This window comes from Rhea americana, unplaced genomic scaffold (genome assembly GCF_003343005.1).
Source record: "Rhea americana isolate MKP2758 unplaced genomic scaffold, rheAme1 scaffold_109, whole genome shotgun sequence".
Taxonomy (NCBI): Eukaryota; Metazoa; Chordata; class Aves; order Rheiformes; family Rheidae; genus Rhea; species Rhea americana.
Window position 1 is genome coordinate 3,111,652 of NW_028185139.1, and position 72,089 is coordinate 3,183,740.

General features: G+C 39.9%; 1 protein-coding gene across 2 annotated transcripts; it reads right to left on the reverse strand.

Moving 5' to 3' along the window:
• Nucleotides 1-15,292: 15,292 nt before the first annotated feature.
• SNAP25 (synaptosome associated protein 25) lies at nucleotides 15,293-45,384 on the reverse strand. 2 transcript variants are annotated; one of them, XM_085312034.1, is made up of 7 exons: nucleotides 45,313-45,384; nucleotides 44,504-44,545; nucleotides 35,491-35,539; nucleotides 25,723-25,840; nucleotides 21,771-21,896; nucleotides 19,720-19,864; nucleotides 15,293-15,560 (listed from the first exon to the last, which is right to left on the reverse strand). In XM_085312034.1, the coding sequence occupies exons 1-7, from the start codon at nucleotides 45,382-45,384 to the stop codon at nucleotides 15,492-15,494; spliced, it is 621 nt and encodes a 206-aa protein (XP_085168160.1). In that variant the 3' UTR covers nucleotides 15,293-15,491. The 2 variants fall into 2 exon arrangements, with proteins under 2 accessions (XP_085168160.1, XP_085168168.1); XM_085312042.1 differs by lacking the exon at nucleotides 25,723-25,840 and adding an exon at nucleotides 25,978-26,095.
• Between the last annotated feature and the right edge of the window lie 26,705 nt (nucleotides 45,385-72,089).

The following is a 72,089-nucleotide window of genomic DNA, read 5'->3' on the forward strand; positions in this document are numbered from 1 at the left end:
TATTTTACTGTGTGCGAAACCAAATGAAATTCTGTTTCAGAATCAAAAAAAGAAACTTAGAGTTCGTCATAAAAAAATAAAACCAGAGTTGCTTAAATGATAGGAACTAACAGTAAAGATCAAAAGTAATCTGTAGGGATTAATTGGTGAATTCATTCAAATTCTTTTCAAATAGGAATATTCTCTCCCTTTTAATTAAGCTCTTTTATTTTAGCATTCTTCCACTTTAAGGTAGTTCTGTCAGTAGTTCACAATGTCAGCCAGATGTGTTACTGGGAAGTCATCCACTACAGTAGCCTTCATAATTTTATATTTTAACATTTATATATGTGTGTGTGTGTGTGTATAAATCAATGTTTTTTTGCTTAAAATTGTAATTGAGAGAAGAGGCCATCATGAAGTGTTAATCTCTAGTGAGTCCAGATCATTTCTATAGAAGCAYGGTGGAAAAAATCACATAAATACCTCTCTGTTAATCTGCTCAAAAATGTTATATTATTTTTGACATGTTTGCCCCATAAATAAGGCCAAGCTTCCTTTTATATGTGTGCTTGGGCATCTAATAGAAATCTAGTGGGGCTATTGTATATGCAACAAAGGACAAATGTGGGTGACATACAGCAAGCTACTAGCCTTCAGTTTGGGGATTATCTGTAACTTTAATTTCCACTAAGACACTTCCATGTTCATGCCCACATACTGACCTTGAGTGCCCTCGGGGATTTTAGAGCATGCATAAACAACCACACACAGTTCCACCATTATGCAGCAGGATTTTTACATCTATCTGTTTAATTCCTTGTTAAATCATAGTGCTAACATCCACTCTCTTTGTCTTGGAAAACTGAAGTACTTCCCTACTGCAGCATTAAATAATCAGACATAATAATRTGTGGCAGACACATACAATTTAACTCTTGCCATTTCTGTCTTGAAGCAGTGGATATAAGCATGCACACAACTCCTACAACGACTTCTGAGCTTGGTTTCTTCCTACAGTTAAAGAAACCCAAAGTACCAATTTTAATTAAAAAAAAAAATACATACTCGGTACAAAGAACAGCATGAAAGTATGAATCTGAAAGCTTCAAAGCAGGTAAAAACTGTAATTATAAAGTCAATGGAGGGGGGAATTGAGGGTTGGGCATGGCCTGTATTGATTTTAAAAATGGGATTAGATTATGGTGTATATAATAGAGGACTCCACTGGGGAGTCATGATGAGTCAGGCTCCCCCATACAAGTATTTTGTCCCAGAGCTGCCTAAGGGCACATTTATTTTATGCACCTAGGTACATAGTGGGGCATACTTTCCACAGCACAGTTAGTCAGTTCCATTACTTCTATAGCTATTTGAGTTTTTTCATTCCTCTCAGTTGCCCCAGGACTCACTTTCCAACTTTGGCCTGTCCATCCCAGCTTKAGAAACCAGACAAGTAACCCCTCTTCTTTCCTGAGGGAAGTGAGTGCAATTCTTGCTGAATGTGTGTTCTGTAAGAAGCTTAAGGAATGGCCTGTTCTTTTTCACACAAGTGTTATATAAATAAAAACTTAGGCTCCCAAGAGCTCTGCCATCTCTGCAGTGGGAGGACCAGCCRACTGACATTCAGCCAAAGCATTAATTGGGAGGAACAGAGGTAGAAGAGGACTCTGCCATTTCAGAGGGGATGACGAATGCTACTGTTATCCTGACGCTGTCAGATGAGATCTCTGTTTAAGTTGGCCTTATTGGGTAAAAGGTACATGCTAATTTATTTGGCAGTTAAGTAGATTGTTTCAGTCTTTCACTTTTTTGTCTGGACATGAGATTAAAAATTGAAGAAAGGAGGAAAACAGCCAGATCTCATTAGTTGTCCACTGTCAATCTTTGCTGCTTTTTCAAAGTATCTGTATGGCAAGCATTTCACAAATAGAGAGCAAAATACAGTACAGGTACTGAAATCTGTGCTTCTCTCTCTCTCTCTCTCTCTCTCTCTTTTTGAGGGAGAAGTTGCTTGTTGGTGAAGGCATAAATAGGTCATGTAGCTGCTACATCTTAAAATAAAATAGTTGGCAAGCTTCCCTGCCTGCAGTGTAGTGTACTGAATTTCAATGAAAATCACCCAAATGTACAGAGCTCATAGGCAACTTCGAATGCTGCAATATAAAGCGCTGCAGTATACAGCTCTGAGATGCTTCCATGCTATTTGATTTGCTTGTTAATAAATCTTTTCTCGGTGAAAGCACTATTTTTTTTTTCAGACTGATATCTAGGTTCTGAGTTGAGCAACAAAAATAATATCCGGTATATCCTCATCCATACTCATACAAGGGATGTACTTTAACTGCTTGCAGAGGAATATATTTTGTATATTCAGTTTAAAAGGTGAAAAACAGATGTAATACCTGTGGTTTTGAGGGAGGAAAGAAAAAACTCATACAGAAATTAGAGAAAATTATTGTAACAGTTTATTTTAACAGACRTGTTAAAGATATGACGACTTTGTMCTGCAACCTGCTGAGGATTCTCTGTTCCYTTTGTTTTTCCATTTCTAAGTGTTTTTTTWWTTWWTTTTWWTTWWTYTTTTTTTAGGACTTCGCATATGTCCAAACTCAGTAGCACAGGCATGAGATAGATGCAGTAATAYAGGATTACTGCAATTTACCCAACCTCCTTACTAAGGTTACTGAGTATCATGCTGCCATATTGATGCTRTTATTATGCATGCTAGTTAGCTATTAGCTTTTCTTCTGTGCTACGCTGTGGTTGTAGTACTGTGTTCTTTAATGTGTATACACGTGTTGCAGAAAATGTGTGTCAAGTCTAAATTATCAGCTAGGATAGGATGGAAGCTCTCCACTGGTATCTCCCATTGTCATAAAGCGTACACTGAACAAAACAAGCACCAAGTCTTCTTATTTCTGTACTCGTTTTTCACTAGCCTCGGCTATTTCAGCAGCTCTTCATCCCTGAGCTGATATTATCCAAATGACTAGCATTAGTTGTAAGGTTATATAATCTGTAGGAATGTGCACATATGGCTAGCACTGGAGTCTATTCAGCATGAATATCTCATCTGGTGGCAGAATAAGAGTATTGAATGAGAGCGGGAAGAGGATTGATTCTAGTGTGATCCACAAGCAAGTTTCCTAATGAAGGAAGTGCATTCCTTTTCATTGGAGGATATCTCTCCAGAAGGGCCAAAACCATTTTAGTACATTACCGTAAAACCTTGTCGTTTGTGTCTGACAGATAGTAACAGGATCTCATCATTCCCTGTGCTGAATGGTGCTGCAGCATCACAGAAGATGAAAATGAGTGTCTGTCTTCTGTCCTGTGGCAGCATACCATGCATTAATGATATTAGTGTGTTTTCAGTTCTGTCTCTACCTAAATTTGCACAGTGGCAGGCTTGAAGTACAGGATTAATTTAGAGGGACTGGTAGCTGTTGTTTGAGTAGACCCTTTGAGATTGCTCAGGAGTGGAAAGCTTGGTAGTAGTCAGTAATTAGGGAGTTCTTTGTGATTGATCAGACTAGCAAAACTAACAGGAGAAGGGAAGAGCTGTCTCTCATAACTTAAGTCACACAGTTTTACTGACCTGTACAAACAGAATATCCTGCTGCCTTTGCCATTTTATCTAGTAACTGTGGGCGAAATATTCCTCATGTATGTATTTTTTATACCAATTAGCACAAGCTAGTGTGAAGTTTGCCCAAAGTAAGAAATGTCTGATATCATTGGACTCTTGAGGTCATGTTCTCCACATATTAGCTCTCCCGTGTTTAAAATTAAAGGGGATGTTGACCACATTTCAATCTAAATTAAACTCATTTATATTTGTTTTGAAAACATTAACTATCCTGTCTTTCTTTCTTTTCTGTGGTTAATTCTCACATACTTATTCTTGCTGGCTGGTGAATGTCTGAATGCTGGCTGTTTAATTGGCAGTTGAGTTTATTTAAGTTGATAGAAGACCTGTCTTTGAAGGGAAGCACATTATCAAAATGCATAGGCTAACCTTATTAGGTGAAAGCATTTTTGTTTAAATGGAAGATACAAATGGATAATGATTAGACTGTGCCCCCAGTATCTTTTCAATAGTGGCTACAGCTGGTTACTGTTCCTGGAGGCTCATATGGTGTTTCCTGAGTCATGTAGTTGTGAGGAGAAAGACAAAGGCAAATGGTTTTATCTAAACATAATTGAACTCTGTTTTGCTTCCCATGCTGAAATCACTGTACTATGTTGTTTTCACATGTCATTGGAGTAAGAAATATGGTACAGTGCATGTGGGGAAGTGTAAGAAATACTCCCCCACCCTCTACCACCTGAATCCAGTCTCYTTTTTTCCTAGCTGTGCCTGCAGTTGAAGTCATGTGGTTGTACAGCTGCTTGACATGAGCAAGACCATTTTACATAATTCAACGTGYGACTACAATGTCAGCCACTAATCTGATCTAATCCAGCACTTCCCCAAAGAGCTGCATTAGCAAATCTTGTTTTGGCATTTTCAGCTCAGCCCTTAATGGCTGGTGGTCCGTGGCATGCCACAGGGAGCTCGGGCCTCAGAGAAGGTCAAGCCAAGATGTGCAGAGACCAGTTTCCATTCATCCTTGATGACCACAGTCTTCAAGGGCAAGGTGGAAGCTGAATATTATGGAGGTGTCCTGGTGGCCTTGCTCCTCAGCTCGCCTTCCACAGAGGCCATGGCAACACAAATGTGTGTAGTGTCTGGGATAGCCAGGCTGTCAGGCAGCACTAAAAGCAGAGAGCCAAGTGCCAGGACAGACAGAGCCTCTGCTTTGTATCAGTGACTTCTAAAACAAACCCTAACAAGCATATCTTCATGGGAGCGCAGGTTACCATGTGCAGTATATCCCTAGATCCCTGCGCAGCTGAATCCAATGCGTTTCCAGAGAGCCTGTTTGTTTTCCTGAAGGTGAGCTGAGGAGGTTCATGGTAGTTTCTGTGAACTGGAAGAGACTGATTTCAGTTTGATTTGTTTACTTATTTGTTTTAAACCTGTGCTGTCAGGAGATGCCTGCTCTGGCATTTGAGGTAAAAGCATTTCTGCTGAACTGCAGTGAATATCTGAACATCTGCTCCTCAAGTGGAGCTATCAAGAGCTAGGGCCGTAGTCCTATGGAAATTTAGTTTCAGGCTGCCTGAAGAGCTTCAGATTCCCTTCTTTTRCTATCATAGGGTTTAGCTCCTCAGTACCACTTCACTGAAAATCACAACAGACTTAYATTTGTCCTTTTAGTTTGTACTTAAGTCCTTATTTCTCACTGGATTTTTTTTCTACCTACATATTTATATGGTCCTGCTTTACTAGTGTAATTTCTGTATATCTTCGCTGTACCTGAAAAGAAAAAGGAAGCGTATGACTTYAGTGTTTCATTTTTTTGGCAAATACAGAGATTTAGGTTTGGTTTATCCTGGGACTGTGCTGATGGGAATGAAGTGCCTGGTGTCATCTTAAGCTTCCAGAGTTGAGAGAGCCTAACCTGGTATAAAGCAGTGATACGGATGTGCATGTGGAGAGGGGTAGTGAGATAGCAGCTCGCTTATTGCGCAGGCTAGATTGCCAGAGCATGTCTATTAGGAAGAGAGCACAACTGTTACCTAGCTGTTATCCAGCTTGCCCAATCTGCCCCTGAAAACAGAGGCACTCACTAGCCTCTGCTGCCTGCTGTCAGGAGCAAACCTAGGTTGAATTCAGTTGGTTAATAGCAGTTGGCGCAGAGCCACGGGRATCTCCCCAAAATGCCCCCCCATCTATACACCTAATTCCATTTGAGCAAAACTAGTYTGAATATTAACAAGTTCTGAATGCTTTTTTCTTAGTGTTGCTGTTAGCGATCCTTACAGTCATATGGTTGTGATATGTCATAGCTCAGGGCAGCATTGTAAACCCAGTGACATCTGAAGAGTATGCATTCTGTTTAACACTTAGTACCACTCGTACAACCACGCTGACTCTGATGGGACTACTTGAGATGAGGGCAGAGGAGGGGAGAAGTTCTGCCCTCTTCTGAAGTATTAAAGAAAAAAAAGCCAAACCACCCACTTGGCAGAAGCATGACTTCATCGTCTCAGTTTTCTGCATGCTGTGCTGGGCAGAAGAATGGCTAAGGCATTTGCAGATATAAAAAGACACCTGGAAATTCTCACTGTGGGAAACAGCTTTTTCATAGAGGAATGATTTAAAGAGCTGGGTTTATCTTGACAATGTATTCTATTTACTCTCAAAGTTGAAAAATAATCCTTTTTTGCCAAAGTTAYTCTCAGCTGCAAAAATCAGCTACTGCGATATATGCCTTTGCAGGTATTAGRGCGTTTCTTGAAACAGAGAGATGGSTAGAAAATGGGAGGAAGCTTTGGCAACTTTTTTTTTTTTTCTACAAAGGATCCAAATCAGCTCAGAACAAGAAGGAGCAGTACTGCTTTTATGTTTTGAGATCATTATATTTTGTTTTAATTTGTYGTTTTTTTGTTTTTGATAGAAAAATCAAAGATCTTTGTGAGGGAATATACTTCTCACAAGAAAAAGGTACTAAAAAAGACTCTGTTCTTTAGTGTAAAAATGGAATTGATGTGGCTGGTCATTTGAGTAGGTAGCTTTTGGAAACGRTGTTAGATAAATACCACATAYATAGAGCAAAAATATCTCTAGAGACATTTTGTAAGAGATGAGCGAAAATCAAGGAATATATCAGACCTGGGAGATTTGGGGTTATCATATTGCCTCTTAAGTGTTCAATTCCAAATGAAGATCTGCTAGCTACCCTTTTATGAAAGGGCTCATTTTGGACAGGACTTGTTTAGGAATCTATCCCTTCCTTAGCTTGCTTTTCCTTTTTTTTTGTTTGTTTGTTTGTTTGTTTGTTTTCTTACATAAATTATTAACATTTTCTGTGTTTGTGTGACTCACTGGCAGCAAATCACAATGTCCTTACATATCACACAATCAGTACATTGTACATTTTCCAGAGATCTCAATTCTTGTAACTTCTGTGGTATGTTTGTTGGAGAGCTCTGTGAATCACTAACTTCATAAAAGCTGCTTATATCACAATATTGTATAATACATGATACTAAGTTTTAATCCTAGAGAATATTAATGGAACAATGTCAGTAGTTCTGGGKTTTTTTTTAAGGAGATGCTGCAGATATTGCAAAGCTTATATGGACCTGCACCTCCTTGTTTTCCAAATTAATTTTACCATTGACTCTGTCACGTCATTGATTTAAGTCATCTATGACCTAGTTTATTCCCATTTAAATGRAAATAGGATTGAGTAATTCAATTTCAAACTCAAAACTGAAACTAGCTAATTTGTCATATTAACCCAAGATTGAATACTTAGTTAAAAGTCACTGAAGTCACTATCAGAAAACTCTGGAAATAAAGCAGAAGAAATGTTCTACTCAGTTATCTGTCATGATTTCGTATAAACCATAAAATCTTTAGTCATCACCCTCATCTTACACTTTCTCTACATTCAAAAGGTGTTCTATATTTCAGAGGATTTATAAAGTCATTTTGAAATAACATTAAAATGTATCCTACCCCTCATGGTATCCAAAACATCTGGAGCTTGTCTTAAGCAAGAACTATTAAACTGAGCATTTCAGGGCAGCACTCAAACAGATCCTGCAAGATGTGAAGTATAACTYAAAATTTTCTGTGGTGGCTATAATGCTATTCATCATTTCTCACATTTTGCATAGCATTTTGTTGGGTTGGAACTCTAAATGACTAACACTGTGCTCTAGTTGTTTTGCACAGTAAAATAGTGGTGAAAATCAAAGCTAGTACATAGCAATGATTCAAGGAGTAGTATATCAAAAGAATATATATACTAAACTCCACTCCTTGACAACCCTTCTCGCTTTTAAAACACTGCAGAAACATGCTGTATGCATTGGATTGTAAACAGTAGGTGGATTTTGATTAGTTAGGAAGGCTTAGACTATTGCAGAGCYGTGCAAGAATGAGCTGTATTCATTCTGACTTTGTACTGTCAAYACATTTGCCAGCCAGACTCCAAGACGAACCTTTATCAGTAATGACGATTGAAAAAATAACAAGTTGATACTCCTAGGCCAGTTTGGAGATCAGAATTCAATTTTTCGCTCATGTATATGAACAGTGTTTTTCAGCAAATTGCCTACATACAGTTGCCTTTCTGTAACTACAACTTTATTTTGTCTACATAAACTGTAAGCTTGTTGGGGCAGCGACACCCTGTGTTTGTGCCAAAGGGATGCTTACCTTGGTAAGAGCCTTGAGGAGCTGCTGTAGCAACAACAATGCTGGTGCAGAAGATTTGATAGGCAGGAAGAACATCTGGCTGGCACTTAATGTTTAACAAGTCAGACACTTTCCTGGAAAGCATTCCAGCAGACTTCAGTTGAGTTAAGGCTACTTAATCTAGCTCTCCTGACTGGCTTTCAACAGAAATATTTCTAAAGGTAGTATAAGTAATATTTTGAATAAGTTACTGAGATATTTTTATAGACTTTTCTTTCTCCCCCAGATTGCTCTTTTTGTTTCATGTTTATTACTGAGTATGATAAGAACAGTATTGAACCATGAGTGTCTTCTAGACTACATTCATAATATGGTGATGCACACACACACACACACACACACACACACAGAGTATGTGGGTTTCTGTAGGTTTCCAACTTAGTTTTGGCTGAACCCCTGATTTTTAATTCTTTGCTCACACAAGTAGCTGTACATATGTACAATCGTCTCTAATATCAAGCCTTTACTAACTTTCACTTACTGTGTGTTTAAATCAGGTCATCTCAGAGTAGTATGCCATTGCATACTAGATTGATTCTAGACTGAGTCCTCACTGCGTCTTCATATCCACTGAAGCAACGCTCCTTCCCAGTGTGTGTGCTTATTTTGTCCTTTTTCTGCTTTAATTTCTTATCTATCCTCTGTGCCTTCCTCTCATCCCAGCCTTTTTCCTTTCTCCAGCTCTGTCTGACTTACTAGTGCTTGTGTTATGTGGTTGGCGGTTTTAAAATCTAATTATACTTTAGTTTAAGGGYAAATAGGCATTCTGACTTTTCACCTCAAGGCACAGCAAGAATCACTGAATATGGCTTGACTTCTGAGGGTAAGACTGTAAGGGTAGCCTGAGAGGAACAGCAGTTCATTAAATTTTATGCTTCTAGTTTGTTTCTGCTTTTATTCTAATTTAATCTAAGAAACAGAAATACGCAGTGATCACTGAAAGTATGCTTTAAGATAAGGATTTAAGGCTGAACATTAGAATCATAGGACCTGTCTCTTCAAAACTGACTTTTCTGCATGTGTTTTCATGGTGTGTGTATATATATATATGTATATGTATAAAAACTTCCTATGCTCTTTCTTGGGCCACCTAGTCTTTTAAGGGTCCTATGGAGCATCAAAAACAGTTCATAAAGTATCATTATCAGCTAGTTTATTATTGTTAATGAAGTAAACTCAAAATAAGTATGTTTTCTTAAAAGAATATTTTGCTCATATTTGCACGCTGTTCATTTTGATACCTAAGAATATCCTTAGTGCAGTGAAATTTGTGTGTATTATGCTTTGGAGGCTAAATCAACCCCCATTAGTGTGGAAAAGAACTATTTTGTTCCTTTTGATGAACTTCTGTTTGTCAACTTGAGATGACACAAGTTTTGGATGAACAGCACTGGGTATCTGTGCCAGGCAGAGTGGGAGAAATATACTTTTCTCCACCTTCACAGGTTTTGGAAGATTCAGTTAAAAAAAAAAAAAAAAAAAAAAAAAAGATAATTGTGATGAATGAAATTTGGGAGGAAGGGTCTTATGTTTTGCCCATGCTAGAAAAGATCCTTTAGCTAGTTCCTTAGGAAGGAATAGTATCTTTGTGCTGTGGAGCAGAGAGATGAAATCTGGTAGACTTGGAGGGCCTGTCAGGTGCCTGTTACTGCCATCCTATAAAATATCTACCTACCTTTGCCCATCAAGGCTTGCCTGTTAGTCTCTATCTGTACAAGTTTACAAGTTTATCTGTTTACATCAGGCTATAGAGACTTGTTAGATCTTTGTAGATCTAACCCAAAAGATTCACCTAGCATCATGCATGTTCCCTGCTGGGACCGGCAGGACTGAACAGGACTTCTCGCAGCCATCTCTGCAGGTGACCCTGGACAGGTACAGTGCTCAGCTATGAAAGGGGCAGCAGACTGCTGTCTGTGTCCTCCGTGCTCCTTTTGCAGAAATCACGGGGGAGACAGCCTGACTAAACCAAAGAGGTGAAAATCATGCAGGAGGAGGGATGTAAAGCAAGCAAAATGAGAGAGGGGACTAAAGAAAGGCTGATTAGCACAAGAAAGATGGAGAGGAAAAGTGCAATTAGATGGGGCTGAGTGCTGTAGGAGAGAGTGACAAGTGGTGATAGAAACCAGAGGAGAGGGAGGGGAAAGCAGAAAAAGTTGATGGGAACTTGGCACGCAGGTGCATGGTATACTGGAGGGAGCTGGGGTTTAGTAGGTGGGCAGAGAGGAGAGTTCAAGGCTGGAACTCTCCCATGAAAGACGCCCACAGCGTTGCCTTCTGCTAAGGCAGCAACTGAACACTGGAATCCCAATTTCTACCTTTCGCTTTCAGCAAGTATTGGTGAAACCTACCAAGCATACCAAGCAATGCCCCCCGTCTGCTGCTGACTGCGTGAGTCATTACGTGCCATCTATGCACAGGTAGCAGTGATCCCAGAATGGATCCAGAATGAGTGGGAATCAGGATGGTCCCACGTAATTTCTTCTCTCTTCCTCTCTCCTGTGTTTTTTTTTTTTTTTTTTTTTAATTAGAGGGAATAACATTCAAAATTAAGCACACTAAAACTTGTTGATATTTTAGAGCATAGTCTCTCAGAATACTGTTATCCAGAGGTGATAGCCATTTGGCAAGTGCCTAGCAAAATAAATATTTATGACCCCCCCCCCCAAAAAAAAAGAGAAAAACTTCAAACCAACCCGAGTGTCTTAACATCTCTGCAGGATTCATCTCCTACATCTCTGTTTCTTGTAGCTAGCTACAGGTTTAAAAATACTCTATTTATGTTCTCCTGTTAAATTCCAAACAAACTGTCCCCATATCTCTCTAGAAAGGCAACAAAACGCCTCAGGAGACAGCAGTCACATCCTGTACACCTACGCCTACAGGCACACACAGCAGCGGTGCATATACTTAAGCTGTCTCTTATTACTAAGTATTTGGCTCTTTCTTTTTTAATGCTTTTAAATTCAAGGATTTATATGTACATATGTACTTGTACACAACAGAAAGAGGGAGGAAAAAAGTGCAGGAGTCAGTTTATCTGCCTCCAGMTCCCCCAAGTAAGCCTTGAGCAGTGTAGCCAGATTCAGGGCCTAATCCAAAGCCTGTTGAGGTTACCAGCTATGACACATCATGTGGAATTTTCTGGAGAATACTTTTGTTTTCTGTATTTCTAGAGGATTTAAAGTGTATCTGTAATAAATCTATTTCTTCCACAAGCAGCTATTTAGGGATGCACTTTACAGTTTGTCATGCAAACTGTGGCACATTCAGTTTTCATCAGAAAGAAAGGATACCTTGTATTTAACAATGGAAACTAAAATGATTTACTTTTCTTCAAAAAATACACTTGTCACTGTTTTTTAGGGTTACTTTTTCCTGTTATATATAATACTACCCTCATATATTCATGGAATGTATTACATTTTTTTGCACTCTGTACCTTACATTAAATCTGTCTGTTTTCCATAAGATGTGCTCTATTAAACCGCAAGGTTTGAGGAAGTATCACAGTTTCTTTCCTGTATTTGTGTCAGACTAGAAAGCCATGGTAGTCTCTCTTCAGTTTAGAATATATGCATTTGTGTTAAAATTAGGAAGCATCAATATCCTGAAGGTTTTAGGATTTTTTTCAGGTAAGCCTCCTTGGTTTTACTGAGCTCTTTTGGTTTTCTCTCTTAGTTTCCCACTCCTAAAATGAGGTCAGATAGTTAATGAAGAGGTAGTGGTGCATGAGATATTATACTACTTACGAATTTTGTTCTGTTGATGAGTAACATTCAAATATCTATCTTTGTTATTATTTTGGTATTTCCATTTCTAGTCTAGACTAAAAAAGGGAGAGAATGCATGAGTTGAAAGGATTGGTCAACTGTGGCTTTTTGGCTCAGCAGAAGTTTGACTTTTAGTAAGATTGGTTTTTAAGCAAAACTTCAAGTAATCYGGCTAGTCAGCTCATTCAGCTATGGAACTTAAGAATCTGAAAGGGACTTCCTATGACCATCTCAAATCGATAGCAGCGTGAAGATTTGGCCATGTTGCATGCAGTCTTGTCAGAGAAATTGCATTGGAAGTCTAGAATTAAGTGATATTCATTAAGCTTTGGTTCCTCAATCACATTTGGTTTCTTTCTCTCAGACATGGATTTCCAGATGACAGTGGTGCAAAGACAAAAGAAATTTATGATTGGAAAATATAACTTGGTCATAGCGGATTTTTTTTTTGATGGGAAGAGCTTCAGAAAAATCTGGGCAGTTTTTAGTTCCATAGTCAGTGTAGCCATTTTATCTTATGGGAGTTTTAATTCCAGCTCTCTGCTGTGTTTCTTTTCTTCCAGTGAGCCTTACCCCTCCAGCAGGCAACCACTTCTTCACTCACTTCTCCAGTCTCTTGGCACTCTGTCATGCACTGTGCTTGTTCAGCCTTGGGGAAAGCCTGCAGCGGATCACGGCAGATACAGGCCAGCTGAGGAGGGGGAGGAGCGTAAGATGAAAATGGCATGTTTGAGGTAAGCTCCTCTTAAATTTTTTTTCTATATTAGGTTAGCTACTGAATTGTGGCAGGGATTTGGTGTATACAAATCGTAATGAACTGAAGTGGATTGTTCTAGCAACAAACTGCATGAGGAGAGCGACTAATAAGATCAAGTCTTTCTTTGAATTATTATAATTAATCCTACAAAAGTCATTCTTCAGAAACATCAGAGAAATGCAATATATTACACTTATTTTCTTTACCCGTTGACAAGTTTTTGGCCAGCTCCCAAGAGATCTTGCATATAGTGGAGGAGAATACAGAGATTAATGCAATGAAATGTTTCAATGTTTCTATCCTTTAAAACTTTCCATTTCGCAAAACATTTCAATATTCTGGTTTTTCATCTTCATGCACGATAAAAACAACTGTCAAGACTAGTGATTTCCTTCAGAACAATAACTTATATTTTTAATCAGCTGTAATGACCTGTGGTAAGTGTCTTTCCTCGGACAGGCTGCATTCTTAYCAAACAGATAGAATTAATACGTCTACTAATATCACCATTACTTCCTAATATTTTTCTTACATTTCTCAAATATCCTTGCATTTGTATATTTGCACCCTGACACATTCCCCAGCACAATTATTGTCCTCTTTTCAGTAGCCCTTGATGTTCCAGAATGATAGTGCTGTCACAAATACTAGAATCCCTGAATGAACTGGATTGGAAATGGCCAGCAGATTAAAAATATTTGCTTGAAGCTTTCTCTTTGCTGTGAAGTAGAGGGGGGAATATTTGCATAAATKAAATTTTAATAGATACTAAAAATAAACAGCACAAAATGAAAAATAGCTTGTGTCTATATTATCATGCAACTTTAATTACACAAGCGTTTATGTTCTTTATGTATTTTGACTTAGGGCCATGTGAGTGAACTGTCAGTCATGTATAGTTAATTATAATTTGTCTATACAGGAGGAATAAAAAACCCTGGGAAAATAYGGTAACAATTTTCATTGGCAGTAAGCATTGGTTGTTTTTAGTCATTTGATAAAATTATTCTTAGCAGACTATGCAAATTCTCTAGTTCAAAGGGTTCCCTGAGAAGAAACRTGTTAGCACATGGCTAGATCCACTACAGGAATTAATTATCCGTTTGTACCATCTCATTTATTTCATTTTTTCTTTCCTCGAACAATAAAATATAYTTTAATACAATGTTCAGCAAACCAAGCCAGATTATTTAAAATAATATTCATGTTCAGTGTGCTCAGTGTGAACTACTATTTTTAAAGTTGGTACCTGTCCCTTTTTACATTATTCAAAACAGAAATCTTTGGTTTCCACTTGTCATACAGAACTAGTCTGTAAGGGATCTTTGGACTTCTTTGCACTTCTCACTTTCCCAAGTAAATGGCAAATAACTAGGTGTCACTGATACATAGGGCAACAAATCGATAAAGCAAGCATAGATTCTGAGATCTATAATTTTTAATAATTTTTAAACTAGCTACAAAATGTCAATCACTTCACAAACTGACAGGAGACATAAGGAATTTCATATTACATGCTGTAAATGATATTTATCTCACAGTTTATCTAGAGTTCATTCATTTAGGTTTTTTTGTTATTTTTTTTACTGAGTCAGCTACTAAACATCTCAGCGATTTGGTGTGCATAGCTCTAGGTAAGCAACAGAGAACTGTACTGATAACAAACCACATGGGGATAGCGACTAGTAAGAGAAAGCCTTATAAAAATTACATTTCTTTGCACCATTTCGTATGGTAGTCGTTTCCTCCAAAAGATAGTCTTCAAAAGCAGCAGACAAACCCAATATATTACACTTCTTTTTGTCTTTAACATATTTTCAGCCAAGCTTTTATTTTGCTGGCAATGGCTAAATAGTGAGTGCCAAATCCCTCTTTTTCATTATTAAAAAAATGATCATGATTAATAACTATATATATATATATATCAACAAGAAAAAAGTGGCACGACTGCAAACTTGCTGGTATAACATAGTCCCAAAAGAGTCCGAATACTGAGCATGCTTTTGTTGTCATTGTTGGTGTGCTACTGCCATGGGAAAAGTCTTGTTTAAGTAGGAGTCTAAAAGTCTATTTATTCCTCATGCATAAATGCATAAATCACATCACTTTTTAGTGCAATGCTTGTTATAGTAATATAATTCCACATTTGTCTAATCATGAAATCATAACAACGGATAATGGTAATGAAGAACTGAAGACAGCAGGTTTAAGTGCTTAAACATCATGATACCCAAAGACAGGAGCATGGCAGTAGCTCTGTGGAATGTCACAGTTTTACAAGAACAATACTGTATATTTAAAGGTTAACAGCACGTTTAGCATTCCAACATTGTTGTCATTCAGCAAACATCATTAAAAAARGGGGGAGAAGAGGAAAAAATAAAAGGAATCCCAAACAGAAACAAGGAAAGGAAAAATCTCAAAAACATCATAGTGAGCTATAGCCATCAAATCAGCACTATGTACAACCTTTGGAAAGAAAGATATCTAGAAAAAAATAATTACAAGTATCATTTTTGGAAAGCTGACAAACTACACAGGACAACATTTACAATGGGGCTGATATGTGCATGTGTGCAAACCTAGTAGGTAAATACCATGATAAAAGCATGAAGGTGCTGCCCTGTTGGACAGTGTTAAAAGGAAATGCACTTTGTTGCATTTAACCACTGCCCAGCATCTTTGTTGCACGCTGGTTAGCTTCATCAATCCTGGTTTTGTTGGAATCAGCCTATGGAAACACAAATTAAAGAAATAGTTGATTATATGGCAGAGAGAAAACATTTACAATGCTTTGTTGCCAGTTCCTTAGTTTCAACTAGATCAGAGGGGGAGAAAAAAAAGGAAAATATTGGGGAGCTGGTTTTCTAGTGGTATTGTCTGGTTTTCTGACGTTTCAGACAACAGTCTCTGAGTAAAGGTTTTGTGTTTGACAGTTTCTGTGAACTCTTCTTCTGCTATGCCAGATATGTAGCCAGTGTTGTTAACTCCATTAATAGGAATGCTCTGGGTGATAACTGGGATGCGCTAAAATTTAGATTGCCATGCAGTCAAAACTAAAGTTTTGTTCAGTGTACTGGAGAGTCACTGGAGTAGAGAAGCTAGATCATCTTATGCAGGGAAAGTGGGGAAAAATAAATTTATCTGAAAAGAAATCAATCTAGATCTCTTTGCTTTACATGAGACAGGAAGGGAATAGATAGGAGTGATGCCATTATTCCGTTCTCTCAACAGAATTCATTCGTGTGGTTGCAAGACAGGGTAACCTCTCCCACTGGGCAGCAGCATGAACAGGAATTAAGAAAAGGAAGGAATTCTACCGTTATTTGAAAAAAATCAAGCTACAGTTTAGGCTAGCTAAACTGTTAACTTCACTGTCTTCTGTAGTTTAGCCTTTGTCATGCTTATAAAATGATAATAAAGCAGCACCACCTTGGAGGTTTAGGAGTTGTTGAATGGGAGGACACTTTAACTGTGGGCTTCTGTAGTTCTGGAGAAGTTAGTTTGGGATACAGAGACATTGTTTTAGCTGACATGAATTGGTAAAGTTCCATTCAAGCCCATTATGCTATACAGACTTATGCTAGGAGTGGGACTAGTTTTCGTCTCTTGAAATCGGCCCTGTGTGAATTATGTTATTGCTTTAAAACATAAAATCAAAGCAAAGCTTCTTTTCTGTGGTTTAGTGCCTGCATTTTATTAGCTTTGATGACTATTTCCATTTTGCAGGTGTATCCAAATTGTACAGATTTATTTTAAATCTTCAATTTGCAAAGATATGGCATGGTGAAGCAACTTTCTCACATACATTCCAAAATCCTTTAAAATGGTTATACTGATGTGAAGTAAATCATTCTTAAACATCTTCGGCTTTTCTCTGTAATTGTTTTTGCAAATACTATGTAGATGTGTCTTTTTATTACAGTAGCATGTAATCAGCTCATTATGAACCACACTTATTTATATTAGTTGTGAGTTTGACCTTGTCTGTAACAGTCTAGCTACCTTATTAAAAAAAAAAAGGTTTAGGAAGCTGTCGTAAAATATACAAATACTAGGGTAAAGCTGTATGTGTATATACTTTTTTTTCAGAGATGAAACATAATGGTCCTGAATGGAAATACTAAAGTCTAACTCTGGTGAATGACTGTTGCATCAAAGTCAGTGGGAGTCTTGTCAAAAACCTCTCCGCTTGGGTCAATACGGAACACTTTTGAGCCCTTCATACTTTCTCTCTGGCCTCTATTTATGGCTCATTTCAGAGCAGGGTACTCTGGTGATGATGGCTAAGCCATTTGACCCACTCATCACATTTTATTTTTTCCCTTTCTTTCTGACTTGAAGGAAGGACTAAGCGTTTTATTTATTCTCTGATTACCTTGGATAGATCAGACTACATCCCCACACTGTGAGACGGCTCTGGCTTGGACACACATATCCAGTTTAACATACATGCTTTACGAGCCTTTGGGTTAGCTTTGTTATGTACCCCAGCTTTTGCAAAGTGTGCCAGCTAAGGGTCTTTCTAATGGTCATAGCTGATCAAAAGCACAGAGTTTCAGCTGGTCAAAAAAAGAAAACAACTCCAGCAATGCTGTGCTGCCTGCCACCAGCCAGGGCCATTATTCTAATGCAGTATTTCTTTACAAAATTGACATGTATGCAGTTGTTTTCAGCATTATCCAGCTGTCATTCACTTTTGTGTCTTCATAGAGGGTTTTCCTAACATATAGTTTCTTTTCCTTGTGTATCATTATTGCTCAGACCGTGTGTACTTACCCTGAGAAAATCAGATCTTTGTTAATACTGAACTGTCTTGTTTTTGTGCTGCTATCATGTGACTCCTCTATATACACTGCAAATCCATCTTTCAAAAGTGTGTCGCTGTTCTTGGCCAAGATCTCTCTGTGGCTAGGCCTGCCTATGAGGCTGGATTTAGTGATTGATACTAGCTTGCAGTGCTCTTTTATTACTATATAAAATGATGTATAGCTAATTCTAAAAGGAGACTCTGTAGATGTAGAAGACAAGCCCCTCAGTTAGTCAACTGCTGTCAGCATGGACTGCCTAGGAGCTTGGTCCATGTGCTTCATGTGCACAAAATGCCTAGTCGATGTTTTCAAAATCCAGATATTTACAGGCATGAACTAACAGAAGAGCAGTGCAGTGTTAGAAAGTTAGGGTTGCCACATTTGGTGATAGCATCCTGAAGGCATGAACGGGACACACCTGATTTCCAAATATAGTGCATGTCACATGCCACTAAAATTATGTTATGAATAGAATAGCTGTTAACATGAAGTAGTACATGTCCTTGTACTTCCTCTGAGAAAATGATATGCATCCTAGACTTCTTATTTAAAGCTAGTATGACACATACTATATAATCCTCCAGTCCCTTCTTGCAGTGTAGATAGGCTACTTTCCAATGCTTTTCTTATGAATAACAATGGTAAATCCCTTTCTCTACTTTTTTCCATTCTTTTTTTCCCCAGAAATATGAACTGCTGCAGAATGGCATCACAGTAATACTGTGCATTTTCCAGTTCATTCAGACTAACAGATGCAGCTTTATAAACAGAAGTTCTGACTGTTACAAAGCTGTATGCTCTTTTATGTTATGTGGCTCTCTGTCTGAAATAAACTTMCTTCCTTTAAGACAACATACACTTCAACCAGTTCTACCTGCAATCAAACTCTGGTAAGGAAAGTTACCAAACTGTGTGAACCCTTAACAGCAATATTTTCTTTATATCAATTTGTTATGTTAGGCTTTCGTGTAGCTAGCTGGCATGAAAAACAGACGTGGACAGCTTGCTCTCAATAGCTTGCACCTGTAAGAAGGCTCAAGAGTACAAGCTCTACCGCTTAAGGTCAGCATTAATTCTAAGCAGTACAATTAAGTCCTTGGGTTAGATCCTCAGGTTGTGTAAATCTTAGCTGAAGTCAAGAGCACTGATCGATTTTACACCAGACAGAGATCTAGCCTCTTATGTTACTTCAGCTTGGTTGTGTCCATGCCTGGAGCTCTGCTAGTAATGAATGCAGATGGCTTGCAGATCTTAGGACCTGAGGACAACAGTGAGTTCGTAGCTGGGTGTGGAGGGTGCTACTATCTACTCTGGAAATCTACAATGCAGATCTGGCATTGGAATTGTGCTGTCTGCATTTTTATATAGTGATTTCACAGTAGTACTAGTAAGCTTTTGTCCTTCACTGGGCCCATGCAGGACCTGGTTTATATATATACCTGGAGTGAGCTGGTGGATCTCTATCCAAAAGGAGTTAAAAGCAGGCAGCAAGACAAGGCTGACTGCACTGTTACCACAAGTCAAAGCCAAGCTTAGTAAGTTTGCATCCTCCTTCTTGCACTGGCCCTCCTAGCAAGTGATCCAAATCTGAATCATTTATGGAGTTTCTGAGGGAAGGAAAGTCCAGAAAAGTTTAAAATTTGCCAGGAAATGCCCAGGCATTCAGGCGCAAGCTCCCCAGTTCTGCACAGCTCAGCTCACTTCTTTCCCAAAACCTTTGCAGAAGGAGCTTTGATCTGTCTTAAGTGCTAGCCTTGCCAGCTGTTGTCTTTTGAACTCAGCAGTGCAGTGTGACCTGCAGTGAAGGATTACTGAAAATCTACAGCAGCAAGCTCTGCTTTGGTCCAGGGATTTGGAAGAAGAAAGAGGAACTCTTGCAGCTGTTTCTGTCCCCTGTCCTTCTCTGAAAGAGCTGAAGAGGATCTGCAGCATGACCCCTAAGTTGAAAGAGCTGAGAACAGACTGGGTAATCTCTCTGTCTGCTGCGCTTCTTACAGCAACCTGTGCCCATGAACAAAGACTTGCAAAAGGGAAAACACAGCAACTCTTTGGGGTTCTCTGAGAAATGTCAGCTCTTACCTTCTCCATGATCCTGTCAATCTGGCGATTCTGTGTGTCAATCTCATTGCCCATATCCAGGGCCATGTGACGTAAGTTTCCAATGATGCCGCTGACCTGCTCGAGGTTCTCATCCATTTCATTTTCTCGGGCATCATTTGTTACTCTGAGAGTGAAAAAACAATTCTTTGAGTAGAGGCAGAGGAGGTACCTCTGAAACTCTGATTCACCTTAAACCTCCCCTGCATCCTTCTTCACTTACAAATTATAGAGGGTGCTGCTATGCTAAGCTTTGAAGAAAAGGGATTAGTTATTAAGAAGTTAGCTTGAAAACCTTTGCATTCTTGCTTTTTTAACTATTGGAACTAGTTGTTTGAGTTCATTACTGCTCCATTTGTACTGCTCATTCCTGGTGCTCCTGGAAGTGTTACCGTCTGAGCTTGCCTAGTCCACATACCATACCTGTTTGCTAGTGATGGTGCTTCTCAAAAGAACAACAAAAATATCTTCATTTGGGCATTTGGACTTATGTATGGTTACAGTATATGTGAAATGCTGGAGGGCCTTGGAATTGAAGCTATACTAGCTCCCAGCCTTGGGCCACATGCAGCTAACTAGTACAGTACAGTCCTTGAGACTTGGGGCTAATTGAAATAATAGACATGAGCAGCTTCAGGTGTGAAAGTACAGACCTAAACTCCTAATTAAACTTATTTCCAGTAAATGACAGAAGCAACTTTTCTCTGATTTACTGGCTTCAGTAAAGATCCTTTGCCTTTCCTATTAGCCATATCTTTTTCAGTTGCTTGGTCTTTAAAAGAAAAATAAAACTTGCCCTTGAGCCAAGCGAACTTAAATGACAACTCAATCCCACACTCTGGACTGCATGACAATATTGTTTCTATGACACTCATTTCCCTTTAATACAGCAGCCAAAAAATAAGTGGATAATAGTTTTTGGAAAGATAATTACTTATTAATCCAGTATTCTTAATCTTCAGAGATCAAAGCTTTGCCTGCTGGTATGCCTTTATCCATTCGGCTGATAGCATTGTCGTCTAAATACCTGCTCAGTGAGTACTGTAATCAGTATGTACTTATCATTGGATCCCTGTGTATTGCTGAAAGTTTTCAGCTTGGTTTTCAGCTACTAGTGTAGCCATGTGTTTAAAACCAGCTTTCATTTGAATGCACGGTGGTTGCCACTGAACTGTCAATGTTTTTCAGCAGTTATGGTGTTTCAGCAGTTGAGGAACAGTGCATCATCTCCCATTTAATGAGTTTTTTTCTGGGTAATAACCATAAGCAGGAAAGTGTTTTTCTTGAAGACAGCGTACCTCTAGTAAAAAGTGTGCTTCATGTTCTGCACTTGCCTGTGTGCTTTGGCAAAGGGCCTGAGGCTCTTCTCTTTCAGAAAAGAAAGGAAGGGGTGCTGAATGCTTTGATATACCCTCTGTCAAGGACAGATAATGGATAATGAGCCCTATATATTTTGAAGACCAAAATAATTATAAGCTAGCTTTATTTGACACTTCCAAGACATTTTACCAACTGTCATTAATGAAACCCAAAATAAGGCTGCAAGTTCATTGATCTTGCTGGGGAACTGGAGCACATGGGTCACATGGCAAGTGCTAACTGACCTTGAGAATCTTAAACCTAACATTTCTGCTATGAAGGAAATAAGTATATATTATATCTGTGTAATTATCACCCAAACCTTGGCAATCTCAGGGAAGAAGATTCGGGGCGAATATCTTCTGGTTCCTAGTACTGAGGCCCTGACTTCCAGGATTTTCATCAGCATCCTCATAGTTATTTGCACTAGCTCAGGCAAGCAGCCATAAGGCCAGGTGAAGTTGATGGAAGCAGTGGGTGTTTAGGGCCTCTACGAATCAACATCAACCTAAATCTGAACATCTACCACCCAGTGGAAAACAGTGGCTGCATTGCATTACCAGGAGTCACTGAAGGAGTGAATGAACATCACAGAACTCATGACCATATGGAAGATTTCTAAATATATCGATGACAAGCAAAATAGAGAGAAAACAGTGGATGAAGAGACTCACCTGCGGATAAAGCCACCACTGATCGCCATCTGCTCCCGTTCATCTACGACACGTGCAGGCTGGCTGGCTACAACCCCATCCTGATTATTGCCCCAGGCTTTTTTGTAAGCATCACTTGATTTAAGCCTACGCAAAAAAGAAGATGAGTAACAAAGCAGCAAGTGGACAAAGACAAATTCAAAACTCTTTACTTCTCCAAGCTAAAAGCTGAATCAAGCAAATGAGTTTTCAGATAGAGGGTCATTGATCGTATACCGATATATCATAAGCCTGAATAAAAGGAGATATTATTTTATTGCCACAACAACTGATCAGAAGTTTTATTTCCAACAGGGTGAATTGCAATTGTCAGGTCTACAACACTGCACACAGGTTTTTGGATGTTGACTTAGTTTCCAGAAAGGAGAAAAAATCACACACACACAAAAAAAAAAAAAGAAAAAGAAAGGAAAAAAGAAAATAAAAAGTGAAGAAATAGATAACTGGAAAACATTGTTTCATTTCAGTGATACATATGTTTTGACATCAAACACAGAACGTACTGGCAAACAGACATAAAAACAAAACTGCCAAGTATAGTATGTACATCACATCACAGCAACGCACCCTCTTAGAGAAAAACAGATTTGGCTAGATTTTAACAAGTTACCATGCAGCAAATTGGGCTTTGTTGTTGTTGTTTAACATGTATGTGGCATAATAGGCATTTAAAGCCACTAACCTTTTCCAAGGTGATTTGGGAATGATTTTATCATACAAGTCATTGGAGTCCTAATCATAAGAGTCATTGGATTCCTAAATAATATATCGGTACTTGAAAGTAGTAATCATACATCGACAGTTGATGTACAAACCTTTCTCCACAGAGACAAAAAGTAAAATAGGCAGAAGTGAGATGAGTGCAGGAGAAAAGAAAAGATACAAGCAATCTAGCATCAGAAAGGGAAAATTTTCTACATTTTCTTCATGCACCAGCTACAGGCATGAATAAGAAGTGAAGCATTCTCACTAAGCACAGTTGCCCCAGTAGTTCATCATACTCTCAATGCACCAGCAGTAACAGCCTTCACAATAAGCAAGACACAGGCAAAAATGGATCATCACTTCCTTTAGGAGCTTTAAACCACAGGACTTTAAAGCAGTCTATCAGGTGGTTGTATTTGCTGTTTATGATTGTTATGTTAGCTTTCAGGGAGCCATTTTTGACTGAGCTGCCATGGACAGAAAAATTAAAATCCAGGCATACCTTCAGTGGCAGATTAGCATGTGCCAGCATGTTTTGGGTTGCTGTCTTCGGGGTAATTGGACAAGATCAGACACTTAAACAGGTGAGCATGAGTGTTTGGGGTCTGTAGCTACAAATTCTTGGTCTTATTTTAGAAATGGAGCTGTTTTCAACAAAGCTGTTGAGAACTGCAAATCCCTATGGTTTCCATGTTCTTCATTTTGGCTCTAGTCAGTCATATAAACAGCCCTGTGACTTGGCTTTTGTGGGAGAAATTGGACATGCTTCTAGTTGGGAAAGGACACAAAAAGCCCAGCTCCGGAGCTACATTCTCTCCATGYTCTCTGAAACTGCTTAGCATCTTTTGAGTCTAAAGATGTGTAGCATACTTTGATACAGAACTCAAATCTAAATTAAAAAAGGTTCTTTCACAAGTAGTCTTCTATTTGCTGCTTGCTTTCTTTTAAAATTTGTGAAGACTTAGAAGAGGTATTTGATTGGTTTGTTTGTTCTTAGTTCTCTGAAACTATACATCATCTTTGGTGCTTCTGGAAATGAGTGAAGCTAGTTCCCTTGCTGYGCATGCAATCACAGGTGTTTGTCTGTTCTTTAGACCTGCACAATTTTGAGAGTGATGCAGTGTTTGTGTTTGAGGTGAATGATTTTATACACCAAGAGCTCGATCCAGTGATTTTTGTGCATGTAAAACTTCCCATTGAAGTCAACAGGTGGAATCTGGGCCTGCTCATGATCAATAGCAGTTGTCTTACTGACCTTAGTCTGGTCAAAGTTGTATGCTGTGGGAATTTTGGGTCTTCTAGGAATGTAGGATCAGGCCTTACATTTTAGTATGGTTCACTGAATTGTATTTACAAGCAACAGAGAATAATTGTATGTGATATGGTTAAACATTTTGGAATATATGCAATTTGCCACTAGCCAGAAGATCATTAGGGGATGATGGTGTAATCATACTGATTCCCAGAATTGTTTGGACAATTCTCCTCCTTAACTCTGCTTCTCAGCATATCATCTTWGGTGCACCAGTTCTTTCCTGACATGGTGAGTCAAAGACTTTTTTTAAACATGTTGACTGATTGGTAATGCTAGTTTATCCAACCTAGCTGCAGTCTGTAAAGGTCAGTCAGAATGCTCCCTTGAAATAGGAAGGGAAAACCTTTAAAAATGAAGGCCTACCTCACCAAATGCAGGCAGTGTCTTTCAGGCCCTGCACCTGTACATTTCATTATATTGCAGTCATTGGGGAGTGGTAAATGTTTCCAGACCAGATACCAGATCTTAATCCCACAGGTCTGCCTTTCAATTTTGTGCAGTCTTCTCTACAGCACAAAATATTAAACCTACCCTAAAAAATGAACATTTCCTGCAAAATACCTAAGTGTTTTTTTGTTTGGTTGGTTGGTTGGTTGGGTTTTTTTGCAGCTTAAGGATGAACTTTTGACATAGATGTTATGCTCCAGGAGGAGCAAGCCAAGGCAGTGTTCCTATTAGTTGCAACTTTCCTCTCTCCCACTTTGCCCATGTAGGCAATGATACAAATATTCTTGGCAAAATGCATACCCTAGCAAATTGTTTGTGGCTTAGTATGCAGGAGCAAAATTTATTTTTAAAGCTGAGACAGTATCTGTGTTTTGTCCCAAGGGAATTAACTTCGAAATAAATGGTGACTGTTAAGACAGAAACCCAGTCCTGCTGTTCCTATTCCAGGCAAAATTCCCACTAAATGCCACAACAGCTTTCAGTCATTTGGCCTTCATAATTATGGTAGGATCAGGCCATGGTTGTGAAAAAAGTATCTGTGCTACGCAGAAAGAGAGTATAACAAGATAGAACCACAGCACTCTACGTTGTTTCCTGCAAAATCTTTGGCTAACCATTTATAAATATCGTCACAGTAACCTGGTTGAGAGCTGACTCATTGCATGCTGGATTTGCTATTCCTTGAGATATTCTGGTTGTTCCAGTTTGTCCCTAATTTATGCACCCACAGTATGCACATAACACTTTCCTTTGGCATTTGAATCAAGCTTCACATTACTCGGAGAACAGTTTCGTTCAAGTGTGATGGCATGCAAACAAAATTCAATGCATTTCAACATTTCTGCTTAGTGTACATTCTACCCAAATGAGAGAAAATGACACAACGTGTTCAGTTTTTCTCAAATTTGGTTCTCTAAGGCAGGATGAAAATCATTGCAAGTTGGATTCCAATTGTAAAACGTCACGTCTCCAAGATCTCATCAAGGACAATGTCTATTGAACAACAAGAGGAAACATGATTTCCTTCCATAATTTTTCGTGATGTTTGTTATTACCTCTTCTGTGTTTTTAAGCTATGAATTTGTATTATTAAACTTTTTTTTTTTGAAAACAGTTTTTAAAATTTAGAGTCTCTAGGATTAAGTAGCCCCAATGTTTTTGTTTGCTGGAAAATGGAACTGCTTAGTACACTTTGTGTAAAATGTTGAAACTTTTGCTGGTAAAAGGTGTTGATAGTGAAGCTTTCACTGTAGTATGCCTGATTTTAATGCATCTACGGTAATTCCCAGTCAGTTGTCTATGCTATGAGATGAATGCATTTGAATCAGAATCGTTCTTTCTGCATGCCACATGCTCATCCTGTCCATGTGCCTAGCAAGGATGAGCTTCACAAGGCCTTCGGGATCAGCCTTAAGTGCTCAAAGAGATGAGGCAGGCAGCACCTACTTGTTACATGGACAGACACAAAGACCACAGAATTTTCCTAGGTCCGTCAAATTCTTTTCTGCTTCTTTCATGTCCTTATTGATTTGGTCCATTCCCTCTTCGATGCGTTCCAGTTGTTCTGATTAAACACAAGTATTTTATCCCCACAGAATGAAGCAGATGGAAAAGGACAAAGAAAAAAAAGACAAAAACTTCAGACATTCACTGTGACAAAAAACTGGACACCACATAGCAGAGCCGGTACCCAGTACCTACTTGTTACAAGGACATATGAAAAGGCCACAGCATTTCCCTAAATCTTTTAAATTTTTCTCGGCCTCCTTCATGTCTTGGTTGATATGGTTCATGCCTTCTTCAACACGATCGAGTTGTTCTGGTCAGGACAAAGGGATGACAGTGTGGAATGAATTGTATTTTTGTTTGCTTTTGTCTTCAACAGAACATGAAAAATGACCATGTAAAACTGAATTAATAATGATATTACAATGCATTAATCTCAACTGATGCATTGTTGCAAGGATGTATGCCAGACTGGATGCTGAAGATGTTTTTTACTAAAATGGGAAGAGTAAAACAAAGGAGGCAGATGTTTGAAATATATTAATTTAAACAAGATGTAATGGTGTAGAAAGGAAGGGTTATAAACTTTAAGGTCCAGAAACATAATACAATACATCCACTTACTAAGACACCAATGACATCCAAAAGAAAGAAAGATACAATGTTATTATTTTGCATTTATGCATGCTAATACAAGAGAAGTGTCCTTCCATGGAAAATACTTGAATTACTTACACTTACAAATGCCTTGGAATTAGATGATGTTTGGCAGAGTAACTGCTTTAATTAGTGAGTGATTGAGTAAGAGATTTGGTAGTACTTCTGTCAGAGATGGTATGAGCTATAAAGAGCAGTGTCCAAGTACTCCTTTTTCCAGAGGCTGAGGAAGATGAGAGCTGCCACTCTGATGGTATTGGATATTAATCTCTAATCTGAGTATGGCCTCAGGGCTGATTCTTTCTCTTTGGGGCTGCTGTAAATTAGGAGTTACCCCAGTGAGCATAGAGGAATTGCAGCAAGCTAAGGAACCTGATCCAGTGCCCACTGAAAGAGGAGCACTGGCTATGACACATTTTGTCTCTGACTCCGAGGGATCTTACATAAACAAACATTAGCAAAGGCTAACATTTTTCCATGAGGTCACTTCTGATTTGCCCCAGGTCAAGTGACCAAATCAACAAGCCCAATAACCAGCCACACACAGGCACTCGGTTTCTCCACTCGTATCAAACAGAATTTTCCTTATTTCTGCTGAGGCTGACATGATGTGGATTTTTCTCAATGGCTCTATAGCTCAGAGTAATTTATCGTGTTAATTTTTTCACTAATCTTAAAGCTGAGAAAAACGGCTTAGAGGAACGGAACACCACAATATAAAACTTTCAGACCAGATCCTTCACTGATGCAAACAAACATAGATCCAGCTGGATCAGGGTTGCTATATGAAGTTTGGTGTAACTAAGGCATTTAACACTGCTGGAAAGCTCAGCCATTTGTTTAATGTGAGACAAACCCAGATATTACTACATGGAATAAAAAAGTTAGTTGAAGTGGTATTTCAATGTGGTGGAACTTTTCACTGTACCTAAGAAGACTGAGTAAAGCAATCCCAGTAAAACGCAATTACATTTCTATRCCTTGTATTGAGTAGAGAAAACATAAACACAGAATTAGAGCTGAGAGGACAGGAACTAAGACAGCACAGGAGGTTATAGGGGAAATATAATGCCTTTCCTGATGTAAGGTTAGCCATGTCAGAATAAAAGGAAGGCATTTTAGAAAAAAAATGATGTGCATATTCATATTAGTACAAAAGTCCCCGTGACTTCTTTAGGAATAGGAAGGGGTCTAATTTCTTACTTGGGTTTCTATTAACAATTGAGTTTTAGATTTTCAAAGCTGTCTGGGGGATTTGGATGCCCAATTCCCATTAAAATTAATTTTAATTAATTAATTTTAATGGGAATTGGGCATCTCACCCCTAGAGGGCTTTGAAAATCCCAGCCTAAATTATTCAAGTGAAATAATTATAATATTGAATTTGTGCTGTTTATTTAATTCTTGCATGAGGCTGGGCTTTGAGATGGAGACACCATATCAGTATTGCCAGCTACGTCTGCTTTTCAGCTGTCAGTTCTCATTCCCCTCAGCTGGATGTGCCTGCTTCCTGATACCGCAGGCATTATAGATCCTGAATCCAAAGATGCATTTTGGGGGGATCAGAATTATCTGGCAACATTCTCTGAAAGGAGCACATTTAATATGAGCAAAGGATTAGGAAATTAATAAGGAAACCTGAGAGATGTGTTGTATAAGTTTGGCCAGATAAACTGCTGAACAAAGAAATGCGAGGTTAGACTTTGTTATAGCATGCATTGCAATTTTGTTTGCTGGTTTGGAGGCTTGAGCAGAAACTTTAGTTCATGTTTGCACCCACAGATCATGAATTTAACTAGCCGAATGGGTTTTGTGCCATTCCAGTTTAAGGAGACATTCTCATCAGAGGTGTGAGTATGTGATAAAAGGTGATACTCCTGCTCCCCACATACTCAGTCTTGCCTGCTCCTGTGTAGCTGGGCAGCGCTTGCTCTAGCTGTGTGAAGCSTGTGCAACTGTGTGAGTGTGAACAGCTTTTATACTGGTTCATGCAGCATGACCAGGAATTGCTAAATCTCAGTCGCAAATTGCTTCCTCCTGCTTGTGAGGAGACAACTGTGATTGCAGAGGCCGTTTTTCAGGGCTATTAGCTAAAATCGTCCTGTTTCCACATGCATATTTTGACAAAGTAGTCATTGGGAGGGACATATGATACTGACCTTCGTTTCACTGATTTTACTGCCTATACTTCTCTAACCTTGGCTGACTAGGAGAAAGCATTAAGACTGCAGAGAKCAGTCCTAGATCATGTATTACTGGTCAGCTTCCAGCCTAAGCATGTTTCCTTACTCAGATAACAGCTTCACTGAAGTCAAATATATAGTAGGGTTCTTTGAGCTTTCTTTCTCAATTTCCTATTCTGCCTGAGTAGGTGAATGTTAATTGAAGAATATATTTGACATGACTCAAAGACTTTCCTTTAAGTTATACTTCTCTTCAGGACTCTGAATCAATCTTGCTCTGTGTATATTTTGTGTGTATGATGCCTATGCTGTTTCTGAAGAGAATACAACTAATTTAGCTTTCATTAAAGCTAAATTAAATTTTGTTAAATTTACGTCATTGTAAAAATGCATGTGACATTTGTAGCTCAGAAGTCCAGACATCTGGTTGCTGCTCCTAAAGCCATTTGCATGTTGTAAATGTTTTGGGATGGATTATTAACTGGCTTAAATCAGCATAGTTATACTGTCTTCATGCAGCAACACCAGTTTATACCTGCCACAGATCTGGTCCCATGTGCGAGTAAATGGATTCATGAATCGTATTTTCTACCATTACAGAGTCATAAATATTACAGAGAAATTAATTTAATGRGGTCACTCTGGAGCTGTTTTGGTATAACTGATATTAAAATCTGGCCCAGAATGAATCATTATAAGAAATGTAAGAAATCACATAAAAGAAATTACATAGCTATCAAAAGGTTAATTTAATATCAATTTTCTTAGATTTTCCCTATTCTGATTTTGTGTGTTGTGTTAAAAGGTTTAGKGAAGACATTTTGCTGGCATATACTGCCAAGAAACTGTGAAAGTTCACATCTCCGAGAGATCAAGATCAGGCTTCTATCTTTTGATGGTTTGTTGCACTATTCTTTAGACAAACTGCATCTCTAGATATGTTTTTGTATGTGTATATATGTGTATAAATATATATATATACACACACATGCACTATATATATATGATATATAAGAACTGGCATTGTCTTAATCTCGAGGCAGAATGTACATAAGAGGAATTTTTTATTGAGATTTACTTCCCCCCCCCCCCAGGAAGCTTTGATTCACAAATGGTGGCCATATATCTGCTTCCAGAGCTTATAGCAAACTGATGGCATGTCTTAAGAAACATGCAAATCTATTTTTATACTTCTATCATTAGACTTGTAAACTATTTATGCATTAACAGTATAAGCAATTGAGAGACCATAAACTAGTCTTATTAGCCTTACAGTGGCATTGTGTTCCTCTGCCAGGCAAAATATCCCTGAAGCTAGCTTGTTATATCCCAGGTGTAGCACCAAGTGTGAAATCCTCAAGTATTACYGCATCAGCTGTAAGAGCTCGAAAAACCCCCTCTATGTGACTGACCTGGGGTGAGCGGCTGGGAGGAGGAAGCTGTGGCAAGGGTATCCCTTAGTTGTTCCTGTGGTCCCTTGAGTTGCAAAGGGCTCTTAGCACAGTGTTGGATGCAGGACCAACACAGAGCAGCTGTAGTATTATTCCACCTTTACAACCTTGTCTGCAATTTATAAGATTTTTTCCTTAATTAGTGTCCAGGATCTGGGGCCTGTGCTTCTCAAATGTTATTTAAGTGCTTTTAGAGAGGGGAACTTGGTCTTCTGCCTGGAGTATTGTGCAACAAAGCAACCTCCACCAAGGACAATTTTAATTTAAAAAAGGACGTTTAAGAGCATATTGTAATCATAATTGCATACAAGAGGGCTGCGTTTGAAGGAGAGTCAGCAGATTAACTACTTTCAGTGATACTCAGTGATCCCATTTTCCACAAAGGAAAATCAGATTGGATTGAGCTACATTTCTAGGACGACCTTTTCAAAAATCCTGAGTCTTGACCTAGCTCTTCTTTGAAAGGCATTGCTAAGCATGCATATGAGTGGAAGAAAGCTGTTGGGAGTGCTTGTGAAACCATGTCTTGCTGGGCTAAAAATAACAATGGGCAAGGCACAAACGGCTTTTGARGGGGTTTGTGCTCTCTTTTCTTCCGCAGTTACAGTTTCAACACAACCAATGCCATTTTCTCTGTAAAATTTGAAATAGTCAATACCTATCATTATTTTCACTAATTAGCAAACCATTTCTGACTCTGATCAGCTCTTTCAGTCTTAATAGACTTGTTCTGGTATGAACTGAAAGGGTAACCTGCAAGACGTTGGAATGTCTATCTATCTATCTGTCTATCCTATAATCTAAAAGTATCATCTCTCAATAGAAATCCTCATTTCCTGCACAGGGAAATTAGATTGCTAGTGTGAGTTTCAAGGTGGATTAAGGGATGTTTGCTTTTTGTCCTTCCAGTATCCTAACACCATCGGTAGAAGGACAAGAAATGTATATTTAGGTGTTTATTATTTTATTGTCTGCTTACTCATGGTGGAAAAATGAATATGCACTACATATGGGATGCTGCTATGTTCTAGAAAGCTGGAGTTCCTTATAGTGTCAGCTTCCTGGGGTCAGCCCAGGGTGCAGAGGGTTATAGTAATTACAGCACAGAGGTGATGGAGACTGTAATGACTGATGCCAAAGCCCATTTTCCTGATGTCAGCACTATCTGCTTGTCTGCAGTTGTGGATGAGCTCAACAAACCTTGAGGATTTATGTCATTGGGTGGAAAAAACAAAGCTCAGGTCTGAAGCCTTGCTCACTTCTGGGACTCTTTACAGCACCTTGTCAAGAGTAAAATTTGAGGCAGTTCTCCATCAGACAACTGATATTTCACCTGACTCCCTCTGTGGAGCACAAGACCTGTGCCTAGGTGTTGTTGGAACACCTTTAGTAACTCAGCCTCTGGCATCTCACTGCTTATCTGTTTCGTGGTAGGTACTGAATCGACGTAGGCTTGGGAAGGACTCCCCCACATGGGAATGTTGTTTTGCTCTATGGTGGAAAGAAATTCTTGTTATCTTTGTAGTTACTGCAGTCATTTCTTTAGTGACATAGAAGCAGGTCAGCCATACCCCATTTGGCAAAAACTGTAGAGACTTCAGCTAGCATGGGCACTGAGATATGAGGTCTTAATCCTTTTGCATGTAGAGTCTCCCAGTTATGCCAAACGTTTTATCTCCATACTTCAACTTAATCTGAAGCACAAATCTGCAGTGAATCCAAGGCACTGGTGGAGTTTACTTGTTTCTGAATCTTAGTTTCTCAGCTATTTGTCCTAGCTTATTGGAGATGAAAGCCAGAAGCAGGAATTTTTAATCATAAAATACTATGTTTTGACAATCTGTTCAGACTGTGTTACATTGACTCACTTCACTAAGAAGTTGATAGACTAGTTGTGGGTGTATTCTAGCTACTTTGGGTCTACCTGTCCAGAGGGGACAGACACWAGTTTCTTAAGTTTGCATTATGCAGCTTGGTATATTAAGCTACGCTCTGTGTTTATTGGCATTGGTGGTTGAGCATTTGCAAGTGCTGTGCTGCAGGGAGAAAATTTCCATTGCTGTGGCATTTTCATTGTCGTTTATCAAAGACAGTTGAGGATATTCCTCTGTCTTGTCTTGGCTGTGCTGTTATTACTGTTAGTGGAAACATTTCCCCAGCACTTTCAATACAAGAAGAATGAAATTCCTTTGTAATATACTGCACAAAGACATCATTACTCAGACATCCTCAAAGGTCTGAATAGCTCTGCCTGCCAATACTCCCCAAGTGATGGGAGATTCTGAGAAGGACAGAGATTTGCTCCTTTGGAGGAAGAGGGGCTACAGCTCTGGGACCTCCTGCTATGTGTAAAAGCCAAGTTTATCTTCAAATCCTTGCATTGTACTATCAGCTTCATTTTTTATTGTCTGCTTTTAACCAACAGAATATTAACACATCCAAATGTTAACATTTTCCTAAGCTAGCATGTTTTGAAGATACATGTAATGAAGCACAGCAACTGCCACTACACAATAATAATTTGCAGTATGACTATTTTTTAGTATCAAATGTAAACACATTTGTTTAAAATGTGTGTACACACACACACACACAGGAGAGTGTGTCCCAAGGCCAGATTTAAAAAATGTAAGCATTATGGATGTAGATAGGCTCTGAGAAAGACTTTCTCACTAATGTAGAATTTCAACAAGGAGAACTTAACCTCTTAGCTATCCCCTGGGGGCTCTGCAGGAGAAGGACAGTGTTGAAATGAGAACACCTGGCCCAAAAAGTTATAAAGAACTTTTGGGATTGGAGAGGGGCTATTCCAAAAGCCCACTCAGATTCATGCAAAGATTTTCAGTGACTTCAAAGGGTACTGGAGGAGGTCTCTAATTTTCATGGCAGTCCCATTCTCTGTGAAAAAGGAGTAACGAAAGCTCTTGTGAAGTTCCATATTTCTGTAGGGCTGTAATATACTCTGCGGCCTGCTGGGCAGCCAGATGTACTGAACTCTTCTAGGCAACAGGAACTAGCTAAACTGGCTAGACTATATGAATATCTATTATTGTAAAATTACATTGACTTTTTTCCTTATGGTCCCAAAGACTTTTGCTTATTAAAGTCAGAAAATGAGTTCTGCTCTGTGCTATTGGCTCAAAGAAATTTTACTCATAAAGTATATATAACTTCAAAGCAAACAAATTTTCTAAAAACCCTCAAAACAGAGCTTTGAGCAACTGTGAAGATTAGATACTCTGCTTGCCGCCCACTGGAAAGATCAGTGTCATGGTCTTTGTCTATGTAACACCTAATAATCTTAAGTGACACTTGTGCAGTCAGCTGAAAAGAGATCACATGGCAGTGTTAGCAAATGATTTCCTTAATCTGATAATCTGCTGAGACATCCATGCGTTGTACATATTGCATTAATTACAGAGGTTTCAAAATCATTATTAGTGTATTTTGCCCAGTAATATAATAAGTCCTTCACCACTAAAAAAAATACATATATATTTAGGCATTATTAGAGCTACTTATGGCCAAAATGTAATCAAACACTTAACATAGTACAATGATTGCAATATTCCCAGGGTTTGCAGCATTGTTAGGCTGTTTTACTTGAGAAACCCATAAAGTGTAATTATAAGCTTAATGCACTGAGCCACTTAAGGCGTGACCATAACCAGTTTAAGGAGGCTTTTAAGTTGTCTGCTTTTTTTCCTGTAAGTATTGGCTACTTCCATCCCTGATCATACAATATGCATTTCAGGTTTACTGAGTTTCCTGGACTCTAGAGAGTTCAGGGTGTCCAGCATCAGCTCCTTTGCTCACATCGACACTCCTCCCTAGCATGACTAGTGATTTCAGAGTCAGTGTGACAACTTGTGCATGCAGGGGTTTAGCAATAGTAGAACTCTAAAGTAAAAAAAAAAATCAAAAATCAAAGTTAAAAGCAAAATAAAAGGCCTACAAAATTGTGAAAAATAACAGGTAAAAAACCCTAGGAACATGCTTTCCCAAGAGTTAACAGAAGCAAAGTTTTAGATACCACTGAGGTCTCTCCTGTTCTGCCTGTGAATTACATTTCTAGAGCCACCTAGATATTTATAGGATTTCTCTGACAATATTTCTGATTTATTTTAAATGTATAATTCACTTCTGAAACAAAAAAACATTATTTAAACAGGTGCTGTGTCTGTTTCAACACAACTGATCCTTGGTTTTCTGTATTCATTGGTAGTCTTTTTACCACCTTTATTCTGGAAATAGAAGAAGTTCAAAGGCACCAAAATATTCTCTTTAATATTTTCCTTGTCTAGACACATTCATGAGACAAATTGGTTAGGATAAATTCTTTTCCTTAAGAGGGGGGGGRAAAAAAAGCAATGAGACATCCATGTAAAAGCAAACAGGAGAAAATAATCTTTGTTTAGGTCCTGCTATTACTTTTCATTCATTTCAGTGCCAGAGAAGCAGGGAAATTACATATGGCCTATCAGGTTATGTAGTCCGTTTTCTAAGAATCYGGTACTTTTGTCTATAGTCGTTACCTGGGCTTGCTGTGTAATATAGCCTTGCCCCTCTAAAAAACTGTTCCTAATACTGCTTCATATTGTGCCACATGCTAAATAATAACAAGGGCTCATTGGAAGCTGGTTTGATTTAGCTGGTTTGATTGGTTTGATTTAGAGCAGTAGAAGTTTATACTGTGTTGATGAACTTCTCTTTGGAGTCACCATTTTGTTGTTCCTGTGGGTCTACTGCGAATGGAGACTTAATAGTTTTGTTGCAGAAAAAAAAAATCCACTGCTTTTTAATATTATGAAGAGCAAAAGTGTAATTTTCTGGGATTGTACTGAATAGATTTGTCAGTGTCATCCAGCCTGGGTCTCCTCTGAATGTTAAAGCTCATATATGGTGAATTATAATGAACCAGTCGTCCTATGGCTTCTGATGTTAAGCTCCTGTTACCTTCACTGAGAGTGAACAAAAAGCAACTGAATGTTACGTGAACTGTATCTGTTTTATCCTTTCTTTGGATGCATTTATTGCATGTTTCACTTGTAGCTAGGACAAGAGAGAAAATTATGTAGCACCTGTGTAAATAATGCTGGATTTCACATTTATGAAGGCAAATCTTCTCATCATTTTGTTGGCTCTTGACCCACAACCCACTAAAAAAATTATGATTTTGATGAGTTCAGCCTGCAGGTCCCTTTGACATTAATGGGAAACAGATCAAAATAAGTACAGACTCTTATGCAGTTATTTTATGTTCCTCTATTAGACAACACAGCTAAAAACAGAGAGATTCTTGAATTCTCATGCACAGCTACACAGACATTTTATGGCCCTTATTTTTGTAATTGTACACAGTTAATACAGTACTTTGTGAATGGTTATACTTCCTTACTGAAGCAATCTGAACTTACCTCCTTGCTCATCCAACATAACCAAAGTCCTGATACCAGCATCTTTACTCTACATCCCGATAGTGGTAGCAAGGTTAGGAGAGAGAGGGGGAGAAAAAGGAAGAGAGAGAGGGAGAGAGAAAGAGAGATCAGTGAGGGAATACTCAGTCCTAGGTATGGGACACAGGAAGACAAAAGAAAAACAGTGAAAGGAATGGCAAGGTCGTAAGGGGCTGGTTATATAATCTGAAACCCTTATATGAGTGAATACTATAAAGGGAACTGGGTGTTCTCTGTTGTATCATCAGCCCTTTAGGATTCAATGCCATGCTGAACTACTGCAGAAATGAGAAATTTCCAGACCTTGAGATTAAAATAATCATTTTATGCAAGAATCATTTCTAAAAAGAGGGTTTATCTCCAGGTTTATCTCCATGTTCCCTGAAGTGGGAGAAGGGAAGAAGAGAATGGTCATGCTGCAGATGTATGTTCATCCCACAGGAGAAATTCCCAGGGAAAATAGCTGTCACAAATATGTTTGATAAGGAGGCATAGTGACTTGTACATACCCTTGCAACTAAGCCCTTTCCTTCCAAGAAGTCAAAAAGCTTGTCTCCTAAGGCTTCCATCTTAAAGCAGGCTAATGTTTTGTAGGATTAAGCCATTTTTTTGGCTCAAAGATCTAATAGATAAAGGCTTGAGCCAAGTTTCAATTCAGCCAGTGGACACTTTTAATATCTATAGAATTTGGATCCAATTTGAAGGCAAGATTTTCAAAACACATATACTGATCCTACCCCTGCTCCCATTGAGGTTCTTGGGAATTTTAGCATCRTCTTTGCTGGGAGCAGAATTTGAGCAAAGCTGAGCACTTTTAGGGGTCCCATCTGTCTAAACTAGCAGCAAGGCACCTTTCACAAATACAGTTTTGTATACATTATCATCACTGTGAGATGTGATCAGGTATCTCAGGTTCCTGGATGCTATGATACTAAGTTATATCACAGATCATATTAGCTCCCTTTTAATTACTAAGCAAAAACTAGCTTCATTCTGCTTACAGCAGTGATGATGTCTGTGAATAATTAATAGTCTGAAAGTTCTTGTGACTGCTGCGTTTCGATAACAGATGAAGTAAGTCGTCTGTGCATCGTGCCAGTGGAATTACCTGGGCATGTGCCATAGTAACATCGTGCCAGTGGAATTACCTGGGCATGTGCCATAGTAATTCAACTGCTTCCCTGAACATGACACCACCAAGACCCCTTTGAAGTAGATAAGGATCATGGTCTCCATTTTGCGGAGGCCAAGGGAGATGAAGTTGCTTGCCCACAATGGCACAGGAGCTTGAGAACCAAAACCTGGAGTCCTGACTGTCCCGCTTGTGTTGCAAGCCATCCTGTCTCCTTGAAGCAAATTAAGGACTTAGTATTATCCTTCCTTYCAACTGCCCTCCTCACTGCCGTCACTTGTTTGTCTGGGAGCAGTGACGTCTTTCAGGCAGTCAGCAGCCCGGTCCATACTCTCTCAGCCCTCCGATGCAGGCTGGCTGCAAGCTCCACACGTTGGCTCAGCTACATGCCTGACTTTCTCACTCAAGGAGCAGTTGGCTGGTGCAGCTGGTGCTTCAATAGTGTACTGCTCTGTTCAAGAGAGATACAAGATGTCTCTTGCTGCACTCTTATATCCACCTCTCATTACACTCCCATTCTTGTCTTTAATGTCTGCTTCACTGTAGAAGCTGGGRAAAACATCACATATGTGCAGCCTGCTTGGCTCCGCTGTGTTTTTACTTATATGAATTGCTAAGTGGAGAGAAAAATCCACCTGCTTCCTCCCCRTAGTCCCCTGGGCCCTATTGCTCATTGGGTCAGTTGTTCTACTGGGTAATTGCTGATTCCTTCTTTCCCTTCAAGCTGATATTGCATTTACTTGAACCCCTGCCAGCTTCTTTTGCATCCTTTAGAAAACTTAATGTCCAAAGGTCATCAGATTTGCCTATGCACAGTAACAAAGCAGCCATTAATGATCTTACAGATGTTAGATCTTCTAAGCATCTGATGTGCAGCAGCTTGCTACTGCTCTCTCTATGTACTCTTGCCCCATGGTATGCAGGGATGTCTTACCCTGATATGTATTTAAAAAATACATCTCATGCAAATGCAAGGAAGCTGCTTAAATCCTGAGCATCTTGGATTTGGGTAAATATGGATGAAATCTGACAYTGGGCCCTTCCAGATACTGGACTTGGAAAACCCACGATTGGTAGTTTGATAGTTGTTGGCTTTCTGCAAGTCAGACATAGCCAGGCTAAGAAATGTTAACTGAATTGTCTGACCCTATTTTCCTATGATATTTTAAGATCTGACCAAACTGCCTTTATTCAATTAAGATGTCCAGTGACCTGAATGAGAGCTTTGCTGAGAGGAGGACTCKGCAATTAGTCCTTCCTTATGGAAGGACTTAACAAAAATGTTATGGTTTGTATTTTGTATTAAATCCTTGCACAGAGCAGAAGAGGCACAATTTTCTTCTATTTACCTGACCATCATGCCATTTCCTTTTTTCAGGTAATACCGTATCTCTTAAGAAGATAGCTGTAGCTCAGCTTTCCACAGCATTAATACTAATGTGAATTAAATACACTTTTCTGCATCTGAGGTTTAATCCAAAACATATTGAAGGTAATAAAAGATGCTCACTGTCAAAGATGAGAAGTGAATCAGGCATCAAGTGACAATCGCCTCCTGTTCCAAGTTTCTATTAAGCTCTAATTGTCAGGTTTTTCACAAAAAATAACTGTGTAAAGCCAATTAAAAAATATTACCAATCATATTTGTGCTTTTTAAATAGATCCAGACTTCCCTAAATGTTTCAGATCTGCATTGTGACCAATCTTAGACAGCTCAGAACCCAACACACTTGTAAATACAGAACTTTTCTGAAAATATGCTCATCATCCAGGTATCTGAACAGAGGAGAAACACTGCATGTCTGACCCTGAGTAACAGCAGACTAAGGTATCACTGGAAGTCTCAAACCCTCTTCATTTAAAGGAATACAGAGGAAGAAAAGGTGCCACACCAGTGCATTTGGGGCTAATGGGATGGATTCTCCACCATGGAAAATGTTGGCATTTTCTGCACTAAAACTATCATGGAAATTCCCCTTGGTCTCAATAGGAGCAGGTGTCAGCTAATACACTTGAACTGGTTGCTTAGAGAGCATGTAACAGGAGGTGACGAAATCTGTGTTTGCTAAGTGCCAGCCCAGAAGAACATGTTTTACAACGGCTGATCATAAAACCTTGGTAACAGGATTGTGGAAGAGCTGCCATCAYGGCAGTGGCAGGGTGACAGTGCTGGGAAGTTCCCACTCCACATACCCTGCTCATAAACATGAACAAAATCCTATGTGGGAAGCTGTAAATCAGTAGAACTGCAGCAACATCCACGTTATGAAAATTTGTGCTAATGATAAACTTTCCCAAGGAATARGGCCTTTATTTCTTCCTACATGATTGTGGAATTTGTTAAGACCCTCCAATCCTTTGTTCAGTTTGCTGCAAAATAAAGTTTCTCAAAAAACAAGATTCTTATGGTGGTTCAGGCCARAGTGGGATGAAAAATACATCTTTGATAGAACACTACAGAGTTCATGGAGCGTGTCCCATTTTAATCCAGCTTTCAAATCTATGAATGTAACGCCCTCTGTATTCAGATTTACTTTTGACTCTCTTTGTTTTCCCATTGTATTTGAGAAGAGAATTTGAACTGCCAGGTTTTGCCATGGAACAACAAACATTTTTCCTACACTTCTGTCTATAGCATAGAATATATTTCTTTTATTAAGGCATTAAACTGACAGCTCTGGAGTTCCTCTGTTTATCCATAAAGCATGTATATCGCCAACAGTAGACTATATAATCTTTCCCATACATCTATCAAACATACTGAGCCTTAAGTCTAGAAATGGTAGGTCAGTCCTTGTGTCCTTCCAGTCTTTGATTTCCATGGAGACTGTCATGTGTTACCAACTGCTTTTCTGYGAAGTGGAGGAACTGACATGTTTTGTGTACAAGATGAAAGGCTTCTCAGATGGTGGTGGCAAAGGCCCCTCTCCTGTGGTGGTCCCACACAAGATGCTTTCTAGGGAAGGCAGTGGGAGAGTTTTGAGTGACAAATCTGTGGTATCGGGTGCTTTGCTGCTCCTGGGACCCTACTGAATGGGAGGCTATAACTGATTTTTAAAAATTCGATAACACATTGAATATTGACCCTACAGAGTTTACGAAACAGAGTAAGTCCGTGTCCTTCTACCTTTAAATAACACTAAACTCTAGTGTTTTGAATAAAGTCAAAGCAACAAAGAGTACTCGTTTGTGTTTAACTATGTGAACCCCATTGCTGACAGTGAGATTCGCCGTATCTTTTGTGAAGCCCATGCCTGAGTTCTTTGCTGGACCACGGTCTAAGCACTGGGATTATTGATTAGAAAGCTGTAGCCTATGATTTAAGAACTCTGAGCTTCATTCAACTTCTACATCATTCAAAGTCTTACAGTGCTTCAGTGAAGCCTGTTTAACAACAAAATTTGGACCCCTGGTAGAGGCTGTGGTATACATTAACTTCACTTCTCTAACAGCTTTTTAAACCTTTCTGTTATTAACGTCTCACTCAAAGCCCGCTGAAGTCAATGACAAGAATTTCACTGAAATTTGGTAGCACTTTAAGGGGAGATGCCTTGCTGTATCATTTCTTCTTATTACTATTATGTCACGTTATTTCCCAAAGTGGGAATAGAGCTAGGAAGGGAATTGGAATGACTTCTGAAAAGGYCCCTCGGTCATTCCAGAAGCACAGGATGTTGTGTCCTACCCATGCCAGCTAGAAAAGACAACTACTCCAGCTTTGTTTAAGCTCTAGGCGTAATTTGTGTATCAGTATGAAGGARTGATGTATCAGACAGAGATTCCAAATTACAGAAATCACTTTCTGTTCGTTTCAGGAAGTACCCTGGAAAACAACTATATGCTCTCTGTTATGTGAAAAACAAAATTCCACTTCAGTGAGGAATTTTGCTTCAATCAGTATAGATTGTAGAGTTTGTTTTGAATAAATTAGTACAGAAAATTATATACCAGGACAGGCTGACATTCCTGGCAGTTCACAGAGAAACTAAAGAGAAGTGTCGACTCYCTGAAGACAAAAGTGTGGTCAGAGAAACATTTTTTAGTCATCCGTTCTAATGCATCTCCTCAGTTCCTGTTCCAAGCTCACTGCCACCCTGTTAGGGCTGTAATGTCTGTTTATGCCTGATTAAASAGTCATGTTGGTTCTCTTTGCCCTGTTTGTTCACCCTGTAGTTTAGACCCTCAGCTGATACGAATCTGTATAGCTCTCCTGGAGTTCTGTGGCCTAATTGCACTTAGCACAATGTCGGTGGCTCCAGTGCTGTCCTGCTGGTCTACAAGGACAAAGGGGGTTAATCCTGCGCAGCAAAAACTGACAGCAGAATAATGAATCACCTTCATCTGTGTCAGATGCATATTTCTGTGGAAATACACAGATTAAAATATTTTGCTGAGTAGAACTGTTCCAGTAGCTACTGATGTCAAAGGGATTTTTAAAATTAGCTTTGACGAGCTTTAGATCAGACTCTAAATTAACAGAATCTTGTATTTCGTATTCTTTAGACTATCATTAAAGAACATTTTGACTGTGATAATAATGTCAGGGAAGCTTATTTCCCAATCACAAATGAAGGGATGATAATGTATATGTAAGTCAGCAAAGTGGCATACTGTATGTTCAATGTCATACATCAGGGTCAGCATCATGAGGTTATCAAATTAAACATTTATAACTTACCATTTCAGCTTTGAAATGTTAGTAAGCTTGACTCTAACTCCCTAGCATATAAAAATAGAAAGCAGTCCTGTTTGGATTCGAATATACAAAGAGCACCTTTGCTAAGTGCTTTCTGCCTGGGATTTTTGCAGTATTGATCTTGTTGATTTTTTTTTCCTCTTGTTGCATCATAGCTGGAAACCACTTTTTTCCCCCCTACAATTTTTTTTTTGTAAGTTATGCTGGTTTCATTGGAAGATGATAGTAGAGTCTTTGCTTTTCCCCTGCTGTGTTATTTTGTATTTAATAGAGTTAGCTCAGAGGTAAAAAGTTTGAACAAGAAAGTAAGGCCAGCTTTAAGCTGTGYATTTAGTCTCACTTCTTCTGCCTCAGTTCATTTTTATTTTATGTTTTGACTGGAACATTGCACAGCAGAACCATAAAATACACTTATTTATAGCACTGTGTAACTGAGTGCCTCTCAGTGTATGACATTTAATGAGCACTGGTTAACATAGATGTAATTATATATTATATGGGTATGGTCAGCATCACAGACCAAACTGTTTTTTTTAATCTACCTTCCCAGTATGTAGTTGCCTTGGGGCAAAGCAGAGGCTCCTTTACGATGGCCACTCACCATTCCGTCTTTACTTCGCCTGTTGTGCTAGAACTGARACAATCAACTCCTTGCAAAGCTGGGTAATAAAAATAAGAAGCAGTAACAGATTTGGTCCTTCAGCAAGGAGAACAGCTCAGTTTTSCGTGCTGATGTTCCTTGGGACTAGCACCAGGGCTTAGTCCATTCTCTCCAAACTTGGTCTAGTCTTCTTGGACAAGTAGCACAAGGGTCCTCGTGGGACATTGGTTTTGTGCCCTACACTATGTTCAGCATGTAAGAGTGGCTTGTACTGCTGGAAGGCTTCAGTGAGYGGACTGCAGTCCTCTGTTTCTAGAGTGCTGTTGAGATCATTCTCAGAGGCCAAGTCAATCATCTATTTGTTCTGTATTTTCCGAACACCAAGCAGAGTATAGCTGACCATGATTCAAGTTCCTACATATGAATATGTGATAATGTTTAAACATAGAGGTTTCATTTTCCCAAGTAAAGAATAACAGGTTTGCTCTATCAACAGAACATAATAAAACYTGTTCTTTCCCTGAGCTGTGCATTTTTCTATCTGTACTCACTGGACAGGTTCTGCTAAGCAAGTTGAGTCTAATTGGATTTTTTTTGTCTATTAAACCAGAGTAGTACAAGTATGATTTTAAAGACAATTGTCATTTATCTCTTCAGTATAAAATCTTTCACCCACTAAGTACTGCACTCCTTTAAAAGTATCTAGGAAATGGGGTCAGAGTAAACAACCAGCTGTCTAGGCCACAGAAAGAATTTGAAWGGTCTTTTCTAGTCACCTTAGTGAAAATTATATTCAATTCCTTGTAAAAGAATTCCCTTGACTACTCAGTACCAGTTTAAAAATTTCTGTATTTGAATAGGAAGATGATGTAGAATCTGAAAAATAGTCAAATCTGAGAGATGCTGAGCTCTTCCAAGAAACACTGGAGTCCTACTTAAATTCACTGGTAGATTGAGCAGTCCCAGTTCTCCTTCCACATTGTCAATTGCTGTGATTTAATACTGAAATTTCAGTGGCATTCACAATATGTTGGTTCAATATGTTACGAAGATTCAAGCAGTGCACAGGTCACACAAATATGGCTCAGGAGAGACAGGTCTGATATTTACTGATGGTTTGGCCYTGGGCAAATCACTTCCCTTTCCTGTGCTCCTCTTTCTTCTCACTTATCATTTGCCTCATCTATTTAAGTCATAGGCATTTTGGGGCAGCAGACTCTCCTATTTTGTATTTGTGGAGATACCCATGTGAGACAATCTTATTTAATCAGGAGCTGCATCCAGCATCAAGTTGAAATAATGTGATAGTTAGAAATGGCATGTCCGGATAGTTAAGCAGTGAAGAGAAAAAAGACAAGTCRCTTACAAGACAAGAACATGCTCCTGCTGGGAGGGGCCCAAGCCATAAGAGAGCCAAAGCTGAAGTGTGCATGAAAGAAAACCAATGCTGACTATGTTCAGTGATCCATCTGCCTATCTATCTGTACACAGGAATTTCATTTTGTCTCTGCTGAACTCCATTGATTTCTGCAATCGTGATTGATTTCAAGGCCGTGAAGCCTAAGGCTGGGCTTGTGTTTATTCATGAACATGGGACCTGGTGTCATTTTCTACACATTATCTTTGCTTGAGACTCCCACAGTTGTCACTCTGCTGGGACTGTCAGTCCTGAAGAGCCTGATTAAAAATGTCACTAGCTCCAATACCAATTCTAGCATGATATCTGAAAATAATACATCCTGTCAGGCAGGACCAAAGTTTCTCACCGCCTGATGGCTGATCACTCTAAACTGAACCGAGTTTGGGAATGTCAGACTTTTAAACCTCTTCATTATCAAGACTGTGAAATGAGGCCTGACTGAATTACTTTTTCCCCCTTGGAAGTGCTCCCTCCAGGTGGGTATAAAATGCATTAGCTGTGAGGGCTGTGCCTGAATCTCCTTTCCCAGCACTGCAGAAAAACAGAGAACTTCATTCTCCAGAGCTGTCAATCTATGACATTTAATGAGCCTCAAAATCCTAATAAATGTTTCAAAGATACATAAGAAATTGGCACTTAAATGCTGTGGTGATTGGTGCTCTATAAATAGCTGCAAGTATTTATGTAGAAGGAGCTATTTAGAGATGACAGGGCAAACAGACCAAAGGCCTTTTTCACCATCCCCACTTGCAGTATTATGGCAATGACATCAGAGTCATGCCAGCTTGAGGCTCCAGGAACTCTGTAGCAAGCTCAGCTATTTGTCCCTGACTTCAGGTCACCTTCAGAGGCTCTTTCTTGGTCTGTCTTGGACAGTCTCTCTCAATGAATACTCAGATATGGCTGAAACACAGTACCTCAGCAACTGGTCTGCAATTTGACACTTGAAAACTGAGGTACAGTGTCTTAAATGACCCTCATGGTTGGGATAAGGATAATCAGTGACAGAGTGGCATATAAAGCCATGGCCATGCCCTAGCAATGTGAATAAAAAAACCTTCACTGTGTCACACTCTCCAGTACTTTTGCTCATAAGGGAAGTGTGAATAAAATGTAAGTCCTTACCTCTTCAACAAGCTGCAGCATTCGACGAGTGCTCTCAAGTGACTGAAAAAAATGGAGGAAAAGACGCTTAGATTTGGCAGAYACAGTTTCCACCACTACTGTGCAGGCTCATGCTGAAACTATTGTTTCCTATGCTCTTTGCCTTCCCTCAAAATCATGCCATCAGCAGGTACTAGTGATCTCTTCRTCTTCAGCTATCTGTTATGCAGTAGTTCCTGCCACGTCTCTGGGTAGCTGCAGTTTTTAGTGCTTGCACCGTCTTAGCCTACATGCTCAGTGATCGCACTTGGAACAGCTGATGTTCCAGTTCTGAAAACAAAATCCATGTTTTTCAGCTAAAAATTTCAGATTCCATATATTTGGCAAATTGAAGGAACCTTCAGAAAAAAATTGCTGCTTTTCGTTCTGAGGTCAGCCAAATTTATGCAGACCCCAATACCTAGACCAAACATGTGATCAGTAATCTAGACTGTCTAGTCTACGTGTCTAGTAATCTAGAGACGTGATTAATTTTTGTCCCCATTTATCTCTATTCCACAAGGATCTTGTCCCAGAAATTCTGTGACAAGTGCAGGAATTCTGCTCTCAGTGACAGCAGTGTAACTCTGGAGCGACTGAGTGCCTTTGGCTGAGTTACTGTCTGTTGCCACTGGAGAGAGCAGGAGTTGAAGGGGAGTCAGCTTTCCCTGGAATAAAGCTGATGGAAAACAGAGTCAACCCTATATGTCTTTAGCCAGCTCTGCTTCTGTTTCTGGATGTGCCTCCCATACAGAAAGAACCCCAAGTTTCTTATTTGTTATGAGCCTCACTTCATCAGCAAGCTGGTCGGCACGCCGCTGCATTTCTTCCAACTCATTGCGCATATCAGCATCTTCTGCCATTTTAGCTGTGGATGTGTTTGTGGAAGCTGCAGATCAAGGATTTGTATTCAGCCTGTGAGTCTGTAAGACAGCAAAAAGAGAAAGAAACAGTGTGGTTAAACTCCCGGCGCTTAACRCACTGAACTGTGCTTAAATGTCAATGCCCCAGAAGTGCTTTTATTACATTGGTTCTCTTACCCAAACTCTTTCATTCTGGATAGCAATTCTTATGTATAGGATTGTATGTGTATGGGGCACTCAGGATTTTTCAAGGTAATGTTTTATTCCTGTACTGTTAATCACTCTGAAGGAACGAGAATGTATCCTTGTCATACTCACTGAAGAAAAATTAGCTCTTTCTTTTCCCTTAAGGGAAACATTTCAAATGCTATACATATTGAAGCTGGAAATTCAGGGGGCTTTGTTTGCTACSAGAAATGGGCTTGAGAACCATTCATTCTTCTCTAGAATTAACAGCAGTAATATGATGGAGTTAAAGGTCAAGTCTGTGCTCCACACGTCTTATATTTCAGCTGCACAGTTTGGAGGGCTGAATGCTCAGCTAATATATCTCCAAGGAAACTAAAGTCTATGGAACTTTGCCGATTTTTATCGGCTAATGACTTGTCCAGGAGACTCTAGTGTAAACTCTGAAATATTTACAGCTAAACTAGGTAAATACGTCTATCTGGGAGAATCCTTCATTTCAGGGAAATACACASTATGACCTAACTGGTGCCTGACTTTTGCCCCAGGTGGGTCCAATTTTGATCTTAATTATCCTTTTCAATACAGAATAATATTACAGAACTTATCCTAACCAGGGATCAGGATGCAGCCCATTAATCCTCATTTAGGTAGGGTTTCTTTTTTATTTTAAGTTTGAGCTAGCTTTGATTACTGAGCATGCCTTGATTAAGAAAGGCGGGTCCTCCTACCATCTGTCAGGTCTTTATAACAACAACACTGGCTTATTTCTCTGCTCAATTCAGGCATGGCACATTGCAAATTAATGCTCACTGAATATTAGATTTGTTCATTGCAGGAAGATATAATCCCAGGTGCAAAAGAGATGGGGAAGATTTGGGGGACTGAGATTAAACAGCAGTAAAGCACATGCCATCATGCTCGATTACAGAAGCAGGATAAAGCGGCTCCTAGAGCAGCCCAGGATAAAGCTGCTCTAGGAGAGTAAGATCCCAGGGGCTATTTTCTGCCCTGTCTTTGTGATACATGCACACCTTTATAAAGCAAGCTAAGAAAGGGCAGTGTTTGGCTCTGAAATTTTAATTGTAACAACTCTTCTTAAACGGAGAAATAAATCCATTCCTTATTTGACAGTGCTCTCTATTGGGACAACAGGAGTGCAGGCTGAACAGGTACAGCTGGGGTGGCAGATATTTCCTGGATCATAGCCTGTTTACTTATAAATGTATAAAGAAAGCAGACAGCTGCTTGCATTTCCTCTGCAGCTTCAGCAAAGAATTTGCTGTTTATCTTATTTAGGAGGGAGTATGTGACCTTCATGCTTTCGCATTAGCTGTGTCCTCACTTGTGGTTGCTTTTGCTCTTTCAAGCTACAGCAGGAAGAAATCCATCTTGAAGAGTCAGCCCTGAAGCTACTGGCACGATATCCTATTTTCATCACTGAGAGCATCACCACATCCCTGCATCCCTGTCTGAGGGAGGCTGGCACTTTGTGATGGGTCACACAATRTTTGGGAGCCCGAAGCCCATTGGATTCTGACAGCTGCACAGTCACCGCAGTGCGAAGGACCAAGCTTAAGCACATTTGTAGCCCCAGCTGATGCAAATGCAGAGCTTAATTTTCTGCCTAATATTCCATGTGATATCAGGCACTTCAAGGATGCTCACAAATAACAGTAAATAAGCTTTATAAAAACTAGTACACTCTGAGTATTAGGAGGAAAAGATGAATCAGGAGGCAGACTCCTCCTAGAAGGCACATGAAAGTGTGGGGACATCTTGTGCTGCTCAAGGTCCTCCCACATGCTGCTGCACTAACTGTGCCTGGGTTTTGTGCGTTGCCTTTTGTGGCACATCATACAGCTCCAAGAAGAGCCCACCCCTGAGGAGGAAAGGGCAGGCTCCACTGGAATAAGAAGACTTTATTTTAGTAAAGACCTGCTTTCCAAACTGCTTTTCCTCTTGGCACAGGCTGATGCTAGAGCCAGTCAATCAGGAATTCCACCATCTCACAGATTGTTTTTGTCCCAAATCTAAGCAAAAAACAGCATTTAAACATTTCTGTAAGAGCCTCTATAGCAGTATACCAGGATCAAGTCTGTGGATCTAGATTTAGTGCTTAGAATATTCTCCTCTGCTTGCATTCCTCACTATGTTTGTGCATAGCGTCAGTGAGCTGTAGCAAAAATACAGAAAATTTAGACATGATTTTGGTGCTGATCCAATTAATATTGATATGTAGCTGTGAGAAAAATGAAACTAGTTCTGCATTGTGTCTGTCTGGTAGCATTTTACTAGCTGCAAAATGGGAGATGATGAACCAGAGAGAGGATAGGATGCTAACAGGGGATTGGGTTCAGTCTCTAACCATATCCAATGTGAGCTCAGTGATTACAGAAGTAAGTGAAGATGAGACGAGAGCATCTAGTGACAATAACAAATAATAGAGTCTGTCAGTCACCAAAGATGATAAAAACTGCACAGATAAACCAGTTCTCGAGTAGATTCCAGCCTTACTCTTGATCTTTTGCATATTAATTTTTGATAATGAATCAGTAGTAACCTTAGGTGGTACAAAAAAGTGGTGAAACTTTGTGATTTATCTCTAGAGTTATCCTTTCGGTTAAGTAGAGCCATCAGTTGACCTCTTAGTGACAGATGCATCCTATTTTACATCAACCTTAGAAAATGTCAGAGGTTGTAACCAGAGAGATGTTAYGTAGCAAGTGATTGAACTTGACAGGTTTATTGATATTGTTTGGTATTTGTAAAGCACTTAGAATGGATTGTGAAATAGCAAGAACTACTCTTCCAGACAAGTCATTTTACATCAAGTTTTGGTCGTAAACAATTGTACCCTATAGCAATGCTGATTCAACTTTATTTAATAGAAAACCATGTACAAAATCAATAAAGGTTACTCATTTGCTCTCAGTGTGATAAACTGTATATATTTTGCAAGTGTCTGGGTGTAGATTTAAATTTTTGCAGATATGGCYGTTCAAGGTGTGGAATGGGATAGACTGTAGCTAGGATTTTCCTAGAAAAGTCCTATATAGACTGAAATTCCATGGGCATTAGGTGCTTATTCTTTATAGTAATAATATATTTTGAAATCTGTTATGAATAAAATCCCATAACTCTGGACAGCAGATTTATTTGCTCTAAAGGGTGTTATTCCTCTACAGTATGAATTAACACTTTTTTTCTCTGTAATGTTCCTTAGGAAAAATCTAGGGTCTATACATAGTCCTCTTGATGTACTAAAACGTGTTGAAACTGAGTAATCACAGTGATGGCCACGAAAAGGTAAACCATAATGGGTTTGCACTCAGTAATTACCGGATGGATTTTTAAAAGCACAAAGCATTAGTCTTAACTTTGGACCACTGAAGCTGCTGCTGTTTTAGTACAATGGGAACAGAGTGAAAATACTGTTGAGGACTTTGGGGAATAAATTGCTTGCAGAATTTATAATTTTAAGAATACCTGATATTTTCCATTTTTCAAAGCTTGAATATTTTTGTGCTCATTCCAGCKAGTTTGAAGCAAGTAACAAAATCCTGTAATTGTTTTTGAAACCCCCAATATGATGGGGCCTAACATCCCAAAAATGTATTCTTTAGTTTCAACATAAGTTTACACTTGTAATAACTGTATTACAAATGCAAGCTTAAAAATTCATGAGGGTTTGGGGCTTTTCATTTCAAGAAGGGGAAACCCTTTGGGTTCACATACAAACAGACACTAGKCTCTCTTAAAATAAAAGTCCAAACATCATTAAAAAAACTGCTTCGTGAACCAAACTGTACTCTATCTTCTAGATAACTCAAGTAACTTCAAGGACTTGGTGACTTGTGTCAAAATCACTGTGAGCCAGTCTTACACATTATGCTGGTACTGGTACAGAAGGATAGTAGGAGATCAAGGGTTAAAGAAAAATTCAAAGAGAAACTGGCTAATGGAAATGCATTGCCTGTTACAGTTTGAATTCTGCATCTGCTATTTTAGTAGTGCTCAGATGCAATAAAGAATCTCACAGCAAGAACATTGTATATCTTTATAGAGTTATACCGAAGTCTTAGAGAACCCTRTATGTATCTCCAGAGAAAGAGAGATACAATGAGTGACCTTTGAAAGCAAATATTTGCTTTACAGTGATACATACACTTCGGTGCAATAAATAACAGGCAAATAAAAATGCTGCAATTTACTGTGGTGAAGGCAACCCTGCAATAAAGTGTTCTTTTTTAAGCACTCTCACAGTTATTAAAGGACACATCTATTTTTCCCATGGATATTTGTTGCCAGAGGATGACTGCATTGGCGTATTCTACTAAAAAAGTCAGAGTCTGTCAATACCATGCTTTATGCTTCTCCCTTGCAGGACTGAGTGAGCCTTGCCACGGTAGTGTAGCGTTATTAGAGCTACAGAAAATCAAAAGGGGTTTTTGCTCGTCAGGTATCTCAGGAAGAGTGTAGAGTCATTTAAAGCTAGGTGCTTGGATTGCAGCTGTTCCCTTTCAGTCTGCCCTGGTAGRATGAGAAACGCATGCCGACGAAGGGGAAGACGGCGGGAAGAATTTCAACTGCAGCTCCTGGGGGCTGGTCTCTCCCATGCTGCTGCTGCAACGCATGCTGCGCAAGGTGCGTTCGGTCACAGGACAGGGCCAGTCACTAGCTACTTTTGGAGCTTTGTAGGATCCTCCTCTCAAAATGTGCATCTTTTTCACCGCCACATCACCCCAGCAATATTGCTGCTTACCTGAGAGCTGCCTAGAGGTCAACTGTCTGACAGGTTGGCACCTTTACCACCTTTACCAGCCTTCCTTTGCAACTAGGTTATATGACGTGGATTGGCGTTAACCACAGAGCTCAGTCTAGTCTAGAGGCTGCCTATTAATATCAGCCAGAGAGCGAAATGACTTCAAAAGTGAGAATCTGCTGGGAAAGGAGTCTTAGCTATGAGTACATGCCCATGTGGCTGACACCAGCAGGTTCCCACTGAAACTGTGTGCTGAGGATGTAGAGTCTGAAGGAAGATCCCAGCAGAAAGGAAAGAAAGGTGTGTGTGCGCTGCGTACAGTCAACGTGACAAAAAACATCTGGCRAGAAATTATTTAAGGGAGTTGGGAGCATAGCTCTTACATGTTGTGGGCTCTCAGAAGTTCTAATTCTCATGGGTTTCAACTTCTGTCATTTCCATTTCACAGAAAGCTTACAATTAATACTGCCTGTAACAAAAACATTTCCTGCTTTTGCTCTTACTGTATTTTAATTGATCTGAAAGCATTTGAAGAACAAATCAGCTGATTTGGTAATGAAAAATCCCATTTAAAGATTTTATGCTATCATATAAAACATAAAAAATGAAAATTTACTTAAATTTGTTACTTAAATTTAAATTTTAAATAGCTCTGAAATAAAATTTTGAGGAAGGAATAATGCTTTTTGTATCAATTCTGCAGCTCAGCCTATCACCTGGATAAGTGTCAAGTTTAGCAAAGTTACTACCTATCATTTCCAAAGAAACTGCCTTTATTATGTTTGTGTTGCTGATTAAGTCAAAGTGTAACATCTGTGTTTTTGGAGGGATATGTTAATGTTAACCTGTGACACAGACACCTCACCTCTCTGGGCATGGCTTTGCAGCCCAGACCAACAGAGTAGGGTGGTATCTGGTTTCACTCTGTTCTTTGATATGCAGTAAAGAATAATGCCTCCAGGTGAAGGCTTGCCGGGGTGGCTTTGGAAAAGACAGGCAAGGCGATCTTGCAGATCTGATATTCAGGAAATGCCGGCAATTGCTAGTTCATCACAGTCTTCTTGTGTAGCGTTAGACAACTTACTTTACGCCTAGGGCTTGCTTCCGTTGGCTACAAATAGGTCCCTAGAGCTATGTGAGATGCTATTGGTTTCCTGCTGTTAGCTGTATCTGTCAGCCTCCTGCAGATATCTTGGAAACCCTCTGATGGGACTACTTGTCTGGGTTTAACAACTGAATCTGTCTCCCATTGACAAAATGAGGATAAAATTCTTCTTTTCCCTCCTGCCTTGTCTTTTTTTTTTTTTTTGGTCTTTTTTTTTTTTTTTTTGGTCTTGAATTGCAGGCACTTCAGGACATGGACTGACACTCAATTTGGGGATGCTTATGATGCAGGACAAAGGGAACTTCAGTATTGCTATAATGACATAAAGCTCAATAAAGTGATTTCTTAGTGTGGATACAGTTACGCAATATAAACGTGCTTCTAGTGAAATTATTTCTTCCTGTAAATGTGGGCACCTCTATCCCTGCTAAACCCATGATCATTAGTGGGTAAGTAATTATGATTTTGCGTATGCACAGTTGCAGTGCAGCCGGCAAGTCATGTTGACACAACTGCTCTGTGCCTCCAGGTTCTGCAAATAAGAAGGTTATGAGCAATACATCCTACACTTCTTCCCCAGGCACTGCAGCAAGAGGGGAATGACAGGTTTAAAAAGTTGTCTTTGAGATCTCAGAGAATAACAGGAGGTCCTAAACGAAATGCCTGGAGCCTCCCCATCAAATGTAAAGCAAGTCATTGTTGTCCTGTCAGATGTCAGACAACAATTCTATTTTATAAGGCTTCAACATGTGCATGTCTCTTTATCAGGCTCCTACATGGGAAGAAAATACTCAGAGAAGCCATTTTGTAATAATTTCACTTCAGAGAAATAATAACTTGACTTTCTATCCATTTTACTTCTATTAAAACCACTTTAGAAAATAAACCTTTCAATATTATCTCTGCAGTCATTTCCAAAGCTATGTACCTGTATACTTTGATACTTTTTTTTTTTTCTGACAGCAACAGAAAAATATCACAGGTGAAAATGCTTGCCTGGGAGCAACCAATCGGAGTGGTGGAGGATAAAGAAACCCACATACTGAAGTGGGGCACCTTATCTTGAAGGGGTTGCAGGCAGTGCAGAGGACACTGAACAGAGGCCTGGACTGAACAAGCTACAGTAAGTCTAATTCCCCGCTATCACAGGTAGCAGTGTTAAACAGCTTTGTTGTAATTTAGCAAGCAATGTCCTATGATTCCCTAGGTTTATTATGTTCTCCCTCCTCCTGTTAGGATGCTATTCCAGACCCTCTTTCCCAGTGACTAGAAAATATTTCACTTCTAGCTCCAATTAATTCACAGCCAGCCAATGCTAGCTGATTCTTGTGCCAGTGTTGTCCTATGGCTTAAATAGTCCTTCTCCTTCCCTAGCCTCTCTTTCTCTCTATCATGGGTATATAAACAGCAATCATAAACTTTCTCAGTATTTCTTATGATGTGAATAATCACACCCTGTTAGTCCTTTCTTGGTAGATGGATTGTTTGCTCCTCTGATCATCCTAGCAGTTGTTGATTATGCTGGTTCAATTTGAATTGATCTTCCTTGGAGATGGATAGSCAGCATTTCACAATGTGTTTTAAATGAGGGTACAGGCTTTGCTTAAAGGCCTTGGTACTTCCCTGTCCCTACAGGTGATACCTTCTCCAAAATACCCTACAACCTCACTTGCCATTTGCATAACTAGATCTTGTTGGTGGCTCAGTAAAAGAAATCCAGGCATTAGTAGAGGGGATTAAAGGAAGTATCTTGACTCATGATGAAGTTATTTGCATTCTGTAGCCAGAATCTGGAAGAAAACCAAAAGGCATTGCTTCACCAGGAGGATGAGATTTGCAATTGTGCCGTGGTTTTTAATGTAACTCCCCTTAAACTCACATAGGCACTTCTCAAAATACTCACTCACCATCACTGCAGCAATGACAAACAGCAGATCTTACTTCTCTTGGTTATATTCTGCTCTGTGTTTCTTTACAATGCTCCTTAAGCCGCTAAATCTGATTAATGGACAATTTTAGAAGCTAAGGGGAAAGTCAGGCCCCACTTCAAATTGGTAGATGCTTCACCATTGCCATTAGCCTGGTCMGGCGTGCAGGTGGGGCTACTGGGTGGCAACATGCTGTTAGATTCTGGCAGTGTGTAGATGGTGAACAGTGCACTATATGCATGTGTGTGTATGTGAACATATGACAGAAGTGTCTTGGAGTCTTAAACACTTCTGTGCAAGATTTTCCTGACCCCTTATGTTTCTCTTATGTATCTAACAGAATTATTGGAAGATGTTTATTGAGGGATTCAGGAGAGAGTGATGATTAGGAACTYGGTAGCAGATTTTCTTGGGGAGCATAAAAGGAGTTTACTCCTACCTTACACTAGGCTGTACATGGTCTGCTGCATTTGCTGTCCCTGATTTTGGGGAAGGAAAGAGGCTGCTCCTTCTGCTCAGTCTTCTCAGAGAACACAGACCTTGCCCCAGCCGTGATAGACAGCATGGGATGGAGGCAATCAAGGAGCTCTGCCTCCTTCCAGGAGTCTGCCTGACCCTGTCAGACTTTAAACAGACCATGGCYCTGCCTTTTGACTCCATACACACATCCAAGCCGCTTCCACACCTGCTACTCTAGTTAGTCATCCCTTCTGCTAAGTGTCCCACATCAAAACCCACACTGGGGTGAGGGCTAGATTCAAACMTGTGCAGCGACAGGGAAATCAGTGGCAAGTGAAGGCAGATGCAGATTTACCAGGAAGCTGAGCTGGACCTTCATCTATCCACCCCCAGCAGCAGTCCCCATAAAGGTGTTCAGCACTGGTCTGCACCAAAGCATTAGTTCTCTTTATTTATTTATTTATTCTCTCTGTTTATTCTCTTGCTCATGGACCATGACTGCTGAGCACTAAGTGTCTGCAGATGGTATGACACATCTTGTTCAGTGGGCTCAGGAAAGGGAGTAGGTCGTAGTCTGGGAGGTAGGTGGGCAGAGACCAACAGCCTGTTCCTTCACATGTCTCCAGCAGAGCCCAAGGGAATCTGATTCAACCTTACAAAGTTACCAGATTAACTATGTCTTTGCCTAGTAACTAACCCCTAGAGCTTCAGATGGTGCCTGTGAGTCAGGAGCACTTCAGCTACGTAAATGTAATGCAGTATGAAAAGATTACAGGAACTCAGCCCCGTCTGCTCATTCTTTTGCTCATAGTCCTGCCAGTGGGCACGTCTTACAGATCAATGCCCTAGCAACCGGCCAGCTGATGTTGTTTTCTSTTCATGAGTGAAGGGTTTCTCTCTATATCACTCTGTATCTATGCAGTYAAGAGGAGCAGTCCCAGTGGCAACTGGGAAAGAAAACTGAGCTTCTCCAAAAGAACGTTAAATGAGTGGTTGTTCAGAAGGACTCGCTCTTTATTGCCTCAGCCCTTGCTTAGTCTCCTCTGCCTTCGCAAAGTCAACACAAAATGCCACCATTTTGAGAGAGTTACACRGTTACATTTTGTGCAGATCATGTCAACAGCAGAAAATGCAAGACAGGAGAGATCATCCCTAAATTGCTTACAGATAGACAACTGGAGGAAAATTTCTTTAATCTAAATGGATGACAGAGAGAACACCCACTGGTATTACAGGAAGAAAGGAGAGTGCATTTGCATTGGCCTCTGTCACAAAGTAGAGCGAATTTTTGCTGTATTTTGTGGTAGTGTGCAAGTCAAGTGGAAATTTTGTGGTAATCTTTTTAATTAAAAAGCAATTTTTAAAATTAATAGAATGGAACAAAGAATAACTCAGTCATTAAAACAGTCAGTGAGTTCTTCATTTTTATATTAAAAAATGATTAATTTGGTGCTCACCCTTCTTTACCAATACTGATGCTTTTAGGACTGGATGAGACAGGTTGTAAGTGAAACTAGTGTTTTTACATGCTTCATATGGGATGGTTGATGATTTTTGGGAAAATATGGAAGGAAATTTTGAGGAAAAAGAACAATAACCCAGTATTTCTGTTAATAAGATTGTCACTGAGGTKGTTAATACCAGCATCTATGTTGTCTTGTCTTTGATTTCAAACCAATAGATGGGGTGGGGGAAGCTTTTACTTCATGATGTTTCTTACAGGCTCTCAGCAGACTCAAAAGACAATATTCCATTTATTTCTGCTTATTTCATACTCAAGAGGTTTCTATGCAGTCTAGAACACACATTGGCCCCAGCCGCTGAGCGCTATCGTACCAGAAAGGTCTTACTCCTAGATTCTTGCTTTTCATATGCTGAATGGTGCTTGATAAAGGGGTATTTGTTGAATTAACTGCTGCACAAGCCTCATCCTTTCACTCCTCTTACTCAGCCCTTGGATTCAGCTGGTGAGGGTTATCAGGTGTCCATGAGACTGGGCTTTTATCTCTTTTTGTCCAGTTAAGGTGACTGAACCAGCACAGTCCCTCTGCCTGATAGGCTAGGTGAAAGTGGGCTTGGCTTTGCCTAACTAAAAGAGAATGTGAGGCTAGTCATGGGAGAGACCATGTTAATGAGCTGATATTGCCAGGTTTTCACCTTCAACTTCTGCCAACACGGTACTTGTGTTCAGCCTTATAGTTATGCTCTTTTTGCCCTTTTTTACTGTTGTCTCACAGAAGTATTGTCACCTTGTAACTACAATATTGCTTTGCCGGTGGAGCCTATGTGCACTTGGCTGCTGAGCCAGAGGGATGTGACTGTTGTGGGTAGATTTTACTGGCTTTCTGCACATTTGTGTGGGGACTTAGGCAAACATGCAGTGCCAAAGGGCACCTTCTTCTGGCAAGATATAGCAATGCAGACAGATTCTGGCATATGCAGCTGTGACCTTCATTGGGCCCATTTTTTTGGAGAGGTATCAGCTGCAGTGACCATGCTCCCAGCATAGCCCTTTTGAAATACCATTTCCTTCTGACTGGACAGCAAACATGGTGTGCAGTTTGTCCCACACTGCCATAGCTTACATACCTCCTAAAAAAAGGCAGTCAATACAGTGACGTTCCCTGGCTTTCAGCAGGCTATTCCCAAAATTTCAATCTCTTTTTGTGATGATCCTTGAATCTTTAAAGTGTGTGTAGGATGAGGCCCAAGTGCAGTTATAACTGTACAACATCTTGCAGTAACATCTCCAGAAYGGAACTAGAAGGTCTTCGGGGCAGGAGATTAACAATGAAGGACGGTAGTCAGAGACCATAATTCCTGTCATGTCACAGGGCAGGATTAATCTGTGTGCTCCAAAAGGAGACTGCCTGGACAGGGTGTTGTTGAAAACAATCTTCCAGATTAGAAATGCAAAAAGGCTGTTTTGAGCACTGACAGAAATGAATGAAAGACAATGAATGCAACTATTGCTACATACAAAAATTCTAGTACAAGAATATAATTCTGTATGCTACAATCATGAGGGTGTTAGGAATGTAAAGAAACAGATTACCCCTTTAGATATATATATATATGCAGTAAACAAAGCAATTAATTGTGCTTATTATATTCATCCTTTCCTTTCATTTCTGCCTGATGGTAAATGTGTGGACAAGTTTCAACCAATGACCTGATATATTTTTAGAAGAAAGAATAAAGCTTCTTTAACTAAATCACCAGAATCAAATCAGCAGCTGACGAAATATAAGCACTATGAAACTGGACTGATGTTATTTGTAGAATGGAATTTTTAATTTTCACTCTTTAACTGAAGAAGAGTGGGGTTTTTTAACCTATGAGGTATAGGGGGGAAAAAGGACATGTTAAGGAAAAGATCTCGTGGTCTTTGAGTCTTAGTTACAGCTCATTTGTATGCTCTACTTTTTCAAATGAAAGAGACTTCCTCTTCAATGACACAATATTTCATTATCCATCCATCAGTCTGTCCATCCATCCTTCAACCAGTGGGTTGAATATCATATATCATATGGCACTTGAAGCAGGTAGCAAGAAGGAAAGGAGTTCACCACCTTGAGTTTTTTTCCCCTGATACATGTAGCTGTYTGTGGTGAGGCCACTATCATGTGGAAATGCAATGCCACAAGCGAAATGGAATAGGCACAAGAGGTTATAAGTCTGAGCCAAAACTCTGTCATGTCAAGGAATTTGTATCCAAATATGTCCAAAAGGAGTTCAGGAGACCTTCTCTATATCTTTGGAATTCCCTGTGGATTTCCTCTAGCTGTAGTAGTAGGCAAGCAAATACAAATGAGTTGATATTTGCAGAGCATTCTGYAAAACTCTGAACTACCCCAGAGGATGGCTTGTGTTTTGTAGACCAACAGCCACACTCTCAGCTCAGAGTTCACTTTCTGAAGTGCCCAGGGCAGCCCAGCCCTACCTGGAGCTCTGTTGTCTCCTACTTTGTGCCTTAGTCTCCACTGAGAACTGTGGAAATACCAGTTAAAGCTGAAGAAAGTCCATTGGCTTTTGAAAACCTTATTCCCCTTCAAGAAAGAAAAAGAAGTAACACCAGCATTTCTGAAACAGTCTTTATATAAATTCAGAGTAAGCCACCAAAGGTCCAGAGAGATATTGAGAGGCAAGATACTGAGGGACACCTCCAATGGCTAAAAAGGACTGAAGCAAAATGTAGGCTGCTTAAATCCACCAWAAAGAAAAAAATCCAAAAATATAAACTCCTTTTTGACGTATTTCTTTTGGATGCTAATGTTTTTTAGCACAGTTCTCTGAGTACCTAAGYTTCCCTTCCCCAGAGAAGGAAGCATCTGGAGAGGGAAGCATCCTAACAACCAGGCAGCATCTGCTGGTTAGGCATCAGAGATCTCCTGGTCKTCTTTGACTGGCCAAATGGTGCCCTGCTTTCTGCAGTAGGGACTGTTCCCTTCTGCCCCGCATCTGTCTAGCAGCCTGGCAGTTGGGCTACTCTCCTGGACAGTCAAGTGGTGTGGTTTTGAAACCCCCTAGGCTGAAGAAGGCCTCAAATCACTGGTGGCTGTAACCATGAGGCTGCTATGCTAAAATTGCCTGGACCACCAGCTACATAATAAAAAGGAAGAACTCTACTCACTTTTGAACTATCCKTTTTATCTGCTTATTTACAGACGAAACACAGACAGGCAAGTGAGTACATAAAATGCAGGTGACACAAYGGAAGGAGGCAGCACAGTCTCTTTTCTAAAGGCAATATATATGGTAAAAATGTTTGGGAACCCAATTTTAATCTAATAGATCTTTTCCAGCTCTAAATTTTGCTATTTCGAGGCTCCTTTATAGAGTCACAAGGGCTGAAAATTCCACTCCCATTAAACAACTCATCTCTCTAAAGTGAAGTTATCCCCTTGACTAGTGCAGGCCCACCCACAAAAGCCTGAGACTTCGAAGATGCCTTTCAGGCAAGGGAGAGGAGCTGACTGTTCCATTCAGTGGGCATGGCTGGGAGATTAGTTGGGAAGATCCTAGGATCATACTCGTTGTTGATTGCATGTGAATATTTATATTAAAACCGAAAAACTGTGAAAGACTGTTTAAAAATGTATACTTGCAATACACACACACTTATACAAGTCAAATATTGAAAGTACTTGACATTTCTAGGCTAAATAACAAATTATATTAGCCACAGGAATGTATAATAGTACCCCATGGATATGCAAAACTTATTCACTCATTTTCAAAACCCACTGCTGCTTTGATTCACACCTACAACTAATTCCTGGTTGCTACTCATTTCCTACTATTRAGTAATAAAAATTTGAAGAGGCCAAGGGCACACACATGTGTTGGCTTTCCCTGGTGCAGTGTATGAGAACTCCTCATTATTCGTTATAGGCTCATGAGGTTGAACCTCTCTTTCTTCTGAACTCAATTTCATCCTTCACAAGCTAATGAAAAAATCCAGCACACTCCTGCAGTGTGCTGAAGATTACCCAGACTTGAAGGCGAGGATTTAGCTGTGCAAGTACAGAAGCACAACTTCTATTCTTTTTCTCTTTTTGTTGACCAATCAACTCAACAACAAGCTGGATTGTACCTCAAGGGCATTGCTTTCAACCACRTGACCAGCAGATTAGCAGAGAGGCTGCAAAATCCTTTCCGCTCAAACTGTTTCTAACAGAGGATCAAAATCTTTCTCTCTGCATGGGGATTTTTATTTAACTGGTTGTTTTTATTCAGCTTGCACATGTTTGTGAAGGAATTACGGCCTGCAAGGACAAGTAAGATGGTCTGTGTTGGCTTCTAACCTTTTYTGCTTCAGTGTGCATTTTAGAGTGGCATGTTTGCCACATTCCTCGTGGGAGTATTGCCCCTCTCCTGGGCCTTATGGCTGCATTAGTGTTGTGTGAACCTAATTAACCCACAGATGATGGTCCTGAAAGGTGAAAACTTAAAATRTTTTGCAAAAGCTCCCCCTTTTTCCATACTGAAGTTCATATTCTTTTGAAGGGAGATGGACACATTGAAGTAGGCAGTCATACAATCTGCTGGAGAAAGGCATGGGAAAGGCATGAGCTGAGTAGGTCTTTAGCAGTTGCATTAAACTCACAAGGCTCTTCTAAATGGTAGGCCACGGGATGAAATTGGATCATGTAAATAAACTAAACAACAGTTGACTGACTCTTGGCCACAGCAGCCTGGCTACCAAGAAGCTGATGTGGTAGTTTTTTACCGTGTAGAGATGCATGGGGCTTCCTGCTGAAACTCTTTACAATAGCAGGAAGGAACCCATGTACATTCACTGTTGTAGCACAGTCATATTTTTACCGAAGAAAACAGGACTTGAAAAAACAGAACAACATAAAAACAGTCTGGTTACGTGTAAGGTGTGAAAGCACACCTAGAACTACGTCGAGTGAGGACCRTGTGTACGCACAGCGTGACCAAGCAGTTTCTTTGGCTGCAGCGTGTGCTGAAACAAGGCTAACTCACTCACTCAGCTGCTGGATGGGGGACCACAGCAGTGAGCTGAGCTGAGACCAATTCACATACAACCAACTGCAAAAATAAACTCAGCAAACAAATTAATAGCTGACATTTTACAGCAGTTACAGCTGTACTAGTCGTGGACAAATCATAGCATCTAGCAAATGCAGGATTTCCCCTGAACTGTGCTTGAATGTTCCTACAATCTCATTGTCAATATTCTACAGCTTCATATTCCAAGCTGGGGAGCAAATGTGTGCTATGTAGTTGAGAGCAGAAGGATTTTGCTTCACAATCTAGCAATGAAAGCTCAATTTTTTTTTCTTTCAAATTCTTAAACCTTTTTTTACCATCTCTGAGAGTTACATGGGGTGACTTTGGGCCTTTAAGACTGGAGGCTTTCTAAAGAGTCATGCCAAAATGCAGGAATAAAAWACTCCTTGCAGTGGATGAATAGTGACAGTCAATCTGATTTTCAAAACATTGAAATGATACTTATTTTACATCAGAAAAATGGGATTCACCTTCTAACCTCTGTCATCCTAAGATTCATACATACTTAGCTGCTTCTGCACTTACTCACCTGAGCAAAAATCTAGAGGAGTTCTTGGTTTTAGTTGAGACAGTCTGCCTTTACAGCCCTCTAAATGAGAGCAGAGTTTGTCCCAAGGACAGGCGACTATCAACAATTCTGCCTCCAGAGCATCACACAGATGACTCAGGCCAGCAACCCAGGAGCAAGAGGCACAAAGAGCACAGGCACAAAGCTGCAGCATGACAAGGACCACAGGGCAAAGTCCATGACGAGACTGAGTGGGGGTTGTACAATTCATAACACTGAGCACATCTGGCCAAGCACAGTCCACGACAACAGCAGAGAGGAGATGCCTGAATAATAGGGTGGCAGCATACGTGTTGTCCCAAAAGCCACGTTCAGCAGCAATAGGTGGCTGCAGGCTAGGTCCCCAAATGGGATGTTAGCAGTTGGTACACAGTGGTGTGTGTGAGATCAGGCGTTGCAGAGCAAGGAAATTCTACCCTATAGGTTACTTTTACACTTTAAAATAGCCAAGCAGGCTAGGCTTCTCAAGCAGATAGTGCACTACTGAGTCTGTTGGCACCTGAGTGTTTTGCTGGAGCTCTTTGGGAAACRGTATATGTGTCCCTTCTGAGAGATCCACCAGAGATCCATCTTTTCAGGTTTTGGTAGAAATGCTCTGGTCTTTCAGTATCATCCAAGAATCCTTTATTTTTCATCTCGTTTTAGTTTTGGAGAGCTTACTCTTTCCATCTACCCCTTCTGCAAATGTTTCTTTGAGGATTTTCAGAAACTGGCATGTTTTCAAGCAAGAACAATACTTGCTAATGAAATAATTCCTCAGAAAAATAAATTCCAATCAGGAATATTGACCTGCTTTACTAATATATTTCTAGATACTACTCTTGCAAGTAAAGACATGAGGATGGACCATTAACTTTGCTTGAATGTAATCCAATTTAAATGTAAAATATTAATTTTTTTCTTGTGTATTTTATGTTGGCTAAATTCCAGGATCAGGGATCAGTGAGTCCTCATTCTGGACCTAAGACTAGTGTGGAAACAATTCCGCATCTCATGCAGAATTTATTTTCTGTAAGCAACATCTCTCCTCAGAGTATTGTTCAGATATTTCAGACTGGACTGCTTTCACAGCAGTGACATTTATTTCTCAATAACAGGAAATAAAGAAAGGACTATGACTCCTTACTTCATGAAACTCTAATGACACATACTGCAGAAAATCCACGCGGTGTTAGACATCTTGTAGTGCAGCTGCTGTTTTCACACTTAACCTTAGGGTAAATTGAGGACCACAGCTTTAAATTAAATTACCTTCTTAAGCTTTGAAAATACATATAAAGAGCATATCTCGAGGACATCCAGCCTGGACCCATCTGGTAGATTAGAAGCCCCTTGTTCAAGCAAATAAAAAAGGCCATTGTTGAGAAAAAAAGAAAGTAATATTTATGTCACTTGAATCAGTTAATGGCTTAACAGAGCTTTGTAACTGTATTTCAACCTCTGTAAGTGTGGAGCCCAGTTACTGAAGGCTGAACAATTGTCTGAAATATCCCAGCCTCAACCCCAATACAACGTGCAGGAGGCAAAGAGAGCAAGCATATCTGTGATCACAACATGCTGGCCCTCTGGCCTTCTCCTGAGTGTGATGAAATACCTACACTCTGGTGGAAGAGATGCACTTCCAGATGACCTTGACCTGAAGAGAAGAACAGGGGCAAGAGATTTATTTAAAGAACTCGTGGGAGGGCTGTACTCTATTTTTAAATAAAAATAATCCAGTTTGGGAATTGATTACACTCTGGGAACTGGATTACTGCCAGAGGAAAAGGAGCATCCTCCTCCTCAGAGGAGTGTATTGCAAATCCTTTGTGAGCCTTAAAATTTGCTGCAGCACCTGCCTATCCTCACTGCTTGCTCAGGCTCAGATATTGGTCACAGTGTATTTGCTGGATTTCCTGGCCCTCCTTCGCTTTGAGCTGCTGTGTCGGGCTGGGGGWTGAATACAGAGCATGCAAAGGCTTGCTGGCTCCTTTTGGCCTGATGGAGACCTCTTACACTGGGAGAGTGCAGGGGCCCAAGTTATGCTCTGTGTTGGTGGCAGTTGCAGTCTGGCTTGATTAAACTTACTGTTAAAATCGCAGGCAGTTTCGAAACTGCTCTCTGGGCTCTGCAGCTCTTGACTGCTGGCTCCTCTTCCTGGAGTGGTCCCACTAGAAGTGGGATACCTTTCCCTGTCTCCCGCTGCTAGCAGCCAGACCCAGAAATATTTTCTTCCCCTGCAGGAAGAGCTGCTGGCACTGCTGCCTCCGTGTCCCCTGGTGAAATTCCCTTTTTCCCTCAAACTGGATGACACCGGGGAAACAGTACACGATGCTCTTCAGGTTGTCTCTGGTAAAACAATAAGGCCTCGCATGGGTTGTCTCTCACCTTGTACGGACAGTGTCGTAGCACAGTTGGCTTCTTCATGGTGGTGCAAGGGGCCTCTTGTCCTTCCTTGCCTGCCTTGTCTTCCAGCCCTGGTCCCTGGCCCTGCATGACTACTGCCTGCCGCTTGCCAGCTCTACCTCCCCATGCAAAGTCTCACTGTGGGTGAGGGTCGGCTGAAGACAAAACCATGAAGCTGCTGAGCATGGGTGAGTGTTGTTATGGCTAGGGAGTACTTAYGGGCTAATGTGTCCACATCTGGGTCTCTGCAGCAAGGGGTCTGCTTTGCTCCAAGGGCTCTTCCTAAGGTTGTAATGAGGAGACTGARAGGTGTGTTAAATAGGGACAGGATAAAAGCAGAGAGGGCGTGCTGCAGTATCCATTTTAATATTTGATGCAATGAAACCTTCTGCCTTTGGGATTTGCTCTGAGCTGCCGCAGAATTTGCAGATTGCTGCAGGATATGGCACTGGAGCACTATGGGAACAAGAAGGCTTCACTGGGCAGCAAAAATGCCTAAGTGCTTATCCCCGGAGGAGAGGGCGCAGCAGGCGATAGGGCAGGGAACGGGGTCAGGTTCAGCCTCTGAGTAGGGAGGAGACAGACTCCTTCCCCCTCCACCAGACAGCTGTACAGCTGTGAGCCAGGCCTTTGTGTTGTGTCCTGCTTTTATTCCAGCATAGATGCAATGAAGCACAGCCACCAGCTGACAAATTATTTATGTATTCTCCCTTTTCCCTACACCTGCCTTTCCTCACCATGAGGCTGCCTAGAATCCAGTTTAAGTAATACAGGATAGTGGAGTCACAAAAACAACTAAACACATGCTCAGATTTAGGCACTGAGGGTAATCTCTGTCTGAAATTTCAGACAGACCCTAGGTGAACAGGAGCCATCATTGATGGCTCATAGACGGCAGCACTCAACTTCAGGCTCAACTTCAATCTCAGTATTTCAGGCACCCCAAAAATAGAGGCCATGACTGAAAAGTTTGTCSTAGCATTGGAAACAATTGTAGTGGTGGCTGACACTGAAAAATGTGGGAAAATAATTTTAGACTCATTTTATATTCAGGAAATCAAAGCCAGCTTGTGAAGAAGGGCTCTGCCCTCCTTTTTTTCTTCACTTCTAAAAAGCCTATAAAATCATACCCTAGGCTGGGTGTACAAAACCACTGGTAGGTTCATTGACAGAATGATTTAAGATCAGTGGATCTCTTCTGAGGATTTGGYCTAAAAGCCTGGAACAAGTCACTCTCGTTTTAATGTGACACCAAAGATTCTTCCTCTTGTCAGGCTAGGGTGAGAAAAAAAGTCCTGCAGTCCTTTTCTCAGAGGAGTCTCCTGAGTTTTCTCACCTCACTTCTGCTCAAGCAACAAAGTCTTTGCTTATGAACTCAGTAATAGCAGTTTTTAACTCAAAAGTCTAGTACATCTAATACATTTTAGTAGCTCATTGACTACCTTGTCTAACTACAGATATCTACTCATAATGAAAACAATCAGCATTTAYTTGTATTTATAATCATTCTTTGCATGCAGAGATTTCACTTGTTTAGCAATATCAAGTGATTTTCCCCTTTGGTGAAGAAAAAGCTCTCTGCTACTGAAATATGGCAATTCCTATACTGCAGAATAGGAGTCCACTTAATCCGGTCCATCCCCTGAGATGAAAAACAATAGAGCAACCTGTCAGTCCTCAGTTAGATGTTGATYAATGTCCAGAATGATCATCCACTAGGAAATTTCTCCTCATTATTTTGTATTTCTGAAGCAGGTTAATGAAACTTCTCACGAAATAGGAATTCTCATCTTTGGCAAGCCTTACTGCTTCGAACCTCATCTGACTGAAAACAGGAACAGTGATTAAAGATCTACCCCAAAGTTTATGGAGGCTGTTGTCTTTCCCAGAGATTTCACTAGGCTTTAAGCTAAGCACTAATACCAGCTCAGAAATGATACAAGCACAGCAAACACTGTTCTGTAGCACATTTGTAGAACGGAGTAGAAACCACATAACTTTACCTCATTCTGTCTCAGTACAGCAACAAAATTCACGCGAAGACTCTTTCCTAGAATTAATAAACATACTGAACTGCAGCACTGGGAGCACTAGGTCAGGAGTAAATTAGTGTCACTGAGCCAGCAAAGCTTGAATAGGTAAGGGATGTGCCATGTTTGGGCTGTTGAGAAGGCTTCTTCGTTCCACTACTAATTAACATTTGACCCTGGTTAGCAGATGTAGTAACGGTAAGATGTGAAATGGCCTGTGAAGATAGTCTTCCTTCTGAGTCAGCACATGATATTAGTAGAGCCTTAGAGGCCTCTGCCCAAGAAGTTACAAAATCTAGATTAAAATCCCAAACCAGTATACTGATCATTTGTACCCATTTAATACACAATGCATGGTGTCTTTAAGTACATGCTCCCCTTCCCCCTTTCTCGGAGTAGAAGTCTAACCATTAGGATTCCCTGCCTGAGCTCTTCTGGACCCACTAGAAGTCTCTGGGCAAATCCCAGAACTTCATGGTGTGAATGCTGCTCRCAGAGACAAGGGAATGAAAGCAGATACTTGTCCTCTGGCCCTCAGTGTTCCCACTCCCAGGGTAGCAGCAGTCTCTAATCATGACCAGTTCAAAAGCTAGACAGAAGTTACAAAATATAAGCCTTTCAGGCACCCCCAAAATCACCTTCCAGCATGTACTTGGCAGTCATCCCTGATAGATACCTAGCCTCAGACCCTTAGTGGCCTCATCCAGGGCCACTAAGGAACAGCAATGCTTTATAGGCTATTTTATTTTAAGACACCCTAAGGTTCACAAGCAAAAGTGGCGTGGACCATGTAGAAAGCCAGGAAAAGAAGAACTGTTAATATTTTGCAGCCATTGTGATGGATGCTTTTCTCCCATGAAAGCCTAAGACTCAAGCAGGTGCCTTATGGGCATGAATTACAAATGTATTTTATGATACAAATTAAATACAGAATTCAGTAGAATTATCGGTATTAAAATATGATTTCTCCAGTTATTTGTATTTTTTAGAAAAAAAGATGCTCCTTTTTGAAATATGGCACAGCATTCACTATTCCAGCCAATATTCATTCTTCCAGTTCAAGACTATACTATATTTGATGCTATTGTACAACAGAGGCAGGAGTCCACCTCAGAGGTCACCAACCACAGCTTCCATGATATCTCAGACAGCTGATGCACCTTCTCCAGAAGTGGCTCAGCCATGGGAAGCCCAATCCATCTTTATCTGCTTGATCTTATCCAAAAATGAGATGTAAAAATTTCTGACCTTGGCTGTATTTTTGTTGACAAATCTATAGGGCCAGAATAACTTTTTTAACATCTCCAAAGCGCAAGCAACAAAACCTGGTCCTTTCTCTTTCCCTTTCTGATTATATATCAGTATTCCTTGGCTCTGAAGTGTATAACCAGTCGAAGTGGTTTGGGGGAGTTTGAACTGAACAACAGTGCAATATTCATCAGGATAGACTCTTCGGCAGCCACCAAACTAGACTCCTGCCAGATACATAGCTAGATGCAAGTAAGCAAAGAAGCAGGAAAAAAAAGCTTGCTATCATTAGAGATACACAATGTACTGATTTTACAAACTCAACAAATAATGATCAAAACTTATTAAAAGGATTTAAACTCTTAATTTCTTACAGCAAAAAAATTTAAATAAAGGAGAAGTACTTATTTCTAAAAGCTTCTTTTTGAAGCATTGACTTTTCCTCTTCATTAGAAAAGCAAAGGTCCACCTTCAGTGACWAGGAATCTGACTGCCTTATCACATTTTCTGTACCTCTGCTGATTAACCAACTACTAAAATAAATGCAATAGATCATGTTACTACTGGAGGGTACTCTTTGCTATTGGAATAGGTAGAAAATGGATAGAATTTCYCGTTTAAAATACTGAATTTCCCCCAGTACTTTACATTCAGAGGTTTCAAATTTTACCATATAATTGAAATGACCTGATTTAAGAAATATTAAATAGTTTAAGTAGTAATGAAGACATTTATACAGTGAGGTGATTAAATTCTGAAATAAACTAATTTCAACTGCATTGATTAAAGAATGTTCCTATATTCTTTGCTGGACTGACTTGTTAAACAAACAGTTTATCTGCAATGTATTTGCTTGCCTCTCAGTGACCCATAGATAACAACTATTCCAAGATTTCATTCAGCAGGACACTGCAACAGTACAGATGAATAAACTTTACTGGTACTTTACTCGAAAATCTAATTCATCACAACTACTAATAATTGTATCTACAAGAACAAATGTTTACTTTTCTATATAAGCAAAATTAGCAAAATTAGTTTTCACAGAGGTAGTAAATGGTTACAAGTCTTTTCAATTAACTTTTTTATTGAGTATTACAAAACCTCATGATTTAACATCATATTCCCTTAATTTGTTATTAACTATGAAGTTAATTCTTCACATGATTTTACAATGTGCTTCCCATAAAAATGATGCTTTTCCTTTGGTTTTTTTTTTTTTTTTTTTTTTTTTTTTAAGTTCTTGACAGAAAACTTCAAGGAAAGTCAGAGATGTTTGCAATAATAGCCAGCTAAACTGTCATCTGACCTAAAAATGGAACTTCTTGAATTATCAACACAAGTGAATGGCTTAATTTCCTATGACATTTGCRGTGACATCTGGACATTTCCCTGTGGTCCATCTGTATCTGGCAGTCCTGCAGTGTGTACAATTTGCTCAGAGAATGCCAGATTGCTGCTGACCCTTGCTGGTCCACGTGCTGCAGCATCCTGTCTTTCTGGGGAGAGAGACTGGTTCCGGCAATTCTATTAAGAAGTTTTAAGCAGCAGATCACATGTGCCTCTGCAAAGGTCAAAATGATTCATCTCTGGCTTGAGGTCTACAGTTTTTTAATCTCCTGCATCTTTGTACTCTGTCCAGTCTCCAGTGGCCCTGGACCTGTGAGCTTGTGAAACCGAGACCAGACACGCAAAACTGTCTATGTCTCAGTGGTTCAAAGCCATTTTTGGACCTCCTCCACACATTATACATTTAGCAGCAGAGAGAGGAATTTTAAGAAAAATCGAATTGAATGTTCTTTTTCCAACATCTCCAGAAATTTGCTTAGAATTTTTCATATAACTGTTTGTGTCACACTATATTAGCATTCCTGCAATTGCTGTTTGTTGCACTATTGTAGCCACGGCAGATCTGGATAGCCAGCGATCTTCATTTAGGAGGTCTTTAACGATGATAAAGCATCTGTGAGGAAAGTTGTAATCCAGACAAGCTAAATCTCCATTCTGATATTCTTCTTTACTCAATGTAATTCTCTGGGGCTGCATCTCTATTGACTGTTGCTAGTGACAGTTTCTATTTCTGAAGAGCTGAACATGATAGCCTCAGCTGGGGAAATGTGACCAATATACAACTGCAGTTCTGCATTTTTAATAGCAACCTCATTATGCCTCAAAATAGCATTGCTTTTTATCCACTTTTAGAATTCTTATGAAAATTCTGCAGACAAAATTGATGGAAGTAATGCTTGAAGAAACATCAATTTTTTATATATTTAATTAAGAATTCTCACAGACAGAAAATTCTAGATTTGAAATCCAAGCTTTTCATTCTAGCAACCTCTGTAGCCCTTGCACATGGAGTAAGAGAGCAGAAAAGCTTCTGCGCCATTCACACTAAATCAAAGGAACGCAGAGGAGATGGCGTTTCGAATGTGTGCAATGAGCAGTCTGAAGATCTAGAAAAGACTTTCTCAGAAATGATTCAGCAAATAATTTCAAATGAAGAAAAAGTTGAGAAAAATCACAATTTGGTGGTGAGCAGTCCCAAAAGCCAGAAAAATAATGGAAATTTCTCTATATAATTGATTTGCTGAAAACTGCTCCCTTGTTTCTTCAATGGAGTCACGCTGTAAGAATATGTCCTCAGATAGCTGTGTGATTACTGAGGTGCCAATGAGCCAGTTTTGTCAGCTTTGCCTCTGCTTTGTGCTTACAAAGCTGATTCAGTAGAAGTGAGTCAGTTCAGTTCTGCCATTTTGGAGAGAAGACCAGACCAAATTTTCCTTTAGACAGRTGATGATTCTTAGCAAAATTCCCGTTGAGCTCAACTGGATGAGGGTTTTACAGATGGTAAGTAACTGAACCTTCTCTTAGGTTATGTTCCTGTTTTATATAATCCACTGTATGTTTGTATGTGTGTTGCTTGCTGGCTAGCTTCTCAGCTGGCAAATTAAATTACTCTTGGCTGAGTGAGATATAGGGTGAAGTTGGCTGTGGCTGTGCTGTCGGTTGTTTGTACATAATTGCGTGTGAAAGACCAAAAGCACAGTCCCYGCTTGCTGAGGCCTCGTGAGGACTCACGTTCGATGCTTCCTAAGCCTCCGTCCTGCATTGTGCGTTCCAGTCGCACACTGCGCTTCCCTTTCAAGGGAGGAGAAGCTCCACAGCTTGTCTGCCGTGCACTGTGGCTATGCATTATTAATGTGCTTGCACTTAAGCTATTTGCTTTTTGAATAGGCTTGTTATTGTGTCCAGAGGGTTAAAATTGGGTTGTTTACTGCCAGAAGGACCTTCCTCTTCCTCTTAAAGTCCGTTTTTAAGTCAGTTTTAGTTAAAATCTTCAYATGGTGCAGATCAGCTTTGCTCTGCTGACTGCAGTGGCACTGTACTGATTTWCCTCAGCTAAGCATCAGGGGCTAAATACTCAGTTGAAATGGGAAGCCTCCTGCCACTGAAACAACTTCCTTTTGCTTTATCTGCTGTTTTGGTTATACTAGCTCTGCAGGATGTCTTATTGCAAGTGTGATCYGTCAGCTGAAGAAGGGCCGTCTCCCTGGCTGATAAGACCTGCCTGTGGCAGTGTACTACGAAACCAAAGTTCTTGGCCGTCCTGTTGCCAATAGCCCGCACAAGTGTTTCTGGACCAAACCTGTAGACCTTTATGCATCAGGACACCCCTATTCCAAGTCCTGCTCTAAAAAACTTATCCAAAATATTTTTTTAAATCTCTCTTTTTGCTGAGGACTCAGTATAAGAAGCTATTTGAATAATTCTTCCGCATTGTTTTTCCTGCATTATTCAAAATTAGTGAAAGAGTTCTTTTACTTCCAGTTCTTTCTCTTCACCCATGGAAAGTGGAGATGAGACAGGAAGAAATGTTTTTCCTACCTAAGTGATATGAAACTGAAATGTTTGAGAAATGCCTGTATTAAGGAATTGTTTTCTTAATGCGAGAACTGTTATATTTCAGTAACAACGCCCTGAAACTTGCTAGGAATTTCTCTGATGAGGCTCCCTGTTGCTCTGGAAGCAGCTTCACTTAGTGCCACCACTGCTGAACAGCCGCATCTATTCCGCTCCTCCAGGRTATTCCTCTGTCCTGGCAGTTGTGAGACAGGTCAAAAGATAAAGCTCCATCACATTTTTGTTGTGTTGTGTTGTGTTGTGCATGTGCTGCTGCACAGTTTATCCTGAGCAGAGCAGTAGATGATGAGACACAGTCTTGAGAAGAGCTGTGACTTTTTTCCTTCCTCCTGCTCTGATAGAACCAGTCCCCTGAGCAACTGCTTACWAGCCTGAGTGTGGAGCTCACAAATCCCACCTTGCAGTGTGATCCTACCGGTTCTAGTAATGCCCTTTTTCGTATTCTATCACTTTCATTCTGCCTCATGACTTCAAGTGAGGCAGTAATTGACTCTCCTCCCATCTCACACCATTAATTTGCACAGATAACTTCATGTCTCTTCTAAAATAGGTTTCTATTTCTAAAGCACTTAAAAAGAGTGCCTCTTTGGGGTTTTCTAGCTAGAAGAAGTCTGTGCTCTACCTTGTGATATCATAAACAATGATTTGCTTTGATTTTCAAAGCAAGTGCTGCAGACCAAATGCTATTTCAAATATCACAGCAAGTAGATAGTAGTGGTTAATGTCTTGTTCAGTAATTTGTCTCCAAAACAGTAACTACAGTGGAACAGTTGTCTGAGTTCTCACAAATACTACCATCCAACTGGTGTCTGTATATACACATGCAAGACTTCAGTGTGGCTAAACTTTGTGGCTGGTTTTTAATTCCCCCCTTTTCTAGCAGGGAATTAACTTGCTGCAGCCATCAAAAGTAACATAGCTTGAATACATGAAAGAACATGTATTCCCTGCAAAAAAATAGTGTCATGATGTGCCTGTGCTGCCCTGAGATGCGATGCCAAGTTATGTGCCTGAATGTGAATACCACCCCCATGGGCCTTGCAAGAACCAGGTATGCAGGTCTTTGGTGTTAGCAGAGAGAACTGTTCTGGCTTCACACTGTTCCCTGYGACACCTGGATCAGTGGTGCTGCTTCCCTCTCCATGGGTTACTGGTCTTCTGTCCAGCAGCAGGGTAAGGAAGTAGAAAGACAGTGTGCAGCCAAGCATTTCCACTCCTCATCTTCGCCTGCAGCTGGCACTGCAGGGATTTTGACTCAGGAATCAGCCAGACTTGAAGGTGGGAAACAGCTAAGGTGGCTTTGCTTTCCTGCTGGCTTTTTTTTGCCAGGAGATCTGGTGCCAGAAAGTTTATCACTTAAGAAAATCAGCAAGCAGAAAGGTTTAAGGAAAGGGCACATGCTAGGGTGTAAGTTTGGGGATGCTGTCTGCTGGTCGAAGCACAGATCATCCTAGGCTGTCAGTTATTTTTTCTCAGCCTGCAAAAGTGGTTTGCATGGGTGTCTTTCAGAGTGTGTGCCCACCAAAGGCAATAGATTTTCATCTCTTAGTGAAAGAATTGGAATTGA

Coding starts and splice junctions, on each gene's coding strand:
- SNAP25 (XM_085312034.1), bottom strand. CDS start 45,384: ATGGCAGAAGATGCTGATATGCGCAATGAGTTGGAAGAAATGCAGCGG. Junction 44,546..45,312: donor CCGACCAGCTTGCTGATGAA/GTGAGGCTCATA, acceptor CATTTTTTTCAG/TCACTTGAGAGCACTCGTCG. Junction 21,897..25,722: donor TGTGTCTGTCCATGTAACAA/GTAGGTGCTGCC, acceptor TTTTTTGCGTAG/GCTTAAATCAAGTGATGCTT.